At 41.9% G+C, this 72,089-nt stretch overlaps 1 protein-coding gene, 1 long non-coding RNA gene and 1 pseudogene across 2 annotated transcripts; 1 reads left to right on the forward strand and 2 right to left on the reverse strand.

Annotated features, from left to right (window-relative positions):
* Positions 1–19,039: 19,039 nt before the first annotated feature.
* LOC126095463 (uncharacterized) lies at positions 19,040–49,474 on the reverse strand. The gene is made up of 4 exons (XM_049910254.1): positions 49,455–49,474; positions 36,945–37,197; positions 28,261–28,372; positions 19,040–19,149 (listed from the first exon to the last, which is right to left on the reverse strand). Exons 1-4 carry the CDS (start codon positions 49,472–49,474, stop codon positions 19,043–19,045), a joined length of 492 nt encoding a protein of 163 aa, XP_049766211.1. The 3' UTR covers positions 19,040–19,042.
* A 5,629-nt stretch (positions 49,475–55,103) lies between these two features.
* Positions 55,104–55,221, reverse strand: LOC126096125 (5S ribosomal RNA; annotated as a pseudogene).
* Positions 55,222–55,643: 422 nt separating this feature from the next.
* LOC126095193 (uncharacterized) lies at positions 55,644–70,332 on the forward strand. The gene is made up of 3 exons (XR_007521925.1): positions 55,644–55,766; positions 57,524–57,614; positions 70,233–70,332. It is a non-coding gene; the product is annotated as an uncharacterized LOC126095193 (long non-coding RNA).
* The last annotated feature ends 1,757 nt before the right edge of the window (positions 70,333–72,089 follow it).

A 72,089-nucleotide genomic window follows, 5' to 3' on the forward strand; every position in this document is an offset into this window, starting at 1 on the left:
ATTGCACAGTCAATATAAATAGGATATTTCGTATTTTGTTTTTTAATCGATAGATCGACATTTTCAAAGGTTTTAATAGATAAAAATAATTAAATTCACCGTCACAAAAGTTTTGAGTAGAAAAAGAAAGATAGGAAGCAAAATATGGCAAATACAGAATTTGGTATGATGATTAAAATGATGTGACAAAGGGAAAGAAATACAAAATTACTTTTAAACTAGTTAAGTGAAGAAAAATAATCATCAAAAGTAATTTCGATGAAAATTTAAAGTACCTAATGAAGCTCGAACCCACATGCTACAGCGTTTGAATGTCTTAGCAATTGAAAGCACACAAGCAGTCGACAAAATACTCCTTTTTAACATTATTGATTGTCTCGTAAAATTCGAGTTCCTTTTTTTTTATTATTATTACTCGCAAACACGGCCCCACCAGGGTGAATTGCTGCACGATGTGACAGATACCTGGGATCTTAACGCACACCAGCATGCAGATGGTTTCAAAAAGTCGATTCCACCACGGGGAACTTGTCCTTGGCAGTGTGAAATACACCTTAAGTGTCCTTCCCATTCTTGAAGAAATACTGCTGGGGTATGGTAACAAGGCTGTGATGGTAAGTGCCTTTGTTTACAGGTGCTGACGATGCCTGGTGTACCCTGGACACGGACAGCGTGCGCCGCCAGTACATGCGACTCCTTGAAGCGGCGCATCTCCTGCAGGACCACTTCGGGCTCAGCGTCGCCTGCATTGTGGCTGCAGACCTCCTGCGCCTGCTAGACGGCGTGGACCGCGCCCTGTCTGTTAGCCCGGACGACTACACAGTGTCTGTTACGGGCGTCTTGTTGGGACTGAGTGTGGCGTACGCGATGCAGTCGCTGCTGCGGCTGCTGGTGATGGTGGAGGCGTGTGCAGCGGCTTCCCAACGCGCCCGGGAGGTCCGTTGGCTTCTCGCAGAGTGGTCACAGCAGGTGCCGCCACTACACTTCTCTGCGGCCGGGTTCTTCTCTGTTGACAGGTCATTGTTCGTCTCGGTGGGCAGCGTAATCGCCACCTACAGCGTACTCCTCTATCAGTTTCGTACGAATTAGTCCGCACAGGATAGGTGCAGTGAGCAGTTTCCTACGAAGCGCTGGGAGGGTTCTGGGAGACCAACACTCTTTGCCCGCTTTCCGTCGGTTCGGGACGCACTGCACTGCCAGAATCGAGAGGCATGCTCTTCTATCTTTCTCAGAGGATTTTATACAAACTATTTGGGGAAAAACTCATTTTTTCATTACTTACAGCATTATATGTCAGCTTCATGATCACATGCTGATAATTTCGCTAATTTTCATATTTACTGTTATATTTGCATGAAAGACGAAAAATTTTGCAATGAAAAATAAGACTGGCTATCATTTTGATTTATATACAGGGTGTTACAAAAAGGTACGGCCAAACTTTCAGGAAACATTCCTCACACACAAATAAAGAAAAGATGTTATGTGGACATGAGTCCGGAAACGCTTAATTCCCATGCTAGAGTTCATTTTAGTTTCGCCCACCTACGCTCAATGGAGCACGTTATCATGATTTCATACGGGATACTCTACCTGTGCTGCTAGAACATGTGCCTTTACAAGTACGACACAACATGTGGTTCATGCACGACGGAGCTCCTGCACATTTCAGTCGAAGTGTTCGTACGCTTGTCAACAACACATTCGGTGACCGATGGATTGGTAGAGGCGGACCAATTCCGTGGCCTCCACGCTCTCCTCACCTCAACCCTCTTGACTTTCATTTATGGGGACATTTGAAAGCTCTTCTCTACGCAACCCTGGTACCAAATTTAGAAACTCTTCGTGCTCGTATTGTGGACGGCTGTGATACAATACGCCATTCTCCAGGGCTGCATCTGCATCAGCGTATCAGGGATTCCATACGACGGAGGGTGGATGCATGTATCCTCGCTAACGGAGGACATTTTGAACATTTCCTGTAACAAAGTGTTTGAAGTCACGCTGGTACATTCTGTTGCTGTGTGTTTCCATTCCATGGTTAATGTGATTTGAAGAGAAGTAATAAAATGAGCTCTATCATGGAAAGTAAGCGTTTCCGGACACATGTCCACATAACATGTTTTCTTTCTTTGTGTGTGCGGAATGTTTCCTGAAAGTTTGGCCGTACCTTTTTGTAACACCCTGTATACGAGGGTGAGTCAAATGAAAACCTTAAATTTGTAATAACATATCGAAATTTCGCGCCGTTATCCTGCAAGAAGAGCGGCACGTTTCGTCACAGGGTTATTTGGTAACCGTGATAGCGTTACAGAGATGTTTAACAAACTCAAGTGGCAGACTCTGCAAGAGAGGCGCTCTGAATCGCGGTGTAGCTTGCTCGCCAGGTTTCGAGAGGGTGCGTTTCTGGATGAGGTATCGAATATATTGCTTCCCCCTACTTATACCTCCCGAGGAGATCACGAATGTAAAATTAGAGAGATTAGAGCGCGCACGGAGGCTTTCAGACAGTCGTTCTTCCCGCGAACCATACGCGACTGGAACAGTAAAGGGAGGTAATGACAGTGGCACGTAAAGTGCCCTCCGCCACACACCGTTAGGTGGCTTGCGGAGTATAAATGTAGATGTAGATGTAAGTTGGTAAGCGTCCTACAAACAGCGTGCAGAATGACCTGTAGGTGGCAGCATAGTGCAGATGCACACATACCGTCGCAATGTCAGTATAAAGTTGGCCGCCCCACTTGCGACTTGCACCAGGGAAGAACAGCGTTCTGTTATTCGGCTTTTGCGTAGTGAAGGTGTGAAACCTATTGCAATTCATCGACTAATGAAGGTTCAGTACGGCGATGAACTTTGTCACAGCAGCAAGTCTACGAATGGAGTAGGAAGTTCGCAAATGGTGTGACTTCAGTGGAAGATGCTCCTCATCCAGGTCAGGCACAACGAGTTGTGACTCCACAGAACATTGCAGCAGTTGAAGCCAAAGTGAAGGAAAACCGCCGAGTGACACTGAATAACATTGCAGCACGTCTACAGATTAGTCATGGGTCAGCACACCACGTTGTGCATGATGTTCTCCAGTTTCACAAAGTGCCTGCAAGATGGGTGCCACGGCAGCTGACACCGGAAATGAGAGAACGGAGTGTTGATGCTTGTGAAGAACTTCTTAGGCGTTTTGAACGAGAGGGTGAAGGCTTCCTTGCAAGAATTGTTACTGGGGACGAAACCTGGGTTCACTTCCACCAACCGAAGACTAAGAGAGCGAGTAAGGAATGGCGCTATTCCTCATCACCAAAACCATAGAAGTTTCGAACAGAACCATCAGCAGGGAAGGTTATGCTGACTCTCTTTTGAGACGAAAAAGGCGTCATTTTGGAACATTACATGCCTAGATGGACCACTGTCACCAGTGCATCATACACAGATCTCCTAAAAAATCACCTGCGGCCTGCAATCAAATCAAAGCGACGTGGATTGCTGTAAACAGGTGTCCTTTTGCAATATGACAAAGCAAGGCCCCACACTGCCCATACAACAGTTGCAACAATACCAAACCTGCATTTTGAGTGTCTTCCTCATCCACCATACTTACCAGACCTTGCCCCAAGTGATTTCCATATGTTTGGACCACTCAAAGACGCAATGGAAGGAAATAAGTTCCGTTCGGATGAAGAGGTACACCACGCGGTGCATGAGTGATTGTGCGGACTACGAAAAGAATTTTTTTTTTCAAAGAAATTTGTGCACTTAGTAAGCGCTGGAGTACTTGCATTGAGCGTGGAGGAGATAATGTAGAAAAGTGATACAGCTTTGTACCACTTCTGCACAATAAATAATATTTACAAAACATTTAAGGTTTTCATTTGACTCACCCTCGTAATAAGTTGCTGCGTATGAAATTTAGCTAACATTTGGAATTTCTCTTTAGACTTGGGCAGGGTCATTGTCACCAGTCTCAAGGAAATTGATGTTATGTTGCACACTCATAAGCGATCACGATAAAGCTAGAAAGAAATATTCATAACATCCCTCGTACTTCATAAACAGTTTGATATATCGAAACGAGATTTTGGCAAATGACAGAGAGGAGAGTATTTTGCCATCTAGTTATTATGTGCAACTTCATTACCCTCTGTGTTATTTCACTAACTACGTACATTTCGATAAAAGAACTTAATTTTAAATGGCCATCAGTAGGTGGTGGAACAAGAAATGTAGTAGGTTTTGGAACAACATAAGTGAAGACACCACATGTTTATTTATGTAATGCGGATGTGTTTATTTGTAAGCTACTAATCCTATATGTGCTCAGTTCCTCACTTCATAAACTTAATGAATCACTGTTTCAGAATTCTCTCGCAATTATGTCTGCACGGTGTGTTAGTGTAGTGACATTGTGTAAACTCTGCACTGTGTTTTGGCAAAAGAAGCAAATTTTAATATGGCAACAACAAGATAAATATATGCTTTATGCAAAATACCCACTCATGATGCTTCTACGAATGTTAAAAATGTTAATAAGTCAGGTGAAAGTAAATCACTGCTTTTGTTGCATTTTCAGCGGAATTTTTTCATATACTGACCAAAGGAGAATTACAGTAGATGTTTTTGGATGGTCACCATGCAAATGTGGGTGTTGATAAGCCCCAATTAATGTTTACAAAAAATGTGAACGTATGCTTCAGCTGAGAGTGGCACTCCCCGTTCAGTTCCCAGCATTTCCCCTACAGCGCATTGAACACCTGCCCACAACCCCCACCACTACCGCTGTCCCTACACTAGCCCAGCCAACTGTGCATCTGTTGGCCAGATTATTCTGTGTACACTTTTACCACCTGTTGAACTAAATGTAGGTGGTACCTCTACAGACTGTATAACAAACAAAAAAACTTCTAGCATTATACAGGGTGTTTATAAATGAATATTGGGGTTTTAACGCTTTATAATATTTATTACTTAAACTTACAGTTATTTATCATATGTCAAATGAAAGAGCAAGTCAAACAGTTGTGTTTGGCACCAGTGCGTATGCGCAGCGTGCAATATTTCCGCCGCAATCCGCTAGACATTGGTAGTAACGAAGATGACGACTAGAACCCATTTTGTGTTTTGCAGTTTGCAAAGACCGAATCTGTAGTTACTGTGCAACGTGTGTTCCGGCTGAAGTTCGGTTGTGATCCTCCAAGTGATTATAACATTCATAGATGGTGTCATCAGTTTGAAGATACTGGCTGCCTTTGTAAAAGGAAGAGCACAGGACGACCAAGAGTTAGTGAAGAGACTGTTGAGCGAGTGAGAGTCGTTCACTCGTATCCCAAAGAAATCAGTCTGCAAGGCTAGGCGTGAATTAAAAGTTCCCGTGTCGACTCTTCGAAAAGTTTTAAGAAAATGCGTACAAATACATCCTTACCGTTTACAGTTATTACAGGCTCTAAAGCCGGCAGACCATGGATTAAGTGCCAACTTCACAAACGAAATGTTGTTTCATGACGATGAAGATTTTCTGGATCACATTGTCTTCAGTGATGAATCGACCTTTCACCTTAGTGGACATGTTAACACACACAATGTGCGCATCTGGTGCTGAGTAAATCCTCATCAGGTCGTACAACTGCAACGATATTCCCCTAAACTGTCTTTTGTGGCGTATCCCGGCAGAAGGTTCATGGGTCTTTCTCTTTTGGTGAAACTACTGTAACTGGCACTTCTTACCTTGATACACTAGAGCAATGGCTCTTCCCTCAGTTGGAAGAAGATGAGCCAGAGAACTCCATTTCCCAGTAAGACGGTGCGCCACCTCTCTGGCATAGCGCAGTACGCAATTGGTAGAACTTCCCTGAACCCAAGTGCTGGGGCCCAATGACAGGGCTTGCTTTGCATGGCCTCCATGTTCACCCGACCTAACACCATGCGATGTTTTCATTCGGGCTTCATCAAGGATCGTGTGTACGTGCCTCCACCACCAGCAGACCTCCTTGAATTAAGAAACCAGACTGAAGCAGCTGTTGCTACACACTTATCAATGTTTGAGAAGAACTCGGCTATAGACTTGATGTATGCCGTGTGACAAATGGTGCTCACATTGAACATTTATAAGGTTCTTCGTAAAACTGTTTGAGTTGCTCTTTCATTTGACATATCATTTATAACTGTAAGTTTAATATAATTAATATTATAAAGCGTTAAAACCCCGATAATCATTTATAAACACCCTGTATTTTAATTCCCAGCTTAAGTGGTGTGAATGAGCCAAGAGATGGTGCAAAGCGTAGAGATTACACAAACCACAAATAAGGCTAAAATGCTGGTTAAACACTTATCAGGACAAAAACACATTCATTTAGCGGTATTTACAGTTGTTGTTGTTGTCTTCAGTCCTGAGACTGGTTTGATGCAGCTCTCCATGCTACTCTATCCTGTGCAAGCTGCTTCATCTCCCAGTACCTACTGCAACCTACATCCTTCTGAATCTGCTTAGTGTATTCATCTCTTGGTCTCCCTCTACGATTTTTACCCTCCACGCTGCCCTCCAATACTAAATTGGTGATCCCTTGATGCCTCAGAACATGTCCTACCAACCGATCCCTTCTTCTGGTCAAGTTGTGCCACAAACTTCTCTTCTCCCCAATCCTATTCAATACTTCCTCATTAGTTATGTGATCTACCCATCTAATCTTCAGCATTCTTCTGTAGCACCACATTTCGAAAGCTTCTATTTTCTTCTTGTCCAAACTATTTATCGTCCACGTTTCACTTCCATACATGGCTACACTCCATATAAATACTTTCAGAAACGACTTCCTGACACTCAAATCAATACTCGATGTTAATAAATTTCTCCTTCAGAACCGCTTTCCTTGCCATTGCCAGTCTACATTTTATATCCTCTCTACTTCGACCGTCATCAGTTATTTTGCTCCCCAAATAGCAAAACTCCTTTACTACTTTAGCATCTCATTTCCTAATCTAATTCCCTCAGCATCACCCGACTTAATTCGACTACATTCCATTATCCTCGTTTTGCTTTTGTTGATGTTCATCTTATATCCTCCTTTCAAGACACTGTCCATTCCGTTCAACTGCTCTTTCAAGTCCTTTGCTGTCTCTGACAGAATTACAATGTCATCGGTGAACCTCAAAGTTTTTATTTCTTCTCCATGAATTTTAATAGCTACTCCGAATTTTTGTTTTGTTTCCTTTACTGCTTGCTCAATATACAGATTGAATAACATCGGGGAGAGGCTACAACCCTGTCTTACTCCCTTCCCAACCACTGCTTCCCTTTCATGTCCCTCGACTCTTATATTTACAGTATGCTTCACTTAAACAATTTGCTTGCTGGGTTTTGTACGGCTTTCATCAGATAACACAACAGACCTCCACCCTGCCCTCCAGTGAGCTCTCGCTTGACCCCATTGAACTCGCAGATGGCGGCCGTTTGGTGTCAGTGAAATGTACACTACAGGGCATCTGGCTTGCAGCTGTCCTTGAAGCAGTCGATTTGTAACAGGTCGTTGTCACTGTGGTGCCAACTTCTGTTCAAATTCCTGCTGCAGATGCAGTAGGATGGACCATAGCCATACATCGAATGCAATGGTCTACCCTCTCGATAGAAGCACGTAGACGTCCACAGCCTGGTGATTTTGCGACCAGACATTCTCGTAACCACCACTGCCAGCAATCATGTACGCTGGGCTACCCACATTCCTGCCAAACCTTACTGCAGTATCACAAAGGAACATCCAACTTCTCGTAGCCCTATTACGCGATCTCGTTCAACTCAGTGAGAAGTTGATAATGGCGTCTTTTGTCGCTGTAAAGGTATTATTAACTAACATCAACTCGCCAGTCTCATAGGTAACTAACGCTCACGAAAGTTTCAGCATGTATTTAAAGCAAAGGTGGTTTGCATTCTCATATTGGCGTTCAAGCACCACTCTTGGCAACTGGCGTGAAATCTGAGTAGACATCACCTCTCAGATGTGGAAACATGCATACCAACTTTCGTTTATATTACACAATTCTTTCTTGCTGTCGTGATTTTTTCCATCAGTGTATATTGTGCGCCAATTATCTGAAAAATGCTTTACACTGTTGAAAACTTTTTTGTTGATGGGCTAAATCACACTATTGGTTCCGAGTGGAATACGATTGCTGTGAACGGTCTTTTATTCGTTGTCGTAACGACAGAGGTATCATTACGTCTAGGCAATTTAATTATTCTCCGTAAACGGTAAGAGTACATTTTAGATGAAACACTGAAAATTATTAGCTCCCTTTTTTCCACATTTTGCTACGTCGATTACTAGACATATGACAGTAAACAGTGCTTTTTTTTATTTTTGGTCCTTATTTGCCTTGATGTTCATGAAGACAGCGATATAGATGCGGAAACAGTAATCCACTGATACTTATCACTGGCACTGTTTTATACGTATGTCTCACAGCACTCTTCGACTGCACAAGCGACTCTGCCTTTCTTTTGCCCGAAATGACAATGTTGGTTTTGCACGACAGCTGACTGATTGGCTTTCTATGCAGCTTTTCTGTGTAGCAGTAGACTTCGTGATTCTGCAACTTCGTTTTCCATATAATCTTCTGGATCCGCTCAACCAGGTTGGAGAATCCTAGAAATCAGTAATGTTCATGTCACTTGCAATTCAGAGCACCCACTCTCCTAGATCTCCCTTGGTAACGGTGTACTGACTCTCATGATCAGTTCTAAATCTCTCCAACATTTTTTTCTTTAACACTTCAGCGAATTTCGTGTTGGTGAGTATTTCATAATTCCTGTTTCTTATGAAGTTACCACAATTTCTATCGAAATGTTCACATCATTTGAGCGAATGTCCAAGAAATAAATTAATAAATAACACGTATGCAGGTCCTGTTGAGAAGCAGGTAATTTCGACTGCATACCAAGTTCTTCATATTTCATCTCTGCAAGGTTGAAAACAGTAACTGGATACCATTTTACTGTGAAACCCTGGAACTTGTACAAAGACCGATGTTACCAGCAAACATATGCCAAGAAGTAACGAAGAATATGAATTCAGTTTCATCTCCATTGTTAAAACTTAGCGATACTGCAAAGGCAAGAACTAATTATTGTGGACATTAGATGAGTTGCAAATACCAGAGAGTAGTAATTGTGAACAATTGTCTAAGAAACTATGAATGGTTACTGAAATTCGCTTTATAAATTACGAACACGTTGTGTCGTGTTATCTGTTTACTGATGTCCCATCAATCAAGTAAATGTGTCCACAGTGTTGTGCATGTGCTGTCGGCTACAGCTACGGCAGAGCTGCATATTTCCCCAGCTCCCTGGCGAAAAGGGAATTTGGCAAATCCAAGATTTTTAAAGAAATACTTGCAATGTGTCTTATCAGCTAAAATTATGACATTGTGTTTCTTCTGGTGTATTCATCCTGTATAAAATAACCGAGGGTAGGTTTCAAGACATCGTGCTGGACAGTCCCTTTGTAAGTATGTAACCTCCCCCTTCCTAGCAGTATTACTGACCGTGATCGTGTATGGCTTTACTGATTTTTATGATATACTTATCTTTTTCAATTTTGCTTGGCCTATAGTGTTTTTGTTTTAGATGATCTGCAGATGTTGAATGATTTGTACCATATTTAAACGCTCTGATGCGTCGAATATCCTGTCAATCATTCCAATGCATATCTTCTCACAATATCTGCAATAACGCGAAAGCGTTACGGAGATAGATAAACTCCAGTGGAAGACTCTGCAGGAGAGACGCTCAGTAGCTCGGTACGGGCTTTTGTCAAAGTTTCGAGAACATACCTTCACCGAAGAGTCAAGCAGTATATTGCTCCCTCCTACGTATATCTCTCGAAGAGACCATGAGGATAAAATCAGAGAGATTAGAGCCCACACAGAGGCATACCGACAATCCTTCTTTCCACGAACAATACGAGACTGGAATAGAAGGGAGAACCGATAGAGGTACTCAAGGTACCCTCCGCCACACACCGTCAGATGGCTTGCGGAGTATGGATGTAGATGTAGATGTAGATGTAGAACTGAGCTGATAGATACCAGATTGTTGGTATCTGTCTGATTTTGATTTTAGTTTTGGGATGTGCTTTGTATGGAATTGTTTATGTCTTTTTTTTTAGATATCGTGCCTATTTTATGTGTGAATTTGTTGTGGTAGGTCATTGTATGCAATTTTTTGTTGTAGTGCAAGTTGTATGAGTTGGTGTGGTTTGGTTAGTTTTTTCATTATTTTCTCATTATTTTTTTGTTTAGTTTGCCTACCATTGTTTCTTTGTGTCCATTTTTAATGCTATTTGTTTTTATAATAGCTAGCTCTTTCTCATAATCAGAAGTGTTTAGGGGCTCCAGTATAGCCTGTTTAATATGTATCTGATTTCTGCTTGTTTGTGGTTCTGTGGGTGGTTTGAAGTTGCATTTAAGATGTCACTTGTGGGCTTTCTGTATGTGTGAAAGGTGTGTTTATTATTGTCTTTTCTTGTGGTTATGTCCAGGAAGTTGAGTGAGTTTTCTTGTTCTTCTATAGTGAACTTTATGTATTTGTGTACAGTTTTCATGTCTTTGTGTAGTTGCTGTATACTGTTTCTACATTCATCTACCATGCATATCATGTAATCCATGTGCCTGTACCAGTAGATGGCGTTGTAGCTTCTCTTTGTTATAATGTCTTCAAATATTAAGTTTTCCATACTATTCATGAAAATGTTAGCTAATGCTCCTGAAATAGGTGAACCCATGCACAGACCTTCTTCTTGTATGTAGTATTCTTGATTGAATTCAAAATAATTTTGGTGTATTATTAACTGTAATAATTTTTTTGCTTTATCTGTGTTTTCATGAGGTAACTGGTTGTGTGTTTTCAGGTTTTCTTCAACTATTTTTATGGGTTCATTAACTGGGATGCAACTGCACATACTTTCTACATCAAAGGAGAGCAATGTTTCTGTGCCAGTGATTTTAGTGTCTATTATACGTTCTACCAGTTGAGAGGTATTTCTGATTGTTCTATCATTTTCTCGTTTATAATAGTGGGTGAGCTGTAACTGCACTTTTTTTGCTAGTAGGTATGTAGGAGCTGCTCTGAAATTTACTATTGGATGGACTGGATAATTTTCTTTATGGACCATTGGTTGACATCTCATGTTGGGGCGCTTGAGGGTCTTTTTCTACAAAAAAACAATGCGTATTGTCATTAACAAACGAAAAGTAGGGTAAATCAGAATGTCAGTGATATTTGTTGCAGGATTCTAGAGCGAGTCGTTTACGAGATAACGTATTTCGAAAAATTTCCGCACAGACACTTATTGTGCCATTGAAACTGCGTAGTTGTTAGGTATGACGTTGTTAGATTTGCTTACAGTGTGCTTGTGTGTTCCTTGAGTGCACTGCGGCTTATTAGTCACCTAGTGTTTGACAGTCCAAGGAGTATGTTGTGAGTGCAAGATGGGATTTATCAATATAAAAAAGGCCGACATGCTCATTGTGTGTGTAGCATGTAGGAAGAAAGCAGTTCATTCTTGAACAATGTATGCTGCAAGATATCCCAAATGACGTCAACCATCCCAGCACTTATTTAGCAAACTCTTCAACCAGTTACGTGCAAGTGGTAGTGTAACACTTAGACAGCGTAACAGAAGGAAACAAGTGGTGACAGAAGAGGGGGCGGGGAGTTAATGTTATTTTTGCTGTTGCATTTGATCCTCATGTTAGCTCCATGCAATCGCATGAGGAAGTCTCATGCCACTTCCTCATGCAATTGTGTGGAGCTTACGTGAGGATCAAATGCAACAGCAAAAATAACATTATCTCCCCCCCCCCTCTCTTCAGCCAAGTGTCCTACACATTCTCCATCAACATAGGTTCTGTCCCTGCCACATACCTCTCCATCACGAGCTGCATGGAAACGATTATGAGAATTGTGCTAACTTTTTTACATGGGTATTAAGACAGGATACTCCAGATTTATCACGTATCTTGTTTAGTGATGAAACCACGTTTACCAATTATGGCCTGGTAAACTGGCGAAATATTTTACATGTGTCGGTGTCAGAACTTTTCAAAACACAATATCTCGTTAAGGACTCACAGTAGAATCCTGCAACAAACACTAATGACATTTTAATTTGCTCTGTTTTAAGTTCGTTAACGTCAACAGGATTGGTCTGTTGACAATCCCCATTGACTTCACCAGGTGGAATGTCAGCTCCGATGGAGTGTAAACGTGTGGTGTGGGATAGTGAATCAACAACTCCTACGCCCGTTTTTCATAGACGATACACTGAACACGCACGAGTATCACAGCCTCCTAACACACTTTCTTCCAACAGAAGATGTCCCTCTGCAAACTGGGAGGAATCTGTGGTACGAACGTGATGATCTGCCTAGCCCGTAGTGGAAGATGTACTATAGCATATCTTCACAAATTGTTTCCAAATCGTTGGATTGGACGTGGAAGACCTGTCCCTTGGTCAGTCTGTTCCCTGGGTTTGACGCCTGTAGACTTTTTTTCTCTGGGGAAGGCTGAAAGACACTTTCTACAAGGACGTAACACCTACACCCTATGTTATGTAACGACATATTACTGCAGCCTACTTGGGCATCTCTGTTGAAACGTTAGCACATATGCAGCAGCCATTCCAAATCACACTGGAAGCTTCTATTGCCGCTCGCAGCGGTCATTTTGAACACAACCTGTGATGGTCAGTTGTCACATTACTGATCATAATCCACATAACTAGTGTATGCACTTGTCTTGCTCTTTAGTGTGTGCTGCCACAGGTATTGTACAAGTGTAGATGTGGGAAACTTTCAAAATATCTCTCGTAAACGACCCGCACTAGAATCCTGCAACAAATACTACTGACATTTTAATTTACCCTAATTTTTGTTTGTTAATATAAATAGGCATCGTTCCACGTAAGAAGTGTATGTTTGCACAAAAAATACACAACCTGTTGATTGGGTAACAACACGACCCTAGGACTATCTGTCCATTCTGTGAAAACAGCATATCGATAGTACTTTCCATTTTTTTCAATATTTACGGTGTAAGAAGAAAGGTTTAGGTTATTCACCCTGCATCTCTTCCCTATATTTAACAAGCAGTTATACAGGTTGATCCAGAAGTTATGGAACCCTAAATTCAAATAAATTCAAATCTTTATTAACTATACGTGAAATCGTTGATTTATTAGGCACCCTTGTGTTAGGAAAAGGCATCCTAAAGTCTTTCTGACGTTTTAAGAAAAACTGTGATTTGAAGTAACTTCAAAGAATGAATACACATTCAGCTTTGGAGAAACACAGTCACAGCTAAAACTGAAATCAAAAGGAAGGGAAACTGTTTGATTATCGCCGGCCGTAGTGGACGAGCGGTTCTAGGCGCTACAGTCTGGAACCGCGCGACCGCTATGGTCGCAGGTTCGAGTCCTGCCTCGGGCATGGATGTGTGTGATGTCCTTAGGTTAGTTAGGTTTAAGTAGTTCTAAGTTCTAGGGGACTGATGACCTCAGAAGTTAAGTCCCATAGTGCTCAGAGCCATTTGAACCATTTGTTTGATTATCGTGTGATAAGCATCTCCTATCAGGTCATTTGTTGCCAACACAAACATCCCCACCTGTGAGGAACTCAGATTCCAACCATACTGTATTTTTAAATTTACGGTTACGTAATATCTGGCTCACCCTGTATTAAAAGATGCAAATTTCGATTACTCTTGCTGCATAAATACAAAATATCCTGTATCCCCACTTCGTATACATATTTTTCAATATTTTCCCAATATTTTTCCTATACACATCATATTTTCTATTTTTCCCATGGTTGCATCCATATTTAATAAGTAAATGTAAAAAAATTACATATCCTACTAAGTTTCTAGAGCTTCCAACATACAATGCCAACTACCAAAGCCAACCCTTAAATATACACTAAAACACACACACACACACACACACACACACACACACACACATTCATGCAAGCAAGTGGACTGCTGTCTTCACATATCTTAAATACAGCTTTATGCTGACTGATTCTTAGGAAAAGAATGTCACTCCATGACCTTCTAGCAATGATATCCATTTGTACTTTCTTATTGTTAATACCATGATTTATGCGATGGCTAATTTGAGTGTTACATAAAATATGACTTTTACACATCTTCAATGCAGCAACAGGGTCAATATAAATATGTGTTGTAAAATGATTTTCTCTTTGATGATACATGGTAATAATACCCTAAGAATTAAATGTATCTTAGTGCAGTGTGTATTTAAGTGGTTTGTGAGACCTGTATGAGTAGAACAGAAGTTTAACATATCTCTTTTTTCTGAATGTCTAGTATATGTTCTTGTTTTATGACTTGTTCTACATCTTTGATGATCTCCTTTAGTACGCACCTACAGAAGAACATGTAAATCTAGTCTAATCATTGTTGTTTGTCATGTAGCTAACAAGAGGTTTCACTCCTTGCATTCTGATAGCTAATAAGGCAACTGATTATAGAACTGGAAAATTTTACCATTTTTTAAATTTTACATTTAATGCCAATTCCTAAAGATATTTGTTATTTCTTTTTAGTTTCGCAATGGCTTTCTGTAAACTGCACATTGTCTGAAACTGAATTGCATTACTAACCACAAATAACATTTTAGATAAACGCTTTGGAAAGTGATTGTAGGAATTCAATTATCTTAAAGAGGATTCTGCAACATGCACAGCCATCTACTACAGTATACACATTGTTCAACTTAATGGAATAAATATTGTATTTATTTTAGCTGTGAGAGTTATAAAGATGATTCCATAGGTTAACAGAGAAGAAAAAAATTTAAAATAAGATACAGCTCCTCTCTTCAGCCCAACACAATGATAGAGTATTTCTTTGCTTGCTGAGTATTACGCAGGTTAGAAAATCTATCATAGTCACGGCAAATGGTGTAATCCTGATGAACACAGATAAGTTAAAATAGCATTATAATAGAGTAAGGAGTTAATTTCTCACACATTATGGTATGTAATCCATTTGCAGTAACTGTGAGCTCTGTTATTGGTAATTATTATGAATAATTTCAGAAATAATCTAAAACTTGAACAATCAGAATGACTTTGCACATTTTTGTATTGAGTGGAAATATTAAATATTTTAAATCATGTTAATACACTACCTATGCATTTGTATTTCATTAAATACATAAATGTTTATGTACAGATTAGATTTTAAGTATTAAACTATGAACTAATATTGTTCACATTAATATATTATCTGGTGACTTGTATGTCATAAAACATTTGAATGTTTATGTATAAACAAAATTTTAAGCTTCATATTGCAAAACACTTAGCTGCAACCTTTATTCTAAACATCTAATTCATTCTGCATTCTAGCATTAAACTCAAATCAAGGAACTATGGAAAATGTGCTAAAGTCAAATCACCATCTTGGCAAGGATTACGATTTGGTGTGACTAATAGAAATGACTAGTAAGAACAAAAATCTATTTTTATAATAACCCCAGCAGATCAAGTCTCTGTGGAGTAATAAAATCGAGGTATTGCAAATAAGATCTATAGATTTCAAATTATACCGGGTAATTTTTTAGACTATGTACAAACTCTTTGGATTAATCGATGAGAGGATATGGAACAAGAAAGGTCTAATGAACTTACGTTCGGAAATTCATAGTTTCCATGCTAGAGACCATTTATTCAACCATACTTTGTTAAAGAGACTGCAGTTTGATACGCACTGTGCCAAACATCCACAGTTACAGTATGCATGGTTTCCTCCTAGAGGGTGGTACTGTTCCTCATACGTGATGTTCTGGCGCCTTCTTCAGTCATAGTAACTGGTAATGTTGTGTCCAATTCACTTCTGTTGCTGACTCACCCCATAGTGGATGTGATACAGCGTTATAAGCAATGGTTCCGTAGTCGAATTGAGAGCTTGTCAACACGGAGTTTACTTACAGAAAGGCAAAGGGCAATGGGCGGCTGGCAGCAAGGTTGTATTAGGAGACTTGTGGTCGCCAACAACAGCCACAGCATTCAATGTTTGCACAGTGTTGCACCATTTGTCTGAGACAAGATCGTTTCAGGAAGCAGGCAATCATGAAGGACATACCCGATATGTTTGGACACCTGACTTGGGGATAATGCAGTTAACACTGTGGAAGGCGACCGCCGTGTCTGTACCAACCAGGCTGTTGGCACGCCAGTACAGGGTGAGCCAGACGACCGAATGGAACATTCTCCATGAGATTTGTTACTACTCTTACCACTTACAGCGTGTGTAGGGCTTACTAGCGACAGACATTCAACATTGGGAGCAGTTTTGTCACTGGTTTCACCAACAGGCAACCACAGTTCCGGGATTTGTGCCATCCATCTTATTCACAGCTTTCAAAAGTCATGTGTGGGTAGTGTGGAGAGCCACCATGGTGTGGTGACAACGAATCATCAGCATTGAGCAGGGGTAATTGGCGGCCGTATTTTGGGCCCAGTCTTAGTTCCATGTCGCCTAACAGCCCGGAAACTATAGTCGTTTCTTGCGGGTGAGTTTGCCTCCCCTGCTGGAAGAAGTGCCATTGATGATCCGAACGTTATGTGGCTGCTACATGGTGGTGCTCCAGTCCACTTCACTGTTAACATCCGGATGCATCTCAGTTGTGTCTTCCCTGATCGATGGATTGGACGACATCACTGCCATAACTTCTGTGTGGCTCAAAAGTTTGAACACAAATATCTTTTTTCGCAAATGGGTGCAGCCATACTATCGTTGTCCGCCCTGATAGCGTGATGGATTGCCGTCCTATGGGCCCGGGTTCGATTCCCTGCTGGGTTGGGGATTTTCTCCTCTCAGGGATTGGATGTTGTGTTGCCTTCCATCCAGCGTGCAGGTCGCCCAATGTGGCGTCGAATGTAATAAGACCTGCACCAAGGCGGCTGGACCGGCCCCGTAAGGGGCCTCCCGGCCAATGATGCCAAACACTCATTTCCATTTTCCATGACTATCCTTGAAGAAACGGAGATACATTCACATGCACACAATAATCTTCTAAATTTACTTTAAGAACAAACCGACCTCAAGCACAGACAACACACTGAAAACTTTATTGATATTATAAAGCAACTAAAGAGATAAAATAAACAAATCATAGATACTCACACACATCCATAGTAACAGCAGAAACACCATACAACGAAGGTATGCCATCAAGAAAACATCGCAGATCATATACTATTACAAAATTATTACGTAAAAATAAGAAATTTAAATAAAATATAATAATCTTAACACAAACCAGACAATATTTCAGTTATAAACATAATCAGAACCAATCCTAAGAAAACAATCAAAACATTAACACATTTCCACACATCACCTACTTCTAGTGGTAACTATGTAGACATGTAATATCACTGATCCACTGTCATCCATGCTGTCAAGAGAGAAAATAGAGCACAAAAACTGACAAATCTATATCTAGCAATCATATGTAACAGTAATTCTCTAAGGAACGTCCAAACAAAGTCTAAATACAAATTCCAACAAATTGGCAGCATCTAAAGATAAAAACACCAATCGAATGTATAATACCATTACGATCATAGTCACTGATTTCAATATCAAGACTATCACCTATTAACGTATTTACAGAATACCTGATGATGGCAATGGGCCGAAATGAGTTGTCTGTGATTTGCGCAATAAAACTCGCATAAAGAGTAGTATAATAACAACAGTATCGTTTTATGACCACCTACTCACTTCATCGTCATCTGCTTACACACACACACACACACACACACACACACACACACACACACACACAAATACTCACTCACTGTTTCCTGAAGGTAAGTGTTAATGTTTTCTGGTTTGTTCCCTTTGTACTTGTTTACTGTTTAACATTTTCAGTTACGTTACCACTGTACTCTTAAGGATGACATTTACTCCATATTTTCCCCCTCACTCTTGAAGTGTAACAAATTTTTCAAGGTGTTTCCTGGAACAGGAAAGGGAGATAATGACAGTGGCACGTAAAGTGCCCTCCACCACACACCGTTGGGTGGCTTGCGGAGTATAAATGTAGATGTAGATGTATTGTACCCTCTTTGACGTGATAGTCATTTCAAGTTTGATGAGGGATTCGTAAATCGAAAATCGGTCAGCAGAATATACTAACACTGTATATCATTTAGGATATTGGAATTTTCGTGTATGATCAGATGAAATCTTATTGACGTGTTTGCTAGGGAATGCTACAGAAACAGATCCTTGTTCATTGTAAGTAATGGCCTCCAAGTGTAGGACACTTGAATGATATCACAGAAGAAGTCTAAAAGACTTTTTTCACTGTTTCTGCACTGTGATTTTCTTTGACTTTATGTCCTCTGGTATTCGTTATAAGTTTGCCTATATATTCATCATGTAACCTATCTTCACGATGCTTACCTTATGTTTCGTGTGTATTATTTACGTTCTTCCCATGATAACTAATTGTAGCAATGTGACAGGTTTTATTTTGTTTTGTTATACATTTGATGATAATTTTGCAGATTCTTTGGGTTCATTAATATATTGGTCAGCACAGTTATCAACACGTTTTTATGCAAACTTAGTTATCCCAATATGTGAATGAAATACGCGTTATAATTGTTCTGTAATAATATTTAAATAGTTGTGCCACTGACGAATGATTCAGAATATTATTTAAATGCATCACAATGAGCTTCTTCAAGATACAATCTATGGCTAATTAACTGAAGTTGTTAATCTATTTTGTCTGTTGAAAATAAACAGTAACAGATTAATTCCAATTTGTATTCTGCACTCTCTATTTATTGATATAATCTATTCGTTTATTTTTATAGGTGGAAAAGAAATTCCAGTAGTCAATTGTCCCAGTTCCAGTACAGTATCTACTATTGTAGAAGTGTACATTTAAATTATCAAAGAATTAGTGTGCTTTTTTATATGTCTATGCGAGATAAATAAGCGGAGACAGCGTTGTTACATTTCAAAAACTTTATTTTTCTTAAACATAGGCAATGCAAGGTTTTTAATCATAGCAGAGGTGGTGATCATCCTTGTCGAAGGCAACAACCATGTCGTTACACCTGGAACAAGGAACAAAGAAACATTCATGGATAAAAGTATCATTTCTAGGCACACGTGTTGAAAATATAAATATAGTGGAATTTATTCCTGAATGTTGCATGTGTAATTCAACCTTAAAAATAAGGAGCCATTTTTACCACAGCATGAAGGAATTCGAAAATGAAGCAATCTGCTTCGACAATGCACTCATGATCGTATCTTTGGTTTGACATTTATGAATACTCATACATGTCTACCGTTGCAAACATTACTTCTAGTCAAAGACTGAACACTTATGGACTGAACATACTGCCTCCAAAAGTGACGTGGTAGCTGTCGTCTGTCCGTAAGTGTACGGCAGATTTTGAACTACTGCAGATAGAAATCGTTCAGAAGTTATGTGAATTTTGTACATCCTTCTCATAGTCAATAATTTTCATTAGATGTCTGGAATGAACTAGGTTTAAAAGCTTTGGAGAGAGAAATGCAAGGTCACTTAGCTTGTTTTCGATGAGTGTCACAGCTCAGATGTAGTTTTTTTTTGTTATAAGTTATTAAAGGAAGACCTATCGCTACATTTAAGCTCTGCACTGCACTCGTCAGTACAGCCGAATCTCTATTTTAATAAATTGTGCACTGGTGGCATTGCGAAATAGCTTCCTAACTCGCCAAAGTGAGCGTCCTCGAAAAACATCGAATTCTGAACTATGAAATGCAGCAAATTAATGATTTATCACACACTGAAGTATTTTTAAGGACGGAAGTCTTACATTTTTATTTGCTGCTATCTGGCTTTTTTTTTTTTTTTTTTTTTTTTTAGTATTTCGCTTGGGTTTAGTGAAGTCTATTACAACCGTTTGGTACAAATACTAAAACATGTATACAGAGAAATCGTAGTATAAATAATTTCAACAATGAATTTAAATTATTTTAGAATTCCCACATAGTCTGACTATTTGTAGCCAAGGAATCTTGTCATACCAACTATAGACGGAATAGAGTATAAACAGTTGGCCAGGTGAGAGTACGATTCGCGTTCTGTGGGTTCTGTAGAAAGTTAATTATGTACATAGTCCGTTCATTCACCCAGGAAATCAATAATCTCGACGATTTTTGCCTGTTACCAACACCGATACTGCCAAGATATCGATCCCTAAAGTTCGAAGACTTTCGAGACTGTTTTAATTTTAAGTTTGAAGTCGAATAACACACTTTTTTCAGTTTATATAATTACAAATTAACATTCTCTCGATTTTTTCGCTTTACTTATCCTGCTTCTTACCAACTTTCGTGATTCTAGGTCAGCGGCAAGAACCCTACAGGTTTTGGTAAGTGAGTTTGCGAGCATCAAAATGTGCTACATAGATCGCCGTATCTTTTGACTGTTTTGACCTAGAAGCTTACATTTATTAGATCACCAAGGAAATATAGACCTTAGTATTTGACATGAATTTCAACTTGATACGTCAACCCTTTCCTGAGTAAAAGGGGTCTTAATAGACAGACCGGTGGATAGACACAGTGTCGGAAAACAAACGACAAAAGATTTTTGTGCAATATTTGTTTTTATGGCTTTAGGGCGCACAACTGCAGTGGTCATTAGCGCCCAGACTAAGTTATGAATGCACTGCGAGGCACAAGGTTAAAACAGCAACTAAAAAGGACAACACTATAAAAGGCACATTAACAGGCAAGGGAGTAAAAGAAAACAACAGAATCAAATGTCCTTAGACAGGTTTGTCAAATGGATAAAATGAAGAACGCGAGCAGCTGCTCCTGGGTCATCCGCTAAAATTTCATCCAGAGTACATGGCAGGCCAATATCAATGCGCAGTGTATTAAAATTCGGACAGGACGTTAAAATGTGGCGTACCGTCAGCAATTGCCCACATGGGCAGAACGGCGCCGGCGCCGGCGCCGGCGCAGCCGTCAGCAGATGGCGGTGGCTGAACCGGCAGTGAACCCGAAGCTTGTTTTCAGTAAGTGTAGACCAATCGGCATGCCACAGCGATAAAATGCGCTGACAAATGACCCTGCTAAAATCAGATGAAGGCACACAACAAGAAGCTGTCCGAGGCTGGAGGACCGCAGCCTTGGCCGCGGCATCTGCAGCTTCGTTCCCAGGAACCAACATAAAGGTAACCGGAGAACCGTCATCCGCCAGCTGCTGAAGAGAGCGTTGGATCCGGTGCACGAAAGGGTGAACCGGATACGGAACACTCAGGGAATCAGAGCAGATGATATAAGCAGAATGTCTGTGGGGGCGGATGTAAAGAACAGCCTGATAGAGGGCAAATAGCTCAGCTGCGAAGATCGAACAATGGCCATGGAGCCGGTATTTGAAACTGTGTGCCCCGGCAATAAAAGAACACCCGACACCGTCTTTGGCCTTAGAGCCATCTGTATAAATGAAGACCGTATTAATGAACTTCGAACGAAGTTCGACAAACCTAGAGCGATATACCGAAGCTCCTATGGGAGCGAGCTGAGGTCAAGGTGAACGTGAACCTGAGCTTGGAGCCAAGGTGGCGTTTGGCTCTCGCTCACTCTGAAGGTTGCAGGGAGTGGAAAATCAAGTTGCTGAAGGAGGCGACGAAAGCGAACTCCAGGAGGTAGCAGGGCAGATACATACAACCCGTACTGACGGTCGAGAGAGTCGTCAAAAAAGGAACGATAAGGTGGGTGGTCGGGCGTTGACAATAGCCGACAGGCATACCGACAAAGCAGTATATCGCGCCGGTAGGTTAGTGGCAATTCACCGGCTTCAGCATGAAGACTCTCGACGGGACTAGTATAGAAAGCTCCAATCGCAAGACGTAACCCCCGATGTTGTATAGAGTTGAGGCGGCGTAAGATGGACGGCCGTGCAGAGGAGTATACGAAGCTCCCATAATCCAGCTTTGAGCGGACGATCGACCGGTACAGGCGAAGTAGGACGGTTCGATCCGCTCCCCACGACGTACCGCTGAGAACACGGAGGACATTTAGGGAACGGGTACAACGGGTAGCCAAATATGACACAGGTGGAGACCAGCTAAGTTTCCTGTCAAATGTAAGACCTAAAAATTTTGTTGTCTCCACGAATGGGAGAGCAACGGGACTGAGATGTAAGGACGGTGGGAGAAACTCTTTGTAGCGCCAGGAGTTAATACAGACCGTCTTCTCGGCAGAAAAACGGAAGACATTGGCGACACTCCATGAGTAAAGACGGTCAAGACAATGCTGAAGACAGCGCTCCAGGAAAGATGTACGTTGCTCACTGCAGTAGATGGTAAAATCGTCCACAAAAAGGGAGCCTGATACATCAGCTGGGAGGCAATCCATTATTGGATTGATCGCTATGGCGAAGAGAGCGACGCTCAAAACTGAGCCCCGTGGCACCCCATTCTCCTGGCGAAAGGCGTCGGGCAGGACAGAACCCACACGTACCCTGAATTTTCGATCCATTAAAAATGCGCGAATAAAGAGGGAGGCGACCGCGAAGGCCCCATGTATGCATGGTGCGGAGAATGCCCACCCTCCAACAGGTGTCGTAAGCCTTCTCCAAATCAAAGAACACAGCCACTGTCTAGCGCTTCCGCAAAAAGTTATTCATAATGAAGGTCGACAAGGTAACCAGATGGCCAACAGCAGAGCGGCGTCTACGAAATCCACATTGTACATTGGTAAGTAGGCGTCGAGATTCGAGCAGCCAAACCAAACGAGAGTTAACCATTCGTTCCATCACCTTACAGACACAGCTGGTAAGGGAAATGGGTCGATAACTGTAAGGCAAGTGCTTGTCCTTCCCCGGCTTAAGAATCGGGACAACAATAGATTCGCGCCAGCATGTGGGAACATGACCCTCAGTCCAGATGCGATTATAAGTACGAAGAAGAAAACCTTTACCCGCAGGAGGAAGGTTCTTCAGCATCTGAATATGAATAGAATTAGGCCCCAGAGCGGAGGACAGTGACCGGGCAAGTGTACTTTCGAGTTCCCGCATGGTGAATGAGGCATTATAACTTTCATGATTCGAGGAGCGGAAGTTAGGTGGCCTTGTCTCCTCTGCCAGTTTTCGGGGGAGGAAGGCAGGGTGGTAAAGAGCGGAGCTCGAAACCTCTGCGAAAAAGCGGCCGAAGGCACTGGAGACATCTTCAGGGTCCACAAGGACGTCTTTCGCGACTGTCAAGCCAGGAACTGGTGAGTGGACCTTAGTGCCAGATAGCCGACGCAGGCTACCCCCAGACAACAGAAGAAGGAGTAAAACTGTTGAAGGAGCTTGTGAAAGCAGCCCAGCTGGCTTTCTTGCTTTCTTTAATAACACGACGACACTGCGCACGTAATGGTTTATAATTAATGCAATTAGCCATCGTAGGGTGGCGTTTAAAGGTGCGTAAAGCACGTCGACGAGCACGTATAGCGCCTCTACATGCTGCGGTCCACCAGGGGACCGGTACGCGACGTGGAGAAGAAGTAGTATGAGGGATGGAATATTCAGCAGCACTGAGAATGACTTCCGTGAGGTGTGCGACCTGGCTATCGCAGCTTGCAAAATTTTGATCCTGAAATGTCGCCCTGGAAGAGAAGAGCCCCCAATCAGCTTTGGAGATGTTCCAACTAGTTGAGCATGGAGATGGGGTATGATGCAGGAGATGGATAACACAAGGGAAGTGGTAATTCGAATACGTATCAGAAAGAGCGTACCACTCAAACCGTCGTACAAGTTCGGTACTACATATAGAGAGGTCTAAATGGGAATAGTGTGAGTTGTGTCCGAAAGAAAAGTAGGGGCGCCAGTATTGAGGCAGACAAGATTGAGGTGGTTGAAAAGGTCTGCTAACAGGGAGCCTCTCGGGCAGGATGCTGGAGAGCTCCAAAGGGGATGGTGGACATCGAAGTCTCCAGTCAACAAAAACGGTGCAGGTAGTTGAGCAATAATTTGCATCATGTCTGCCCTGGTAACGGCAGACGACGATGGAGCGTAAACAGTACAAATGGAAAATGTGAAAGTGGGGAGAGTAATTCGGACGGCAATTGCCTGCAGATCGGTTTGCAATGTGATGGGATCGTAGTAATCACCCCGGACCAGCAACATAACCCCTCCATGAGCCGGAATACCTGGAACAGGGGGTAGGTCAAAACGCACAGAGGTATAGTGTGCCAAGTCAATACGATCGCATGGGCGTAGCTTCGTTTCCTGGAGAGCTCCTACGAGCGGACAGTGCAAGCGTAGCAGCAACTTTAAGTCCTCTCGGTTGGAGTGAATGCCGCGAATATTCCAATGAAGAAGTGTCATCGTGAGAAGAAAAAGAAAAAGGGAGAAGCAAGAAGGGGTCACCTCGAAGGCCACTAAGGGCCTGGCTTCGAGCGAACACTGCTGCCCGCTATCAATAGGCGGAGAGTAATCGTCCATTTTTTCAATAGGTTCGTTGGACACCATGTTAAGATGGCCGGGGGGGGGGGGGGAGCTTCCTCCGCCGGTGAATGGCCAGATGTTCGGCTACCAGCGGTGTGGCCAGGCGAAACGGATGACGGCCTGGGGCGGCAACCGCTGGGTGGCGCAGGAGAAGAAACGCGCAGTGGCGGAGAAGGAGAACTGTGCTTCCTATGAGCCTTCTTGGAAGGTCGTTCAGTCGAAGTACTGGTCAATGGCTGGGAGTACGGGATACGTAAGAAGTCTTCACGGGACGGTTCCTTCTGGAAGGCCCGTGCATCTGACTTCTGGGTATTAGTCTTGGCAGAAGCTGAGGAAGATGCTTGTGTCTTAGGGGTGACGGGAGGAAGAGGAGACGTTGACCGGGCATTCTTAGCACTGGCCGAACGGACGACCGTAGCGCTAAAGGTCAGATCGTATGTCTGCGTCGATACCTCCCTGGTAGGCCGAGGAGAGGCGAGGACGGTACTGTATTTCCCCGCTGAGAGCAGCGTGGGCTTCCTGCTAGCAAAAAGCTTGCGAGCAGCCGAGGTGGACACTTTCTCTTTGACCCGAATTTCCTGTATACAGCGTTCATCCTTGTAGATGGGACAGTCGCGAGAGGACGCTGCATGGTCACCCTGACAGTTCACGCAACGAGGAGACGGAGGTGGACAGTCACCCTCATGGGCTTCCCTGCCACAAGTGACGCATTTAGCCGCATTAGAACAAATCTGGCGGGTGTGGTTAAAACGCTGACACTGGTAGCAGCGCGTAGGTGTCGGGACATAGGGGCGAACAGAAATAACCTCATAGCCCGCTTTGATGCGCGACGGCAGCTGAACACTATCAGAGGTCAAGAAAAGTGTCCGGGTCGGTACAAGGTCATTGTCGACCTTTTTCATGACCCTATGGACAGCCGTCACGCCCTGCTCAGCGAGGAAAGACTGAATCTCCTCGTCAGTCAATCCGTCGAGTGATCTAGTAAATACCACACCACGCGACGAATTCGAAGTGCGGTGAGCCTCCACCCGGACAGGGAATGTGTACAGGGAATGTGGCCCGAAGGAGTTTTTGTGCCTGAAAGGCGCTCTCAGTTTCCAACAATAAGGTACCGTTACGCATCCTGGTACAAGACTTGACAGGTCCGGCTATGGCATCTACGCCCTTCTGAATAACGAAAGGGTTGACAGATGAAAAATACTTTCCGTCCTCAGATCTAGAAACTACGAGGAACTTTGGGGCCGGCGGTAGTACTTTTGTCACTGGTGGCTGGTCAAGTTTCCGTTTTTGGGCAGAAGTCGAGAGAAAAGAAGAGAAATCCATTGCGGATGAATCCCCCATGATTGCCAGCGTCTCCGATGGCGCGCTCCTTCCTTTTGGGGACCCTCTCAGAGGGCGCTCCCGCCTTAGGTGAATGTTGACACCTCATGTCACACCTCCCGAGAAACGGTCGGAGGGACCAATCGCTATGGTCGGAAGCTCAGGCAATCACCCCTCCCCCGGCCTGGCCTTTACGAGGGAGTACGCACGGGCCCTACTTGTCTACCCAGGGCGGGGAATTAAGCTTTACCCCGTCACCGGCTACGCCTGTGAACGCGTTGGTCGGCCTTCAGGCACGCACAGGGAGGAAAGAAGAATAGGAAAAAAAGGGAGAGAGGGAGAGAAAGGACAGACTGTCTCAAACGCCGAGGTGGAGACCATAGGGTGGACAAGAAGGCAAGGAGAAGAAAGCAAGGTAAAAAGTAAGGAGAACAGTGGGAGATGGACAAGGACAAAGAAAGGAAACAAACAAAGGAAGGAAGAAACCAGAATAAGCGAAAAACCAAAATGACCACAAATATAAGTCGTTGAACCGTCCGTCTCCGGACGCAGGCGCAAACTACCCCCTTGAGGGGGAGGGACTCCTTTAAGTCGCCTCTTGCGACAGGCAGGAATACCTCGGGCCTATTCTTACCCCGGACCCGCAGGGGGCATTTTTGTGCAATATAATAACAAATTCACAATTCTCGGATTTTCCTTTACTTGTATTGGGAAACCTTGTTTCTTTCCAAATTTCATGATTCTAGGCCAAATGTAACTAGCTATAAGTTTTGCTGAGTTCGTTTTCGAATATCAAAATATGACATAAACGGCCATATCTTTTGATTTCATTGACTTAGAAGCTTCAATGTTTCATATTGCCAAGGGGCCATAGTTTTCAGTCTCTGATACAAATTTCAACCTAATATGTCTTACTGTTCCTGAGAATGACGGATAGACAGAGCGATATAGAAAATGCAATATTTTTTCGTGTAATGTAATAGAGAACTAACACTTTTCGGATTTTTTTCCTTTATTTGTGCTGCGAAACCTTGCTTCTTGCCAAATTTCATGATTCTGGGTCAACGGGAAGTACCCTACAGGTTTTGATGAGTAAGTTTGCTAGTCTCAAAATATGTAACATAAATGACCGTATCTTTTGATTGTACTGACTTGGAAACTTAGATTTTTTTACAACACAAAGGGCCTATACACTTCAGTACGTGCATAAATTTCTACGTGATACATTGATCCGTTTCTGAGAAAAAAAAGGGGGTTTTAACACTCGGACAGACAGCAGCCACACAGACGAACAACAAAGTGGTCCCATAAGGGTTCCTTTTTAACCGATTGAAGTATGGAATCGTAAAAGTAGAACTCAACAGGGATTGGAGATGAGAGTGTTCATGCAAGCACAGACAGAACATTGAATTTCAAATACAGACAACAATCTCGTAGAAAAAAAGGACTCTGTATATTTGCGTATCTTCATGGCACATTAACATAGGAGCCCTTGTTGTAAGTGCCACTCTCAATTTCACAAAGATTTGCAGTAAACGGTTTTGCTATGCTTCGAAGAAACTTCAGGATAACATCAAGTGACTTACACTCCTTTCTTCTGGCAGTCCTAAACAGGTTCTCTTCGGTGCCTATCCGATGTAAGTGGGAACGAGTTGAACTGTAGTTTGTGAGCATCAATCTTCGTTCGTTTTACAGGAAATGATTTACTAATCATGATGTCTAAAGTAAGCGAGTACAGCAAAATTTAAAACAATTATCTGGTCTCTAAGTCAAATCAAATTTCGGATGAATGCAAGTCCTATCTACTGTAGGACTGTGACTAGTAAATCTTTGTGGTGTTCAAACCAACCTTCAGATTGAGTACAGTGTTTTCTTACGTCACAGTGAAAACATCATACTGGTATCGGTGACATAGGTATCAATACTTCGGATTCCTATTGGGGCTACTTCAAAACAAACACTATGGCTTGGAGATCTGTGTAATCGCGTAGTAATGATGCAGAATGGCGTACGTAAATATTATCTGCACATGAAAACTGCCCGACATATGTGTACATTCAACAGATCAACTAGATTAAACTTCCACATTAACTAATTCCTCCCAAATTTAAACTGACTTACAGATCAGATAGTTACGCCAAATTTTTGTGTATTTGCTTATTCTAGACATCACGCTATAGGTCTTGCAGTACGGGTTAATTCCTTGCCCTCATCTTGCTTGGAATGTCTCTTGGCAGCCCTAAGCAATTTCAGCTCTGTTTACTTAGCTCCCCCTTTACGTACATGGCCGTCTTTCATTCGCCTATCTCGAGCCCGGTTGTGTCATTGTTTCGTTTCTTTAGAATTCTTTTTTATAGACTGTCAAGAGATGTCGATGGTGTGGCAAAAGCTGATGAGTTAGATCGATGCTTACCCATTTCTGCGTGCAGTGCCAACAGCTCACTTGGTACCTGACGAATCTTTGCTGCCACACGGACACTTCGTACAATTGCAGGAAGAGCTGCATTTACAGTTGGCTGTGCAAGCTGAAACACAAACAAAGAATCTGCGTGTAGTTGTGCAGTTGCTCTATATGTCAACATACTTGTACTTTGTTTTTAAGTGTTACACATAAAATCCCCCCCCCCCCCCAACCTTACCGTTGGCGGGGAGGCTTGCGTGCTTCAGAGATAACAGATAGCCGTACCATAGGTGCAACCACAACGGAGGGATATCTGTTGAGTGCCAGACAAACGTGTGGTTCCTTTTCAGTAGTTTCAGGGGCAACAGTCTGGATGATTGACTGATCTGTAACACTAACCAAAACGGCCTTGCTGTGCTGGTACTACGAACGGCTGAAAGCAAGGGGAAACTACAGCCGTAATTTTTCCCGAGGGCATACAGCTTTACTGTATGGTTAAATGATGATGGCGTCCTCTAGGATAAAATATTCCGGAGGTAAAATAGTCCCCCATTCGGATCTCCGGGCGGAGACTACTCAAGAGGATGTCGTTATGAGGAGAAATAAAACTGGCGTTCTACGGATCGGAGCGTGGAATGTCAGATCTCTTAATCGGGCAGGTAGGTTAGGAAATCTAAACAGGAAATGGATAGGTTAAAGTTACACATCAGACCAATTGTGTGATTGGATTGAAGAGTTCCTAGATAACAGAACGCAGCATGTCATTCTCAATGGAGAGAAGTCTTCCGAAGTAAGAGTAATTTCAAGTTTTCCGCAGGGGAGTGTCGTAGGACCGTTGCTATTCACAATATATATAAATGACCTTAACACCGCCGCAAGCCGGTCCCAAGCCCGGGCCCATCTAAAAACAAGAGGATGGGGATGTGTGGAGGGGGAGGAGTAACAACCTCGTAAAAAAACCAGGGTCCGTCCGGCTCCAGATGGTAGCACCCTGTCATAGGGCCCCTGCCTAGGGTTACTAGGTGAAACCCAGCCAACGGTCTCAATGGCGGAAGAGGAACAATTTCCCAACGGCAGAGAGAGCGGTAGAGCTAACTCCAGGGCTTACTACCTTGGTTTTAATTTTTGATTCGGGGCAACCCGATCCCCCAATTTATTATCCAACAATTATTGCAAAGCATGATGGGAACGTCGTCAAAGATAGACACTACTCCAAGAGGTAGACCGAATGGCAAATCCTCCGTTGTTCGTAGAAACAATGCAAAGGGGTCAAAGGATTTTGGAGGACCCCAACCAACATGTATGCAGCCCTCAACACTGAAATTTAAGAAAGCAACTATGTTTGCAACCCTAAATGTAAACTCTCTAATTAAAGTAGGAAAATTGAAATCATTGATTGAAAAGCTGAACCAGAAAGAAATTTTAATATGTGCATTGCAAGAAACAAGGTTTTTAGATGAAACTGCTTTAGATTTTGAAAACTATCGTTTATTTAAAGGAAAACCAGGTAAAATCTTAATGAAACAAATGCCATACCTGGGAACAGCATTTCTGGTACATCACTCAATTTTAGATTCAGTTACTAACTTCTACTCGAGTTCTGAGAGACTATCCATTCTTGAGATTAAATGTAAAAACAAAGGATACTCTATAATCAACTGCCATGCACCCATAAACCAGGACAACAAAAATAACCCGTAGAAAGTTGAAGAATTTTGGGAGATACTTGAAATGGAACTGGATAGATGCTCAAAGAAGAACATAAAAATGTTAGTAGGCGATTTTAACGCACAAATAGGAAGGGAGAAAAAATACCATGGAACAGTAGGCCTCTTCCCAGGTCACAAAAGAACTTCAAAAAATGGAGAAAGGCTTATAGAGGTATGTAGGCATTTCAACTTGAAAATAATGACAACACATTTCAAAAAGCTGAGCCGAAAAACTAAAACATGGAGATCACCAAATCCACTTCTCGGAGAATTCCAAATTGACCATGTGGCTATCTCACTTCATTGTCAAGAAGAAATTCAAAACACTAAAGTGCTGAAAAGCCTTGATGTTGATTCAGACCACTATTTGACTACGATTAAATTCAGACCACTCCCATTTCGAAAAGAGAAGAAAACCTTTTACAAAATTCCAAAATATAACACAGAAACTTTAAAAAATGAAGAAATTAAACAACGGTTTCAAAGAGCATTGCACAAAGATAGCGATGGCATATCCACAATAAATAAGGAAGCGGGATGGGAGGAGATCAAAAACGAAATAGTTGAAATAGCAAAAGAAAATTGTCTCGTGAAAAGAATAAGAAGACATCCATGGTGGGACAATGAATGTGATGAGAACCTGGAGAAGAGACAGAAATTGTGGCAGAAATGGAACTCCACAAAAGATCCTCAAGATCTTGACAATTTTAAAATCCAGAGAAGAGAAACAGCTAAGCTTTTCCGTAATAAAAAAAGAAGACAATTTCAGGATAACCTAGAACAGATTGAGGAAGACTTTAAAAGAAATAATTCTAGAGATTTCTACAAAACTTTTAGAAAACAGCTAACCAAATACCAATCCCCAAATTTATGTTTTAAAGATGAAGAGAACAAGCTAGGTTTGACAAACAAGACTAATTGTGAAATACTAGCAAAATATTTCGAGAATCTACTAAATTGTGAACCACCCAAAGATAAAATGAGTTTTGAAAACCACCGAAATACTAATACCGAGTCAAAACCTCCAGACGCTGAAGAAATAAAACACATAATACACAGTCTAAAAAACAATAAAGCCCCAGGTGAAGACTCCATAGTACCAGAAATCCTAAAAATAATGGATACCAACCTCCCACAAGTTTTGGAACATATGTTTAAGAAGATCTGGGACGAAGAAAGAATTCCTGAAGACTGGCAGTGTGCCCTGATACACCCACTACACAAAAAGGGGGATAAGATGAATGTTAATAATTATAGAGGGATCTCGCTACTACCAGTAGGATACAAAATTTTGTCAAGGAAATTACTTCAAATCGTGGAGCCAGTTCTGGATAAAAAAAATAGGTGAATATCAAGCAGGTTTTAGACAAGGTAGATCCTGTGTTGAACAAATATTTAACCTGAAAACACTAATTCGTTACAGAATCTCAAGAGGCCAGAGATTTGCAATAGTATTTGTAGATTTCAAAAAAGCATACGACTCGGTAGATAGAGAAACATTACTGAAAGTATTGGAAGAATTTGGGGTCGATAAGAAAACAATTCAAATTATCAAACAGACGCTAACAAACAGTAAGGCCAAAGTTAAATTTATGGGTGAAATTTCAAGGAAGTTCGAAATTAAAACAGGTGTTAGACAAGGTGATGGTTTATCCCCAATCCTCTTCAACTGCGTACTGGAAAAGATATTGAGAATATGGAAAGAAGAACTCAAAGGCACCAAGAATGACATCAGAATTGGAACAAAAAAAGAAAAAATAGAAATGGACTGTTTAGCTTTTGCAGACGATCTGGCAATAATTACAGAAAACGAAGAAATAGCTCAGAACTACTTGGAGAAACTACAAGAAGTTTCGGCCAGAGCTGGACTGCAGATTTCATTTGAAAAAACCGTGTATATGTCTAATCATAGAAATAACAAGAAAAATCTTATTACTAAATACGGCAATATTAAGAGAGTAGAAAAATTTAAGTATTTAGGTGAAATAATTCAAGTGAATGGTTTAGACAAGAGTGCAAACCAGGCGAGAGCAAGGAAAATGGAATTTGCTTTTCAAAAAACCAAAGACATATATAACAAAAAAAACATTTCGATTCAAGCTAAATTAAGACATTATAAAACTGTCATTAGACCAGAATGCCTGTATGCATCGGAGTGCCTAACTCTTAACAAAAAGGGGGAAATAGAAAACATGGAAAAGAAAGAAAGGAAAATTTCGAGAAAAATATTAGGACCGAGAAAGATTGGGGAAGAGTACAAGCTAAAGAGTAATAAGGAAATATACAAAACTATTGAGAAAGTGAGTGAGGCAATGCGTAAACGCAGACTAACGTTTTATGGTCACCTGTCGAGGATGGATGGAAACAGACTAACAAGAAAAGTGTTTGAACATAGTAACAGGAACGAAAAAACCAACAATAAATGGATACAGATGGTGAAAAAGGATTTGGCCTATTTTAATGTCACCCGTGAGTCAATCAGGGACAGGGAAAAGTTTAGACAAATAGTGAACGAAATTAAGTGTTTTCCAGAAGAAACGAAACTAAAGAATAATAACAGGAAATGGTCGGAAGAGCGGAGGAGGAACCACTCGAAAATGATGAGGAAATATTGGGAAGAGAGAAAAAAAGATCAAAAAGCCGGGCAAGTGAATTGTTGAACGTGGTCCAAAGATGGCCGAATCGAAAGAAGAAGAAGATAAATGACCTTGTGGATAATATCGGAAGTTCACTGAGGCTCTTTGCGGATGATGCTGTAGTATATCGAGAGGGTGTAACAATAGAAAATTGTACTAAAATGCAAGAGGATCTGCAACGAATTCATGCATAGTGCAGGGAATGGCAATTGAATCTCAATGTAGACAAGTGTAATGTGCTGCGAATACAAAGAAAGAAAGATCTGTTACCATTTAGCTACAATATAGCAGGTCAGCAACTGGAAGCCGTTAATTCCAATAATTATCTGGAAGTAGGCATTAGGAGTGATTTAAAATGGAATGACCATATAAATTTAATCGTCGGTAAAGCAGATGCCAGACAGATTCATTGAAAGAATCCTAAGGAAATGCAGTCCGGAGAAAAATGAAGTAGATTACAGTTCACGTGTTCGCCCACTGCTTGAATACTGCTCACCGGTGTGGGATCCGTACCAGATAGGGTTGATAGAAGAGATAGAGAAGATCCAACGGAGAGCAGCGCGCTTCGTTACAGGATCATTTAGTAATCGCGAAAGCGTTACGGAGATGACAGATGAACTCCAGTGGAAGACTCTGCAAGAAAGACGCTCAGTAGCTCGGTACGGGCTTTTGTTGATGTTTCGAGAACATACATTCACTGAGGAGTCAAGCAGTACATTGCTCCCTCCTACGTATATCTCGCGAAGAGACCATGAGGATAAAATCAGAGATATTAGAGCCCACTCAGAGGTATACCGACAATCTTTCTTTCCATGAACAATACGAGACGGGAATAGAAGGGAGAACCGATAGAGGTACTCAAGGTACCCTCCGCCACACACCGTCAGGTGGCTTGCGGAGTGTAGATGTAGATATAGATGTAGATGTAGAGTGGGCTGGGTCCTATGGTCCAACTGAACCGATGATTGTTTAGCTACTTGGTGACCATTTGCAGCCATCCATGGACTTCATGTTCCCAAACAACGATAGTATTTTTATGGATGACAATTCGCCACATCACCGAGCCACAGTTGTTCGCGACTGATTTGAAGAACATTCTGGACATTTCGAGCGAATGATTTGGTCACCAAGTTCGCCTGACGTGAATCCTGTCGGACGTTTTAAAGGACTTAATCGAGAGTTCAGTTCGTACACGAAATACTGCACCAGCAACACTTTCGCAGTTGTGGATCGCTGTAGAGGCAACGACTTGTTGGGTCTTCGCCCAGTCGAGCCGCTGCACTCTGCCGGCACAAGAAGGCGCAACACGATATCAAGAGGCATCCCATGACTTGTGCCACCTCAGTGTAATAATATGCAAATTTGCCAAACCATTTAAAAGGGTAAGTGTTGACGCTGCGAGAAGAAAAACCTGACAATGGATATCTAGTGTGTGAAATGGAAGAATGCACAAATCACAAAACATTATTTTTTGACTGAACGTGGTATCCTCATATACATTCATTTCAATCCATTTTGTTATGAATCGCTTTGGGGACAAAATCAGCGGTTATCAAACAACATTACTATGTTAACGCTGTCAGTACCGGCGCAATACTTGTCCATGCCCGAAGAATCCAGACAGTTTCAGCTGTGTCCAAAGATCAACACCAATTTAAGGCATTTTGTCTTCTTTAAGAAGCAGCTAGGAACAGAATCCTGTCTGATAAAACATGGACAAAATAATACAGGGTGAGTCACCTAACGTTACCGCTGGATATATTTCGTAAACCACATCAAATACTGACGAACGGATTCCACAGACCGAACGTGAGGATAGGGGCTAGAGTAATTGTTTAATACAAACCACACAAAAATGCACGGAAGTATGGTTTTTAACACAAATCTACGTCTTTTTAAATGGAACCACGTTAGTTTTGTTAGCACATCTGAACATATAAACAAATACGTAATCAGTGCCGTTTGTTGGACTGTAAAATGTTAATTACATCCGGAGATATTGTAACCTAAAGTTGACGCTTGAGTACCACTCCTCCGCTGTTCGATCGTGTGTATCGGAGAGCACTGCAACATACATCGCGTTTCTACAGAATGATCTGCCAACGTTGCTCGAAAACTTCCCACTGGAAACGCGTCGACGTATGTGGTACCAGCATGATGGTGCACCTGCACATTCCGCAATTAACACTAGGCTGACCCTTAACAGGATGTTCGACGGGCGTTTCATAGGACGTGGAGGACGCATAAATTGGCCAGCCCGTTCTCCTGATCTTACACCTCTGGACTTCTTTCTGTGGGGTACGTTAAAGGAGAATGTGTACCGTGATGTGCCTACAACCCCAGAGCATATGAAACAACGTATTGGGGCAGCCTACGGCGACATTACAGCAGATGTACTGCGGCGTGTAAGACATTCATTGCGCCAGAGATTGCAATTGTGTGCAGCAAATGATGGCCACCACATTGAAAATCTATTGGCCTGACATGTCGGGACACACACTATTCCACTCCGTAATTGTAAACGGAAACCACGTGTGTACGTGTACCTCACCCCTCATGGTAATGTACATGTGCGTCAGTAAAAAAGACCAATAAAAAGGTGTTACCATGTGGACGTAATGTGCTGTTCCAGTCTCTTCTGTACCTAAGGTCCATCACCGTTCCATTTGGATCCCTACGTAATTCGGTGCTCTCCGATACACACGATCGAACAGCGGAGGAGTGGTACTCAAGCGTCAACTTTAGGTTACAATATCTCCGGATGTAATTAACATTTTACAATGCAACAAACGGCACTGTTGTTTATACGTTCAGATGTGCTAACAAAACTAACGGGATTCCATTTAAAAAACGTAGGTTTGTGTTAAAAAACATACTTCCGTGCATTTTTTTATGGTTTGTATTAAACAATTACACTAGCCCCTCTCCTCACGTTCGGTCTGTGGAATCGGTTCGTCAGTATTTGATGTGGTTTACGAAATATATCCAGCGGTAACATTAGGTGACTCACCCTGTATTATTACACATGACATCGCTTTCGTAAAATTAAAAAAGTCAAATTCTTATAGGGAGAGAAAATGCGTTCATAAATATATAATTAAAATGCTGAATATCGTTTTTAAATACAATAGCACTTTCTACGTGGATTTATACTGCATTTTCGTATGAAATATTTTCAAACAGGCTTGCATATACAAAGGCACACAGCACTGTTCGCACTGATAACATCTCTCCTTGCGAGATGCTTCCTCACTTTCTTTCTTTGATTTTGAAGAATAAACATAACATATATGGGAGGCATATTCTTTGCTTGTGGGTGGTAAATATTGCAGGAAATGTCTCTGTGTCAGTCAGCCTGCAGGTCCGTTTTGGTTTTTTGGAACTGTCGGCAAGATTGACAGTGAAATCACTTATTGTCATTTTCTTGGTCTGAAGGGAACTGTGTGACCAAAATGCATTCGATACTCGTACTAAGAACAAATGAAAAAACAGTTTCCGTCACCATTTTACAGTTCCGTGTCTGAACTCATTGTACTGTAGTCGTCTTCAAAGACACCTGTGGCGTCCAAATCATCGTTATCTAGAGCATCACTTAAGACTTAGACGACATCTACGGTGCTTTGTTTGAGGGGAGAGAGTAAAAATGTCTGGAAACAAAGATTTTACGAAAAGTTTCATTCGATTTCAGAAGACTATTCTACACGATGTCTCCAAAATTCGGCAGATCGACAGTTTCTTATTCAGGTAAAACACGGTGCACCATTTCTCTTACACAAAATACGAATAACGTGCTCGATCCGCAGGCGATAACAATGACTCATAACGAACGAAAACAAGATGCACATTCAGGCAATCTATCAGTGCAACTGATAAATAACGGTATGAACATCGTGCATCGATAGTCAGGGGTGCAAAAACAAAGCGTAGCGCTTTTTAATCAACAAAATATGTTGGCCCGTAGAACCTACCGGCTTGGCGTTTTTGGAAGGGAGCGCGGCCCATAGAATCTACGGCCTTGGCGCTGAGAGAGTTAAATGATCACACTTTTTAATGTATTGGATTTCGGTACGTGCCCATATAGCCGTGTCAACAGTGGAGAGTCAATTAGACGATATGAACGTAAGGACAACACAACACCCAGTCCAGGAGAGGAGAAAATATCCTACCCAGCCGGGAAACGAACCCGGGCCAAGTCGGTTAGCAATATGACGCGCTGACCACGCAGCTACCGAGGTCGACAGCTCTCATATTTCGTTAAATATGCAAATTAAATATGATTCTCGTATGAATAAGGCTCAGTTTACACGTTCACAGTATACCGAAAGTTTGATGGTTCAGGTAAGTAACTCACGTTCGGTAGTTCCGCAGCAACTGGCGCAGCACGACGGAGGAGGCATGTCTCCTGTTTGGAAGGGACTCTGGTTATCTGCGACAGATCGATAATAGCGACTCTTGATGTCTCGATGATAGGCGCCGCCTTCAGTCTTGATATATCGCACAGCCCAGCTGTGGTGCCGTGTGCAGCCCAGCCTAACCGGTCGTCACGTTGCACGGTTGCACTCTGTACCACTCTGACGTTTTCCAATGATTCTGACACAACAGTGCTAAAGGGAAAAACACTTTATCACCACTAGTATATCCACACCTAAGGACATGTGCTTATTTTGCAATCTCATCGATATCTGAAGATTCAATGTTTAACTTAACTTCTGACTTCAGGCTCAAGATCGAACGAGAGTGTACAGTAGTCAAGGCACTGCAATTCCATTTGCGATGGACGAAGTTCAAACTATTGGCGGGGTGTGCAAATTGAGATTACGTGTCGTTTCATTAAATCACTTAAGACTTAGGCGACATCTGGGGTGCTTTGTTTGAGGGGAGAGAGTAAAAATGTCTGGGACCAAAAGGTGTTACAAAAAGATTCACTCGATTTCAGAAGACTGTTCTACACGAATAAAGATAGAAGCTTGGGGTAAGTTTCAACTTACGCTCAGGATTAGAAGTTTCTATTTTCAAAAGAACCATACGATTTTATAAGGATATATCTTTTATATGCATGTAAGTTCAACGATTGGGTAACTTTCACAGTTTCGTTACGATAAAAGTCTTCATTTGCCGTTCTCAAAAGTTTAATGTGCCCTCCACCGGAAGCATGACAAACATCCAGACGTTAGTGCGTTGTTTCTCTTTGCAACGTATAATATTAATGCTGATAATGGTGTTACGGTTCTGTCTCTTTTTAGGTAGCTTGCGCAAGTTTTACTTCGAATTATTCTCAATTACATTAGTTTTCTGATGATTTCTTGATGTTGTGGACTTGCTAATCAAGGCTACTCGTTACCATGCACGGTTCTTTTACGACTCTGTAAGAGACTTCTAAATACGTCCAAAAGCTACGAAAAATTATAGCTCAACATTCTCTCACAGAACTGTTGTATTTTAAGTCATCTTGAACAATCTTACAATACAGTGTAACCTGTCTCGAATTTCCAAGTCATTACACCAATACATATCTAAATATATCGGTCACGTCCAGCGACAGTCCAACTTAGTAATGAATGAACAAATCGTTTTTTCTGTCCTCCTTTGTTTTTCAGTTATTGGCGGCACTTCTTCTCTCAGACGTCCAAAATACTCCATGTAGGGACGGCACGGCATAATTGAAGACCCACACAGCAAGTAGATCTGTCAGCGTGCCGCCGCGCCTTGTAGACACTCTGTATGCGTCCCGTTTCACGGATTTTACCTACAAATTGTAACAACTTCCAACGGCGGGAATGTCCCACCTACTACTGAGCTGCATACGATTTTGTATGATTATCTTTTTTCTAACATCGAGGAAGATGTGGAACATATACCTCTGGACGAGCTACAGGCTACACATCAATATCCACTAATTTTGCAAACATCTATACCATTAACTGCGTTCACTGCTGTTGCTAAGCTGGGTTGTATTCCACCCAAAGTTGGAAGGGAAGGGTCGTAGGTAGAGTCTTCCACAAACCCACGTAAAAAAATCTGTCATATAAACAACCAGTTACATCGAATGTTTTATACGCTTTCGTTATTGCATCTTTCTTAATTATTTCGTCTGTTGTTCTTCTAAGGATTGCGGTTGAAATCATCCAGATTACAATGACTATCTACTTCTTGAATGTATTATGTCCAACAAGATAGAAACTTAAGGGGCTCCGGAACGCCCTATACTTGCAATGTTAAAATAACGCTTATAAATTACATCTTTCCTCACAAAGTATTTGAGGTAGGAAGTAGAACTTTTTACAGATTATTTATTGGAATATGGGCTACAACTTAATACAGGGATTTTACAAAATTTTAGTTCAGTTATTAAAGATGATTTTTTTTCAATTGTAATGAAAATTCACAACATTTTTTTGCAATTTTCTGTTTATATATTCAAAAATATACAGTTTTTTTGGAAAAAGGCTGTGTTAAATTATGCAGAAGGTACTGTGTAACATTTACTGAAAGTTTGAAACAAATATGTTTGGAAGATCCTTAGAAAACATGTAATTAGTATGAGAAAATAAAAGTTTTGGGAATCGAGCGACAAAGATTGGATTAACTTTTTAGTGCATTCCAGGTCCATAGGGTGGATTATCTTCATCCTCTGCAGACTCCTCCTCCAGCTTCCTCTTGTTCCTCCTCCTGTTTACTCTTGCTTGTATTTCTAGACTCTTTACAGCCCTGTCTGCAGCCCGAAGGCGTTCTTTGTCTAAAGCAAGCATCGCTCGTACCATGTTAGAACCTATCTTCATTCCCATATTTCTAAATACCTTGCACCTTACAATGTTGCCGTCATTGAAAGTCGCAACAGCATCATACACACCAAAGTGAAGTGTTTCTATTCCAACAAATACAGTCTTGGGGATTCTCGACCATATAACACTATTTACACTTTCATTGGGGTTTTGAGTTTTTCCGTGAATACACTTTTTCAACAGTTCAGGTGCTGCTAAGTCTCTGAAAATAGGTTTAGCCACAACACATACTTTATCTCACATCACTAAAATGTACCTGATGAACACGGACGTTAATAATAACACCATTTGACAGCAGTTTAACAGCGCCACAGTGGGTCACGCCCACGTAGAACACATTTCAAAAAAAATTTAAAAATAGTTGTAGTCTTCGGAATTGAATAAATTATATATCTATTAAAAGGTAATAGTCTGCAGATTCAGAAAACGCAAAAAAGTAAAAATTGAACTTTTCGTGATTTTGAGCCTTTCCGGAGCCCCTTAAAACGATTAACTTGTGTATTGGTACTGATGCAAAGATGAACTCGCAACATACTACTGAGGGTCGAATACAGGATACTAAAGTGAAACCTTGCTTATAAGGCCGGATCTCCGGTTGTCCGGAAAGTTTTTTTTAAGTGTAGTATTCGACCAGTGGATAGATACCTCTATTGGAGCACAAAAAACGCTAATTCACTCCCGTTTTACAAGACTCTGACTGGAAAGTGAGGTACCAGTTGCCTCATTCTACCTTCCTCAGCACCTTTAAAAATTTTCCCAAAATGTTTGGCATGCCAATATGTTCGCGCTCTTTTTAACGTGCAAGTCACATTTCACTCCCACAAGAACCCCTAACTGTAACTCAATCACGCCGCCTTGTCCATCGTTATTAATCCGTTCGTCCATCCAATCCAACTTGCCCTTTGTCACTCACACATTCAGCCAACTCATTGTCATCATCTTTTCGTAGCGCTGTTCTGTCAAGGTCAACTACAGGGTGAGAATTATTGAACTACATAAAAAAACGTAAATTTGTTACAAACTACAGCGTGTACACACTTTACTCAACATGTAAACGTGACTACAGATATTCGGGTCTAGATTATGAAATGTTCGATACGCCTGCATCATTGGCGATGATGTGGAGCAGACGAATAGCGAAGTTCTGCATAACCCGATTGAGAGTCGGAAGATCAAATGGTTCAAACGGCTCTGAGCGCTATGAGACTCAACTTCTGAGGTCATCAGTCCCCTAGAACTTAGAACTACTTAAACCTAACTAACCTAAGGACATCACACACATCCATGCCCGAGGCAGAATTCGAACCTGCGACCGTAGCGGTCGCGCGGTTCCAGACTGTAGCGCCTAGAACCGCATGGCCACTCAGTCCGGCGTCGGATCATCGATGCTGTCGATGACCTCCTGAATGGATGTTTCCAGCTCAGCAATGGTTTTGGGGTTATTGCTGTACACTTTGTCTTCAACATACTCCCACAAAAAGGAGTCGCATGTGTTGCTTTCCGGAGAATATGGCGGCCAATCGAGGCCCATGCCAGTGGCGTCTGGGTACCCCAGATTCAGATTGCGGTCCCCAAAGAGGTCCTCCAGGACATCAAAGACACTCCTGCTTCGATGGGGTCGAGCTCCGTCTCCCACGAACATCTTGTCGAAACCAGGGTCATTTTAGATAACAGGGGAATATCGGACCAGTTATTCCATGATCCGACACGCACATCACAATGTCACCCGTTGAGGGTGAAGATACTTCTCGCTCGCGAAATGCGGATTCTCAGTCCCACAAATGCGCCAATTTTGTTTTTTGACGAATCCATCCAAATGAAAGTGGGCTTCGTCGCTAAACCAAACCATGCAGGCGCATGCTAATTCTCATCGCGTCCCGCAGCAAACTGTGCAGTTTGAAGGTCCTAACGTAAACCATTCAGAAGCTATGACGATTTTATTTCATATGGTTAAATAATTGTCCCCCTGTATGTTCCGCTGACACTGTGTTCCTCTCTTTCTCTCACATTACCCTTGTCTCCTTCGCTCTTTCTACTCCATAGTCACTGTCTGCTATCTTCCAGTATTTTTACTTTTCGTCTCCCTCCCACTGCTGTCTCCTCTCTCAGCATAAAAAAGCGCAAATATGCCAAAATTTTGAAAGGTACTGAGGAAATAGAATGAGGCACTTGGTGCCCCAATTTACAGTCAGTCTTTTAAAACAGGAGCATATTACCCTTCTCTGTGCTCCGGTAGATGCATTTTTCCGCTGGTTCCTTTCTTTTCCTTGCTACAGCAAGGCACGTCACTCATATGAAAAGAACTTCATGGGTCAGGAAAATTTTGATGGTTTACTTATCTGATATTGAAAAAAAAATAATTTTACACCCCAGAACAGATTTTACGTGCGAAAAAATTTTGCATTTGCTTCAGTACTACAACTTGGGGGTACCAGGACCCTTCTGATGATAACGGAAACACTTCATAGGATATTTCTCGGTACTACTTTATAAACTACAATCTCGCCTCACACTGACTAACACGTGCTCACATTACAAATAGGGCAAATTTGCATCTCCGTATCTGAGAAACGGATAAAGATATCAACAAAATTTTCAGGGCTGTTCGAGGTCGAGGTATTAGGAAAACATCGTAAAATTACAACATAGCCATCTTGGAATCCGCGGCTCGGTTTTGATAACAAAAAACCGTGCTTTTGAAGTGTTTCTCTATAACGGATAAATATTTCTTTTAAAACAATAAGATGGCACTTCTAGATAAACGCCTAGAAATTATAGCATTAGAATTTGAACAATTTAATGCGGTTGTTTATTATTTAGATTTCGCCTCACACCGCAATTTACGTGCGTATTTTACGTGTACAAATAGGATAACTTCGAACGGATAACGATATCAAGAAATTTTCAAGCTTGTTCGAGATCAGGATCTTAGGAATATATCGTAAAAGTGAAACGTCCCCTTAGAACACTTATACATGACTGTGCTTAAACTGACACACAATATTTTTAGCGCAACGCAATCTGACTTTCAAAAATCCCTACAAAAGAATGGCCCTGACTAACATTAACCTATACCTTTCACAAATCACTTACCTCACAAAAATCTTCGTTACTCGAACTACTGCAATACAGCGAGCGCCACTACTGCCAGCTAAATAAAAGATTCAAACGACGGAAGGCACTAACTACTGATAGGCATAGTTAGCAAATGAAAGATTTTTGTAGAGAACAAACAATGTATTTACCTTAATAGTCATAATATATATATATATATATATATATATATATATATATATATATATATATATATCAGTTCATGACATCCAGTCTAACAAATTTCAAAACTCCGCCATCTCTCTCCCCACATCCACCACTGCTGGCGGCTCACCTCCAACTGCGCAACGCTACGCACTGTTCACATCCAGCTGCCGCTGCCCAACACTACAATGGCAGACAACAATGCAAACTAGCCACAGACTGCACACAGCACAGCCAGTGATTTTCATATAGAGCGCTACGTAACGTTGCCAATAAGAAAACATAAACAGCCCTCTTACAAAAGTTTCGTCCATTAGCTGTCCATAGCCGTCCTCGGTTTAGGTACCCCAAAAGCCAAGTTGCTTCGCATTTTCTCTAGAACCACCCATGAACTAAATGGTGCCTAAACAGCCGCTCAAGGTACACCATATAACACATATAAAGCAGAAAGAACCAATCGATTTATTCTATTTGTGCATCCATTTGTTTAAGTTGGGGAAGTGTGTAGTATTCAAATTCTGACAATGTATTCCACGATAGTTACAGTACGACTATCCTTCTGTGGGTATACAAATGATCCCTACCCCAGTGGCAATCCAAAACACTTAACCCCACCTTTCCATCAGTATTGGAAACTGAGGTACGAGTCCCAAAATACACCTGTTTTTATGCGCAGCGTTTTGGAACATACAATGCCGGAAAAAAATAACAGCACCATAAAATAATTAATGTAGCATAATGAAATTTCGTGAATACATTTGTCTAGGTAACATATTTGAGTGATTAACATTGCAAGATCACAGGTTAATTTAAGCACTAGATCTATTTCTATCGCTTGAGCCTTGTCCCGCAGTTACGCAGGGTCAGCCATCGTTAATCGGATTTGGCACGTTAATGTTGAAGCAGTGGCCGGATCCCCTTCCTGCCGCCACCCCGTACCCCCCGGGACGGAATTAGTGTACCCCAACTGTTTGCGTCGAGTGGTATCCATGGAATAGTGTGAATGTGTTCAGATGTCTGTGAGCCATGTAACTGAGGCGGAACATGGGGACCAGCCCGATATTCACCTAGCGGGATGTGGAAAACCGCCTAAAAAGCACATCCAGGCTCGTCGTTAATCCGCCGGGCGGATTCGATCCGCGGCCGGCGCGCCCGCCCGAGTCCAGGAAGCAGCGCGTTAGCGCTCTCGGCTACTGTAGCGGGTGTTAATTTAAGCACTAGATAAGCCATTGCAAATGTGAAATGCTGATACTTCAATAACTAGTGTAAAAGCCAGAATTTGAAAGCAAGGAAGCAAAAGTGCATGCATTTTGTTGCACAGGTACCGGATGTTAGTTTGTGGGATGGAGTTCCACGTCTGTTGCGCATGGTCGGTCAACACAGGGGCGGCTAATGCTCTTTGTGGATCACGTTGGAGTTGTGTCCGATGATGTCCCATATGTGCTGAATTGGAGACAGACTTAGTGATCGGGCAGGACAAGAAAGCATGTCAACACTATGCACAGCATGTTGGTTTACAACAGCAGTGTGTGGACGAGCGTTATCCTGTTGAAAAACACTCCCTGGAATGCTGTTCACGACTGGCAGCACAACTGGTCGAATCAGCAGACTGACGAACAAATTTGCCGGCAGAGCACCTGGGATAACCACGAGAGTGCTCCTGCTATCATACGAAATCGCACCCCGGACCAGTGTGTCTAGCACGCAGATATGTTGGTTGTAGGCTCTGAACTGGCCTCTTCCTAACCAACACACGGCCATCATTGGCACCGTGGCAGAACCAGCTTTCATCAGAAAACACAGCAGCCTCCACCCTGTCTCTCAATGAGCTCTCGCTTGACACCAATGGAGTCGCAAATGGCGGTGGTTTGGGGTCAGCGGAATGCACGCTACAAGGCGTCTGGTTCGGATCTGTCCTTGATTACCGATTTGTAACAGTTCGTTGTGTCACTGTCGTGCCAACAGCTGCTCAAATTGCTGCAGCAGATGTACGAGGGTCACTCCAAAAGAAATGCACACTATTTTTGTAAAAATACAGTTTTCATTCGGCATGTGTGAAAGTTTTATAGTGTGTAGATACATCCTTCCCGCTTGTTTTCAAACTTAGTGCAACCTGTTCCCGTGAGTGGTGCCGTCACAGCATGTCTTCAAGATGGCTGCTACACTTGAGGTTCGTCAGAAGCAACGTGCTGTCATAGAATTCCTGCGTTGTGAAAACGAGACAGTGGGAAACATCCACAAGAGGTTGAAAAAGGTGTATGGAGATGCTGCTGTCGATCGCAGTACAGTTAGTCGGTGGGCAAGCAGAAAGCGGGCACGGCAATATCGAGGATTGTCCTCGCAGCGGCAGGCCTCGTACTGCACACACTCCAGACAATGTGCAGAGAGCTAACGAATTGGTGACTGCTGACAGACGCATCACAGTGAACGAATTGTCATGCTACGTTGGGATAGGGGAAGGAAGTGTTTGCAGAATACTGAAAGTGTTGGCGTTAGAAAAGGTTTGTGACAGGTGGGTTCCCAGGATGTTGACAGTGGCTCACAAAGAAACAAGAAAAACGGTACCGGTATGCAGCGAACTTTTGGAACAGTACGAGAATGGTGGAAATGAATTTCTAGGAAGAATTGTGACAGGTGATGAAACATGGCTCCATCATTTTTCACCAGAGACGAAGAGAGAAACAATGGAGTGGTATCATGCAAATTCACCCAAGGAAAAAAAAATCAAAACTACACCTTCTGCTGGAAAAGTTATGGCTACGGTGTTTTCCGATTCCGAAGGACTCTTGCTTGTGGACATCATGCCAAGTGAAACCACCATAAACTCTGATGCATATGTGACGACACTGAAGAAACTTCAAGCTCGACTGAGTCGTGTTCGACCACATCGGCAAAAGCAGGATGTTTTGCTGTTGCCCGACAATGCACGGCCACATGTCAGTCAAAAAACCATGGAAGCGATCACAAAAGTCGGATGGACAACACTGAAACACCCACATTACACTCCTGACCTGGCTCCATGTGACTATCATCTCTTTGGGAAACTGAAAGACTCTCTTCGTGGAACAAGGTTCGAAGATGATGACTCCCTTGTGCACGCTCCCAAACAGTGGCTCCAACAGGTTGGTCCAGAATTTTACCGTGCGGGTATACAGGCGCTGGTTCCAAGATGGCGTAAGGCAGTTGAGAGGGAGGAAATTATGTGGAGAAATGAAAATATTGTTCCTAAAGGATGTATCTACACACTGTAAAACGTTCAAACATGTAGAATAAAAGATGGATTTTTAAAAAAATAGTGTGCATTTCTTTTGGAGCGTCCCTCGTTGTACGACGCGCCAGAGGCACACGCCGAACACGATGGTCTTCCCTATAGGCAGTGCCACATGGACGTCCGGTGCCCATACTTGCGAAGGTACATTCTCGTGACCACCGCTGCCAGCAATCATGTATGGTGGTTACATTCCTGCCAAGTCTTTCTGCAATATCGTAGACGGAACATCTAGCTTCTCAGAACCCAGTTACAATACCTCGAACAAACCCAGAGAGGTGTTGATAATGACGTCTCCGTCGCCTTAAAGACTTTCTTGACATCAATTCTCCACATCCAGTCACCGAGGTAACTAACGCTCACGACGTTTTTTTTTTTTTTTCTTTCCTTTATTGGTTTTTGATTGCCCCCGAAAGGGGCGGGCTGGCAGCAACTTAGTACGCCGCTTTTCAGCCTACACAATTTTTAAAACATTGATAAGAAACAATAAAAACAGACGGTAAAACGGTGACGTAAAATGTAAAACGGCGGAAAATTGTGAAAAGTTAAAACATAAAACAAATGGTGGGGCGATGATAATAAAATACACAGGAAGCAGACAGGTAAAATAGTAGACAGACAATTAAAAAAAACACAGCGACAGTCTGGATTCTGTTCGCAAGAGATATAAAAATCCTGCCCTGCGAAGCATGATGTCCGTTCGCAACACTTCAGAAAAGACGCACAACAGTTAAGAATCACTGGGAACACTGCACTAAAAAGTCGGCACGAAGATGACACACCACAGACAGGGCAGATGGAGGGGGGGAGGGGGGGACCTGGACAGATGAGGGGGAAAAGGGGGAGGGGAGGAAAAACGAAAGGCGGGGGGGGAAGACGAAAGGAGAGGACTCAGAAGGGGGGGGGAGCAGGGCAGACGCGAGAGGGAATGGGGAAAGGCAGAGGAAGGAAATGCAAAAGGACTTGGGGAGAGAAGGGAGGCGGAGAGATGGTAGGTGGGGAAAAAACAGGATGGAGGGGGGAGGGGGAGAACAAGAGGGAGCCCAGGAAAAGGGCAACGGAAAGGAGGTGGGGTGAGGATCAGAATTGATAGGAGGGATAAATGGAGGGAGAAAGGGCATCATCCAAGAGGGGGAGTTGACGGAAGCCACCATGGAAAGGAGATGAAGGGTGCAGAGATGGAGGGCAGGGGGGACAACAGTGAAGGTGCGGCAGAGGGCGGGGGTTGGAGAGGAGAGGAGCAACCAGAGGATGAGGGGGATCAAAACGGCAGGAGATGTAGAGTATGCTCACATGTTTGAGGGATAGGAGCAGATGGGGGAAAGGAATCAGGTCGTAGAGGATACGTGTGGGGGACAGGACACAGATACGGAAGGCAAGGTGGAGTGCATGGATCTGGAAGGACTTATAGAATTTGGGTGGGGCGGATATCCAGGTGGGACTGGTTAACAGAGGGTGGGACGGATTAAGGATTTGTACGTGTGAAGATGGTAGAGGGGTTCAACCCCCATGTCTGGCCAGAGAGGAGTTTGAGGAGCCGGAGGCAGTTGAGGGCTTTGTGTCTCAGAGCACAAGCACTAAATCTTTTGACGCGTTTCCAAGGCGCAAGCCTTCATCATCAGAATTATTGCACAAGAGTCTTTAAATGTGATAAAGACAAAAATATAAATATTAAAATTTCGTCGTCACTTCCCTTGTAACAGTGTCTTTGTGCTTCCAAATCATTCGTCCAGTCAATAAAACAAACTAAAACGAATCGGCATACCGGCAGCGTCACAGTAACAGTTTTTTGCGTGCATGATCCATAGTTTATTTTAGTGACTGTTTGTTTGTAAATCGTGAATGTAGAATACGTTTTAGTTAATAAGTCAGCAGAGGGCCTTCCCATGATTGTGGTAGGTCCCTTCCTCTTCTTTAATCGATGTTCAAACTGACTGTTTGATTCATACCTGTTTGTAGAATCGAGTCACATGCAACAAAGGCCACACGACACAACATAATCGCTACGGGTTCCACTAGCTAGTGAAAGTGGGGGGGCAGGTGTGGTGTAATTCCACAATCTTCCTGTTGCTTCCTGAAGTGGTGCTAAGTTCCTATGGGACCAAACTGCTGAGGTCATCGGTCCCTAGGCTTACACGCTACTTAATTTAACAAACTAACACACACACACACACACACACACACACACACACACACACACACATATGCCCGAGGGAGGACTCGAACCTCGGACGGGGGGAGCCGCGCAAGCAGTGGCAAGCGCCTTAAAACGCGCGGCTACCCCGCGCGACTGGTATTGCTTTCTGAGTAACCTTCAGTTTTAGTATGGGTTAACACTGAAAGTTCACGTGTCACTGACAAAAATCAAAGCATATTACACACTGATAATAAACTGCAGTCATTTTGGATCTTCTTGTACCAAAAGCACTCCAGACTATTTCTTACTTTTCTGTGTGTTTCTTCTCCTCTCCAGACAGCAGTCATCTTCAACTGCTCTGAAACCAAAGACTAGTCAGGTCCTTCAGTGGCCTGTCCTAAAATAATACATTTTCTGTGAAACATCATCCTTGCCTAACGTTACAGTCTACGAGCTATGAGATTTCTTAATCTTGCTTTTACCATATTGACATACATTTTATACTGCATATTTTGTACACTTATTTCACTGCAATTATAAGACAACTCTCTGTCGTCTTCCTCAGAGATGTGAATAACCACTGTCTCAAGAACTGTCGCTGGTTCATAGTATTAGGTTAGTTCAGAAGTTCACAGCGATTTTCTTTTGTCTTTTTTTGCTATGGGTTTATTCATCGAGTGTCATCTTTTATTTGTGGTTCATTGTTGCTGTCTGAGTTTACATATTGTCATTTTGTCATTTGGAGTTGCGGACGCTAGAAAATGGTTAAAAATGGTTCAAATGGCTCTGAGCACTATGGGACTTAACTGCTGAGGTCATCAGTCCCCTAGAACTTAGAACTACTTAAACCTAACTAACCTAAGGACATGACACACATCCATGCCCGAGGCAGGATTCGAACCTGCGACCGTAGCACTGACTGAAGCGCCTAGAACCGCTCGGCCACAGCGGCCGGCCAGAGCAACAATCAGGAAGTCTGTGTGACTTGATGCTACTCCGCGATAACGCCCGTCCCCATTCTGCTACACTGACAAAAAACACTGTACCGGAGTTGGGTTGGGAAGTCATTCCGCACCCACCTTATTTATCTGATCTTGTGCCCTAAGATTTTCATCTTTCCCGCTCTCTATCGCACAATCTTCAAGGGACGGATGAAAATGCGCTCTGAACATGGCTCGACGAGTTCTTCACCTCACAACCACGTGATTTCTACAGTCGCGGAATCGAAAAGTTACCCCAGCATTGGCAGATTATTAAATAACGAAGGAGAATACATTATTGAAGACTACAGTCTCTGTTACGTGTATCTGTTGTGTCTTTAAATGTATAGAAAACGCTACGAACTTATACACCAACCCAATATCTTGAAATCTATGTTTCTCTTCCACTGGAGAACGTTTAAAAACCTCAAGTTACCTTGACCTGTAATTATTCATCCTATAGTTTTTCTTGAGGCTTTTGCTAATTCCTGAAACTGTAACTGGTTAAAGGTGATACTGATATCTGTTTGACACACTCCCGTTTTCTTGTCACTAGGCTCTGATCATGGGCATCCGCAAAGATTTTTCCGGGAAGGGCCGTCGGGAGGGGGGCAGGGAGGGAACGCTTAAAAATTGCCATTTTTCATGTAAATGACTTCGCCAGTTTCCAAATGGTTCAAATGGCTCTGAGTACTATGGGACTTAACATCTGAGGTCATCTTTCCCCTAGAACTTAGAACTATTTAAATCTAATTAACCTAAGGACATCACACACATCCATGTCTGAGGCAGGATTCGAACCTGAGACCGTAGCGGTCGCACGGTTCTTCAGTTTTTAGACATGTCATGCTATAAGAACTACATTTTACAGGTGACACAAGAAACTTATGCCCCAGAAAAATGATGATTATGCACTCAGTACATAAATAAAAACTCCTTATTCCAGATTCCACAGTGGGTGAGAGCAAATGCGCCTTCTTGCCCCCCCCCCCTCCTGCTCTAACGCCCACTGGGTAATCACACCTCATATTGTTCGCACTTGTGTGCACACTACACACCCATTTTCCGCAGTAGCTTTGTAATTATTTTTTTTAATCTTCCTTCATTTAATAAAACTAGAGTAAATTTCCTTCTATCAGGCTCGGTGATCAGAGAAAAAACACGAAGATTTGCTTCTATATTCTTTCTAGTCAATTATGATAATGCTTAATTGAGTTATTTCACATTATACACTATTATTCGAATTTAAAGAACGACACTCTTTAAGAGAAAGTCCAGTAGTCGGTAACGAGCCTTAGGAACTAACGAACAAATCGTGTTTTGTTTTTTCTGTAAGACCTTAGCAGATATATTGTACCATCTCCATACTTCGTACTTTGGGTAATCTGTTTGATTTGGAACATAATAATGTGGTTTACCTTATTGATCGTGAAACACAGCAGTGCAACTGTGTTCTCGCAAGGAATGAAAAGAAAGAAAAAGACAAACCCATTCCCAAGACCTCATAGATAACAACTTCCCGAAAGTATAAGAGAACTGACAAACTTAATACTGAATCTCATACACAATTCATCAACAGCAGTATAGGCTCCAATCGTCTCAGTTCCGAGACGGTGTTGGTCGGTACAGGATTAAACACATCACATTCTACGTCTAGGTCTACATATACGCTCTGCAAAACCACCTTACGGTGCTCGGTGGAGGGTACCCTTACCGATCGCTACTGGTCATATCCTTTCCTGTTGCACTCGCAAACAGGTCGAGGGAAAGACGACTATCTATATGTCTCCATATGAGCCCTGATTTCTTACCTTGGTGGTCTTTACGCGAAATGTATGTTGGTGGCAATAGAATCCATCTGCAGTCGGCTTAAAATGCTGGTTCTTTAAATTCTGTCAGGAGTGTTCCTCGAAAAGAACGTCGGCTTCCCTCTAGCGATCCCAATTTCAGATCCCGAAGCATCTCCGCAACACTTGCATGTTGGTCGAACGTATCAGTCCGCACAGTCTAGATCGAAGGATCTTAATTGTGGTACCTCTCTCTTCATCCCAACCCGACGGATGCCTATGGTAGATCGGGGAAAACCACCGTTCAAGCTGTGTCGCTGGCGGGGCCGGAAGGTGCTAACTGCCACACCAAGTATCATTATAAGTCTCATTGGCTCAGCATGAATTGTTTGTACAACCAACCTACACAGCCTGTACCTCAACCTCCACTTCACTAATAACTTCTGATCTGAAGCTTAAAGTTAGGCACCTCTTCAAAGGACCTACGCCTCCTTGTAAGAGGCGGCACACGGCCTGGATGGAAGGATCTTAATTGTGGTCCCTCTCTTTTCATCCCAACCCGACGGATCGGGGAAAACCACAGTTCAGGTCGTGTTGTCGGCGGGGCCGGGAGGTGCTTGCGCCTGATGTACTCTACTAGGAGCCTTGTGGGCTCAACACAAACCGTTAGCGTCATTACCTTCATTACTATTACCACAAGTACCCTTTGACTAGCAACTTTGTGCCAAGCACAAAATCAGTTACCTCTCTATTGTATATCGTAAAAAGTTTAGCAGGCTGGACAAGGAGGTTTCAGCCTTAGTTCCTAGCTTTAAAGTACCCTAATCTCTTCTAGTTAAGCTAGTTTTTAGGATGGCAGATGTTAAAGGCATGGTGAGCGATGGCCAGCGTCTTGAGGGTCATTCCAAAACCCGACCGCCGCCCACAACCAGGTGACGGGCAATATATATATCTCTTCTCTATTCAATTCTCTTCCTTCCTTCTTTCTAAATATTTAATTTTGTTTTGTTTATTAATATCTCACTATATTTTGTATTAGTTATAAGTTTTTCTAATGCTGCACAAAAAGATATCAAATGGATGTAAACAAATGGAGCCCGCCTCCACGTGACGGGAAACGGGCAACGGTGTGAGTGGGGACGGTAGCCGGTGTGGTGTTACTTCAGTCACTCCGGATCCCGGACCCAGTCACAGCGGCAGCATACGACCCACCATAAGAAAGTACACGATGGGTCTTAAAAAATAAGCAGCTAGTGGAAAAAAAGTCCACCTCTGAGTTGCTTAGCTGTCTTCCTTCAATCCGAGCTGGTGCGGATCCCAAACACTCGAGCAGTACTCAAGAATAGGTATCACTACCGTCCTACATGCGGTATCCTTTACAGATGAACCAATCTTTCTCAAAATTGTCCCAATCAACCGTAGCCGACCACTCGCATTCCCTTCCACATTCCTCACATCCTCGGCCGGCCGGGGTGGCCGAGCGGTTCTAGGCGCTTCAGTCTGGAACCGCGCTTCTGCTACGGTCGCAGGTTCGAATCCTGCCTCGGGCATGGATGTGTGTGATGTCCTTAGGTTGGTTAGGTTTAAGTAGTTCTAAGTTCTAGTGGACTGATGACCTCAGATATTAAGTCCCATAGTGCTCAGAGCCATTTGAGCCCCACATCCTCATTTCATTTCATGTCGCATTGCAACGTTATGTCCAGATATTTAAACGACGTGACTTATGAAGCAGCGCTCTACTAATGATGTATTTGAACATCACGGATTTGTTTTTCCTACTCATCCGCACTACCTTACATTTTTCTACACTCCTGGAAATGGAAAAAAGAACACATTGACACCGGTGTGTCAGACCCACCATACTTGCTCCGGTCACTGCGAGAGGGCTGTACAAGCAATGATCACACGCACGGCACAGCGGACACACCAGGAACCCCGGTGTTGGCCGTCGAATGGCGCTAGCTGCGCAGCATTTGTGCACCGCCGCCGTCAGTGTCAGCCAGTTTGCCGTGGCATACGGAGCTCCATCGCAGTCTTTAACACTGGCAGCATGCCGCGACAGCGTGGACGTGAACCGTATGTGCAGTTGACGGACTTTGAGCGAGGGCGTATAGTGGGCATGCGGGAGGCCGGGTGGACGTACCGCCGAATTGCTCAACACGTGGGGCGTGAGGTCTCCACAGTACATCGATGTTGTCGCCAGTGGTCGGCGGAAGGTGCACGTGCCCGTCGACCTGGGACCGGACCGCAGCGACGCACGGATGCACGCCAAGACCGTAGGATCCTACGCAGTGCCGTAGGGGACCGCAGCGCCACTTCCCAGCAAATTAGGGACACTGTTGCTCCTGGGGTATCGGCGAGGACCATTCGCAACCGTCTCCATGAAGCTGGGCTACGGTCCCGCACACCGTTGGGCCGTCTTCCGCTCACGCCCCAACATCGTGCAGCCCGCCTCCAGTGGTGTCGCGACAGGCGTGAATGGAGGGACGAATGGAGACGTGTCGTCTTCAGCGATGAGAGTCGCTTCTGCCTTGGTGCCAATGATGGTCGTATGCGTGTTTGGCGCCGTGCAGGTGAGCGCCACAATCAGGACTGCATACAACCGAGGCACACAGGGCCAACACCCGGCATCATGGTGTGGGGAGCGATCTCCTACACTGGCCGTACACCACTGATGATCGTCGAGGGGACACTGAATAGTGCACGGTACATCCAAACCGTCATCGAACCCATCGTTCTACCATTCCTAGACCGGCAAGGGAACTTGCTGTTCCAACAGGACAATGCACGTCCGCATGTATCCCGTGCCACCCAACGTGCTCTAGAAGGTGTAAGTCAACTACCCTGGCCAGCAAGATCTCCGGATCTGTCCCCCATTGAGCATGTTTGGGACTGGATGAAGCGTCGTCTCACGCGGTCTGCACGTCCAGCACGAACGCTGGTCCAACTGAGGCGCCAGGTGGAAATGGCATGGCAAGCCGTTCCACAGGACTACATCCAGCATCTCTACGATCGTCTCCATGGGAGAATAGCAGCCTGCATTGCTGCGAAAGGTGGATATACACTGTACTAGTGCCGACATTGTGCATGCTCTGTTGCCTGTGTCTATGTGCCTGTGGTTCTGTCAGTGTGATCATGTGATGTATCTGACCCCAGGAATGTGTCAATAAAGTTTCCCCTTCCTGGGACAATGAATTCACGGTGTTCTTATTTCAATTTCCAGGAGTGTACATAGCAGTTCATGACATCCAGTATTGGAAATTTCAAAACTCCGCCATTTCTCTCCCCACATCCACCACTGCTGGCGGCTCACCTCCAACTGCGCAACGCTACGCGCTGTTCACATCCAGCTGCCTACAATGGCAGACAACAATGCAAACTAGCCACAGACTGCACACAGCACAGCCAGTGATTTTCATAGAGAGAGCGCTACGTGGCGGTGGCGTTACCAATATAAGAACCTAAACAGCCTACTTACATAGATATAAGAACCTAAACAGCCTACTTACACATTTTTCTATTTCACAGCTAGGTGTCATTCATCACACCAATTAGAAATTTTGTCTAAATCCTCTTGTATTCTCCTACAGTCACTCAACTTCGAAATCTTCCTGTACACCACAGAGTCCTCAGCAAACAACTGCAGATTGCTGCCTACTCTGTCCGCCAGATCATTTACGTATACAGAAAATAATAGCGGTGCTATCACACATCCCTGGGGCATTCCTCGCCGCCGAGGATCTTGGCAGAACATGTGATAATCAGTAACCTTCTACCACCCCTCCTTGCTCCCTCCGCCAAATTCTAGATTCCAAAACAGCCACCACCAACATAACCAGGGATGCGAAGGAGGGGAGAAGTGGAATTGCGGTAGTCGTCGTGGGGTTGTGGACCACTGCGGCTGCGTCGGTGACGGAGCCTCTCCATCGTTGCTAGGTCCCCGGTTAACACACAACATAACCAGGGAGGCTGCTCGCTGTTGATTCGTAGCAAGCTCCAATCCAAATTTTCCAGTCTCTAATCCCAGATGAACTGAAAACTTTGTATGACTTCCTGACTTCTGGTAGTCGTTCTGTATCTAGACTGCTGCAACAGCAGCACTCCGTCTTCAGGCCACAAATGGCCCATCGGGACCATCCGACCGCCGTGTCATCCTCAATGAGGATGCGGATAGGAGGGGTGTGTGGTCAGCACACCGCTCTCCCGGTCGTTACTATGGTTTTCTGTGACCGGAGCCGCTACTATTCGGTCGAGTAGCTCCTCAATTGGCATCACGAGGCTGAGTGCACCCCGAAAAACGGCAACAGCGCATGGCGACCCCGATGGTCACCCATCCAAGTGCCGGCCATATCCGACAGCGCTTAACTTCGGTGATCTGACGGGAACCGATATATCCACTACGGCAAGGCCGTTGCCAGACTGCTGCACGAGAATCGTTATAGCGTACACAGTCAACGAAATATATGCAGTACTTTACAGAACTCCTCAGGTTTCGCCTTTTCAAACTTTAGGTTTGTCAACATATGAACAGTGATTAAAACAAGTCCTTATACTTTTCTCAAGATACTCATACGTTAGCCCATTGTTCAAGATATTCTACAAAGGTAAACAAAAGAGCATGATTGTGTATCGCATAATACATTCGCCGACGACAATGTCGTGTAAGGAAACAGCCTCTCTCAGACACTCGACACCTACACTTCCCTACGCGCCTCGAACGTTCCACAACGCACGATGTCAGTGCAAGTGCGGCTGCAAAAGTGGCGATGCTGCGTCACGCAACTGTGTGACGTAAGTCTGCAAGTGCAGGTTGCACACGGCACCACAGCAGGTCTGTAGCGTATATGAAGACAACAACGACGTGATTATCTCATACACCACTCGAGACGCTGCTGTTTACCTGTGGACGACTGAAATGCCGCCTCCTGCCTGCTGTGCAACTTGCTGCGGGACCACCGAGCGTAAGTTAATTTACACTGACCGTGGCCGTGTTGTCAGTAAACAGTGTTGCTGCGAAATGTGTCACTTTCAGAGCTCATGAATAGCCGCTTCTGTTGCTAAAACGTTCGTTATTTTACTACCGGCTTCTCCTTGTATGTTCCAGCCGTTTGCTAATAGAATCTGAAACCGTCATTGAGAATGCAAGCAAACTTTGCACGCAATGAAGTAATCAGTATTTAAATAATTTACATAACAGGAATGGAGAAGTTTCGACACGAAAAAGCATTAAATCTACTCACGTACAGTATTAGCACAGAAAAAAGAAACGTATAGCTTACATTGTACTGTATAAAAGTGAAGTCAAAAGATTACGAGAGCAAAAGTCGGACAGATTTAAGACTGATGCTTCCAGTAAACACAGTAAGAAAAGTGGGTGTGTCGTGACTATAAAACCTGTACATTCTGATAAAAGTAGGTTATAGCCATGCTTTAGCATTAAGAGAAATTCTATTTTGGCGTGTTAGAGTTTTTAAAGTGCGTGTTTTACCAATAGAAAACTAAAGGCAGTTGTTTCGATTTAACGAAATTTTAAAGCAGTTGCAGTAGACGGTGCGTTCAGGAATGTATTCTAAAGTAATGTGTTCTATCGTGAACAATCAAAAGTTAGAATACAGGCAACTGTAGACGCTGCTGGCGGTGTCATGGACTCAACATATACTATATAATAACACCTGAACGCAGCTATGAAATTGTTTACCCTTGTTAGTGTCTTTAACGCTAGATAACCGAACACTCGTAAAATTTATGATTGCAGTAGTGTATCAAACAGGACTTTTGTACTTAATTTGGAATGTAACAGACCATAGGCGATTTGAATTAACTGATGCATAACCTATAAATTATTACTTTCTTTGAAAAAAATGTGGAGTAGCAAACTTTACGATGGTTTAGCAGCAATGAAACGTGTTCCCCCTCTTTAGTGTTCTAGGATTAAAGGAAGGTATCAACAAAGTGGCGGAATATATCCAGGAAACTGTTGTTTCTGATTGTCCTCCGCTCGTTGAGCGTCTTTTTCTCAGCATTTTTGGGCGTAAACTCCTATTTCTTCAAATATTTTACAAAACATCCCTTCTTCACTGTATGAAGAACTCCGAGGTTGTTTCCGATTCTGTGCACCTTCTGACTATCTTGCACCAAGTGAGCTGTTACGATGGATTTACTGCCGAAGTTTTTCTGTTTTCGTTGTCTGTGTTCCATGTATAGTGTTTTAAAATTCCTTACCAATTTTCTGACGTTGCTAGACTTACAGAAAGAGCAATACATTTCATATACGGTAAAATTCCATGTTTTAAATTTCATTTCGAAATGTCTGTTTTCCTATAACGCAAATTATTTAAGCAATGATTACATCATTGTGTAAAACATTTAGTTGAATTTGTGATATCAGTTCCAGATTCTGCTATGAAACGGCTTCATTATACAAGCCGAAACCGGTTATGGACTAAAATAAGAAGCATTTCGGCAACCCGAGAGACTATTTATCACTTCAATACACTTGTGAAGCAACATCGCTCTCGAAACATGGACAAATTAATAACTTTCATAAATGTTCGAAAGTGATGTGCAAGTAGACAGTAGATGATATGTTAGATATAAGCTTGATTCATCCATTATGCAGCTCGCAAAAAGAATGTGATGGAACGAGATGTTCCATGTGAATGATATATTTGTAAGTGTATACAAAGCCGAAAAATAATGGCACATTTTATTTTTACAGCCTGCAAAGCTGATTGTAAATGCGGCTCCTCTTGCACTTGTACAAAATGCCCCTGCGGGACCAAAGACTCCAGTGGCTCGAAGTAAACGAGGTAAGCTGTAGTTGACACACAACTTAGTCTCTTCGTGCCTTAGAGTTTACGACTGTTTGAGATACATGCACTTTAATAACTAGTTAATTATATTATTCTGACTTCTACAGACATGATTTTGCTTCAGATTTATCACTCGCAAGAACTCGTGTCAGAGAAAATAACATGGTGCAAACTATTATAGACATTGGGAAAAACCTTTCTTAACATTAACAGGATCTTGTAATCGTACACGCGTTGTATGTCGTTTTAAAGAGAGAAATAGTACAAGAATAAGTGCTAAGCTTTAGGATCACACAGTAGAATATCACTTCACTTACTCCTGTCAAATAACAAAAAAAAAGTTCAAATGTGTGTGAAATCTTATGGGACTTAACTGCTAAGGTCATCAGTCCCTAAGCTTACACACTACTTAACCTAAATTATCCTAAGGACAAACATACACACCCATGCCCGAGGGAGGACTTGAACTTCTGCCGGGACCAGCCGCACAGTCCATGACTGCAGCGCCCAAGACCGCTCGGCTAATCCCGTGCAGCAAATTACACGACTGTGTAGACTGGAACAAATCCAATATTTCTACTTGGGGGGAGCACGACTTCATTTAGTCATCTTGGTGCTTGTTTTCCATATGTACTTTTGCTTCTATCCAGCCTCATTTCATTTAAAATATGAGACAGAGATGATCTCGTAATGTAAGTGGTGATGCTGATTCTGGCGAATATGCTATAGGCAATATTGTACATAATAGTTAGCTCCTTCTATGAGTAGTGAAAGGGTGGAGAGGAAAAGGAGGGATGAAGAACGAAATGGACAGGTTTCTAAACTTGGGCAAGGGAGTGGATTTGAGCACGGGGAACTCTGTAAACAAGAAGTGTGAATTTAAGCACGAAGACATGGAAGTAAGTCTCTGTCTGGGTGTACTTGTCAGGAAGAGAGTGATGAAATGTCGTTGCGATGGCATTTCAGACAGTGTATTAAAGGCTTGTTCCCAGCAGATAAGCGGGATTCTCAGCCACATATATAATATAAACGAATTCTTCCTGACAGACTGAAGTATGCTATTATTAGACCATTACATAAAAATGGGGATAGGGTGTTGGAATACCAACCGCCCAATCTCACTTCTGACAGCTTTATCAAAAATTTTTGAAAAAGTAATATGTTCAAGAGTAGCTTCACACATTTGTAAAAGTAATTTACTAACAAGATGTCAATTTGGTTCGCAGAAAGACTGCAACGGAAACTTTTATACGAGTATATACTTTTACTGACCATACATTAAATGCTCTGAATAACTGAATATCACCCAGTGGAATTTTTTGTGATATCTCAAAAGCTTTTTATTGTTTAAATCGTAATAGGCTTAAATATTGCGGTACGAGTGACACAGTACAGAAATTGTTTAACCCTAGGATGCATGGTGCCGAAAACACACATCAATGCATATGCAGGGCCTCCAAGGCCCTGCCCTAATTTAAAATTTTCGTCTTTTGTTATAATCATTCTTTGGAATTAAATTTATTTCTGTCAAATTTATTGTCATACTGAAAGATTCCTTAAGATACAGTAAGAGGATCTGGTGGGCCTGATCAAGATTTTATTAATTTTTTAAAAAATCTTTAAGAGTGAATTTTTATTAGTTACATCCATTTACATACAACATATACAAATAATTTTATTAATTTACTTAGAAGTTGCACTTTTCATTTTATATCATGTATTACAACCTAATTCTTCAATTAAAACATACTCATTATTCACAATATTATGTATATCGGCAATATTTTGACAGAAAGTTATTATTCATTGTTCACATAAAATTGCATTTTTATTATTCTTCAACATGTGACAAACAAGAAGCACAAAGAACGCCACTACGTTCCTTACAAATGTTGGTTTTACACTTAATGCATGTCATAGCACTTTTTCTGTGTTTATTTTTCCTGAAACAGGTAGTTGGTTTGGCAATATGGCATCTTTTTGAACACCATATCATTGCATGGCCTCAACAATTTTCTTTGGAAGATTAGGGATCTGAATACGAAGTTCCATTAGTGTTCTTACCCTTTCCTCTGCTAAAGCTCTTAGGAACAAACGCCTTTTATCACTTCTTCCACTACGGTAAGTCAGATGTTGGGTGGAAAATAAAATTTCACTGTCCATTGCTGCGATGTCCATCATATTCATCCGTAATGCAAATGGCCATCTTCTTCTTTGTCTCTTGCAAGTGTAATAACGAATTTTCTGGTCCATTTGATCTACTCCACCCTTCGTAGAGTTATAGAACTTTATTATATCTGGTTTTCTGTATTTTTCCATGAGTTTAATCAATGTTTCTGTTGTGATGCATTGTGCTAATGAGAACTACAGACTTTTTCTTTTTGGGAACATAATTCACCATTGTAGGAATGAATCGCTCTTGAGGCAGATGGTTTCATCTCATTAGGAATTTCTGGTTTATTTTGTTTTATTGTTCCCACCAGTGTAATTTGCTTCTGGAGCGTCTCTTCTGTCAGCTGCACACTACTAAAGAAGTTGTCAATATTTTTAATGATCCTTCAATGCTTTTAGCAAGATCTTTCACCACATTCAACCCAAGATTTTTCTGAATAGGTTCATGGGGCTTCCTTCCTGTTTAAACAATTCCATCTAAAGCGTATGCAGATGTAGCATCACATAACCAACATATTTTTATGCCATACTTGGGTGGTTTAGAGGGAATGTACTGGGTGAAGCTGCATCTTACACGGAATGGGACTAGCTGTTCGTCAACTGTGAGCGAATCATTGGGAATCATTCTATTTCTACACTTGACAAGAAATAGTTCCCATACATAGCGAACAGCTGCAAGTTTGTCATTAGCAGATCGAGCTCCACAGGTACACCTGTCATCAAATCTAATCATTCTCCTTATGTCCTTGAATCTATTTACTGACATGGTGGCCTTATATGTAGGATTTGCCTTTTCATCCAAGAATAATTCTCTAATAGGGACATCCCAACTCTTCTCAACACCAGAAAGCAGTAAAAGACCAAGAAAACCCTCCATTTCAGCAAGCGAAACATTTTTACACATTTTACCACGTAAAGCAGCCACTCCTCTGCCTTCAGTATTTGTTCAGTTCATGATTTCCTCTAGTATTTCCTTGGAGATGAAATAGCCCCAGGCATCCTTAGGTTTTCAAACCACGGGCTGGACCAGGTGCCTTCTTCACGATATTATGAACAGGCATACGAAAAGTTGCATGAGGATCTAATTTCCAAATCGTTCCATTCCGGCTAATGTATGTGCGGTCTTCTACACCTTTTTGTGGTGGTTCTTCAATTTCAGACTCATGATGAAGTAATAATATTAATATTATCGGAAGGACAGTCATCTGCCTCAATATTCACATCTGCAGGTTCATTAGCTGATTCTTCACTACTTGCATCTTCAAAAATATTTCCTTCCTCGCAAGAATATCTTCTTCAAACCACTGAGCCACAACACTTTCAAAATTAGCTGCATTTGCACGTACTGACTCTCTTTCTTTGCGTGTCGAAGCCATAGCAAAAGGCGTGTCTCTCGAACAGCAGCTTGTGCAGCACTAAACGAGTCATACTCATAACAATATGGGCCTTGCAGCAACAAACAAACTACAGTAACTATTAGGCTGACAAGAGCAGCACAGGACAACAATATTATGCAATAATAAAACATTTGATAGCAAAAAGATCAATAAAACACCGACATCGCCAATATGTGAAAGTAGTGTGTATTATTTTTTAGTATACTATTACTACTACTGCTGCTGTTGGCACTCCTGTTGCTGGAAATAGCACTACAGTTATTGTTGAATTAATAACTGCTCCCAATAAATGTAGAAGACAATATAGGCTAAAGAACATTTATAAATGTGTGTGGGCTTCTGAAGCCCTGCTTATGCATTCACGGTGTATGGGTAAACGTATTTAATTATACAAAAAACTTAAAAAGCTATCTCGTTCAGACTTGATAGGAGAAATGTCACAGTGTTAGCGAAAGAGTACTGGAAAGCAGTTTGAAATTTTAAAAAATTACAGATTTTTTTTTTAAATGAAGACATGCAAGGGCCTCGGAGGACCTGTATATGCATCATAGGGTTAATTCATATTTAACTGCAAGAGTGTGGAAGTTGGAAATAAACAGTTCACAAAAAGCACAAAAATCAGCAGATTCCTCAAACTAGGGAGGTACTAAGAATGGGGTCCCACACTGTTCAATCTTGGGTTCCTCATTGTTCTTAATATACATTAATGACTTACCACTCTATATTCAAACGGTTCAGATGGCTCTGAGCACTATGGGACTTAACTTCTGAGGTCATCAGTCCCCCAGAACTTAGAACTACTTAAACCTAACTAACCTAAGGACATCACGAACATCCATGCCCGGGGCAGGATTCGAACCTGCGACCGAGCGGTCGCGCGGTTCCAGACTGTAGTGCCTGAATCGCTCGGCCACTCCGGCCGGCACACTCTATATTCATGAAGATGTAAAGCTAGATCTTTTTGCTGATGATACAAGTATAGTAATCACCCCCAACAAACAATAATTAGCTGAGGAATTTGGAAATAACGTCATTTACAAAATTTATTAAGTTGTTCTCTGCAGATGGATTCTCATTAAGTTTGGTAAACACAGTGTTTCCAGTTCTGCAGGGCAAATGGCATAATACCATCAATAAATATAAACGCTGAACAGAAGTCTGTACCTAAGGGAGAATATTCGAAATTGTTGGGTGAGTGCATCAATGACAGTTTGAATTGGAAAAAAAACATACTGATGATCTGCTGAAAACTTTGAGCGCAGCTACTTAATGCTCTTATGGTTACTGCACATTTTGCTGATTAACGTATCAGTAAACCAGCTCGCTGTGCCTATTTTCATGCACTGCTTTCATATTGCATCATATTTTGGGGTAGTTCATCATTAAAGGAAAAAGTATTCATTGCAAAAAAGCGTGTAATTAGAATCATAGCTAGAGCTGACCCGTGATCATCTTGCTGACATTTAAGGAAGTAGTGATATTCACAGTGGCTTCACAATATGTGTATTCACTTATGTAGTTTGTTATTTATAACCCATCCCATTTCAAATGCAATACCAATGTATGTAGCTACCATACTGGGAGAAAAATTTGACACAGAAAAGGGTGAATTAGGCTGCCACAAAAATCTTTAGTCACTTATCAAATAGCATCAAAAGTCTGACAATTAGGAACCCAGGATTTAAAAACAAATTAAAAGAATTTCTGATTGACAACTCCTTCTACTTAATTTATAGGTGTAAATTAGTAACTGTAAAATTATAAAAATTCGATTATGACTTGTAAGGAAATCTATTGTTGAAGTGAAATGTTCCACAGCATTACAAATTGTCATATTCATGATCTATGGAACAAGTACTAATCTAATCTAATCTAAACAGAATGTGGAGTATTGTGGGATTTTAGTTGGGTGGTTATTATAAAAGACCTCAAGGCTGCTTTGCAGTCGAAGGTTATTCGAAGATATTTTAGTGTGTCACATGAATTGAATAGTTATGAATTATGAGTTGGAAATCAGAAAGACAGAAAAGATAGATGTTTAATCGTATGATAATTACCTGCATTAGATACGTTCACAGGTATCAGAGTATACACCAGGAGGTGAAGTTTTTCACCTGCATCTGGAGTCTGGGAAGTTGGGAAGGCTGAGTGGAGAACAAGGAAGACAGTGTCACCGGTATACTGGAGTAGATGGAGAAAATCAGATTGCTTAGAAATGTAAATTGTCTAAAAAGAGAAGAGGAATGAGGACACTCTATTGCCATAGGTGACTGTTGTAGATGGATGTTAAGATAGAGAATTCGGAATGACCAATGTTGCCAAAAGGGAACAAAGTTTCATATAGGATACTTGAAGGCATATGATATCGACTGAGATATCTTGCTAGTACAGGAGCTGGATATGAAACATGCTGGCAGATTAAAATTGTGTGCCGGATTGGGACTCGAATCCAGAACCTCTACCTTTCAAGGGCAAGTATGCTACCAACTGAGCTACTGGGAATGACTCACGATCCTCATTCGCAGGTTTTCTTTAGCCAGTTCCTCATCTCCTACTTCCCAGATCTGCCAGGAAGTTTTAAATCCGCACATACTCCACTGTAAAGAGAGAATTCAATCAAGAGGTGGATGTGTCGTACACAACTGGCGGCATTTTCGAAATTGAGAGAGACAAACTGTCGAAATACATTTGCATGTAATGATAAGAAGGATGGCGAAAGGAGGAAGTGGAGGTGGTCAGGCTTGAAAGAACTGATGTCTGCAGAGTATCTGCGACTGAACTCATCCTGTGTTTGGGAATGGGAAAGGGTATATTATGTCCTACGTTTTTGTAGACGTGTTGAGGTTGGCTAATAGGTCAATACCTCGATGTTTCACTAGGATGATGGTTAGTTTAGTGTTTTGAATTCAGTCAGAGTAGAAATAACTATACAAAATTGTACTGTGAAGTGTGTCTTGTGTTACAGGAAGGAGAAAAGACTTTCTTCAGTCTAACGGTAGTGATTTGGTTGTTGCCAAGCACTGTTTTGTGTTTAATATCTTGTTCTGTAATTGGAACGTTTAATTTTGTTTAATTTACAGCTTTTTCTACGTTCTTATTTTTCAAATACTGTTTGAAAGTTTGTTGTGCCCTTTCTGCGGCTACAACTACATGAGATTCATCTGTTTGTAACTGGATGAACAGGCCAAATCTATTCCATGCATTACTGACAACGCTGAAAAAATAAGATGTCTGTTACCTCAAATATCTGTAGCCGCTTCCCACCTAGTTTTTTGCCCTTATTCCTCCTCAACCTATCCAGATGTTTCCTTGCCTTATCTAGTTCAGCTTGAACATCATTAATCTTCTCTTCTTATTCCACAAATTTACGATCTCTACAGCGTATTCTATAATACTATCGCAGACAGCGGCGCCCACAGTGGGGGACGAATGGGGACAGTTGCCGCTAGTGAGAATTGGCGAATGTAAAAAAGAACATGTAACAGCTGGGCCCGGATTTTTATGAACTAAAATACCTGGAAAATTAGAATTACAATGACGTAAAAATATGGATAAAAGTTACATAAAAATGAAATAACACATTTATTGAGTTATAATATATATTAAGATTAAGGAAAAACTTTGTAGGATGTTGTAACTGTTATTACAAAACAGGATAATTAATACAGAATTGCTGTATTTTTCTTTACGAAAAGCTCATTGTCATTGTGCGCTGTCCCACTTATAACACAATACTTAAGCTCATCTAGAAGAATTCCATGATGTATACTATCAAAAGCCCTTGAGAGATCACAAAAGACACCATTGGGTGATGTTCGGCTATTCAGAGTACTTAATATTTCGTCAGTGAAAGCCTAAATTGCATTGCTCGTAGTCAGAAAATTTTCCAATATTTGCTGAATCAATTGGAGTGAGCACGCCGATATTTTCCTCTTGTTTCAAGAAGGAGTCTAAACAATCGAACACTAACATTGATACTTCACAAATGGATATAACGTTAGGTACAATATCGATACAAAAATCGATATTTTTGTTCCAGTACGCACCAATGGTTCAAGTTAACAACAGTGATTCGACAATGATAATAAGCATGTACGAATACATTCGTGAGCAACATTGTTGCATTTTTCCTAGAGGCAAGTGCATTGTTCGTCGTGCCAACATTAAAACAATGAATTGTTGTCATAAACGGACGTTAAACATATACACTTTAAAAATGAAATAAAATCTAAAAAAGACATCGTCCTTGAATAATTAAGTACAGCACAGTACCTATATGACGAAAAATAAAAAAATTAAATTTACCTTTCTATAGACAGAATATACGAAATTGTAGTATTTGTGAACAACGTGCAGCATGAGAGGAATGAGAGATTAGATGTCAATAAACTCTAAGCATCACTAATAATGAAATGAAGATGACGAACGAATTAATGACAAAACTACTACATGTCTATGCGCCTATGTGGTCACATTAAGATGGACATCCATGGTGAGAGTACCGTGTCGAAAACGTTGCCATCTTAAGGAACGAAATTTGCCAGCAGAGTCCCCACTTCACAAGGTGCGCACATTTTCATAAACGGCAAATGCCTACTCATGTAACAGAAAAGTTGAACGACAGAACGCACCCGATAAAAGCTTACTCCTTCAAAATTCAAATAATGGTTAACGATTGTCAGGTGTTAGTTTAAAGCAACGTATTGTGTTGTATTTCTTTTCATTTGCTGAATGGGTGTTCATTTACTCTGCACGGTCGCTGATCGATAGCTGTCGTCGTCATTGAAACTACTCCCAGCACCTATTGTCTAACAGTCGGTGGCACCCACTGCGTAACTGCTGTGCAATATCCTCCATAACCAATACTGCAAATAAGCAACGCATTTGAGCATGAACGCCTGTAGAATGCGCTGTCGCAAACCTCAGCTGATCGGTATGGCACTAGAGTGTTGTTGCCAGTGAATGAAGTTATCTTTCAGTTTTTTCTATATTCAACGATGAGCTGCAATTGGACAGTGGTGCGTGAATGCGGTTTACTTAGAATTTTGTGAGGTCTAAAAACATACTAACAGAGTGAAACAACGACCGATTCCGGAAGTTTTTGTATTACATAAAAGATTGAAAATCTAAACACAGAGTGAGAGAAGTGAAAATCATGCTATTTGCGATGAAATGTCACGAGAGTGTAAGTCGGACTCAGATAACTTTACAAAAAATTCCAACAATTTTGCTGACTGGTACAATATAGACTTAACCAGTACCTCTGCTGATTTAAATTACTTTGACGAAAAAGACAGCAATCTGCTGGTAAATATTTCGGTGAAATTACGCCGAAAAAACGGAGGTTGATAATTTCCTGAAATCTAAGATTTTATTGAATCCTTGGCAACCTAACAAAAATTGTAATTTCAAAATGATATTTATTCTAAGCGCTTTGTAAGTCGTGTGTGCCTTTCCAGCCACGTGTAACGCATGATAGCCAATATAGGGCATTCATCAGTTATCTGTTGATCAATTTAAAAAATTTCGCGAATCTGCAAAAATGTACGTGAATTCGTACTAGCAGAAAGATACAGTTTAAAAGTCAAGCAATTTTGTTAATGTTATGACAAACAAAACTAAGAGTGTAGAAGAACACGTCAATGAGACGTAATCGCTCTTACTTGTAAACTGACAACCGTTATTTCTTGCATATTGCTTGTGCATTTCTGTACTTGCTTTTAAAAGAAAAAACGAAATCAGATTCCGTTTTTGATTGATTTATTGCAGTTTGAGTACAGGCAGGTGGCGAAACGTGTGGAAACATTTTCACATTTCCCGTAATACTGCCACCTATATTTCTCATAGAACACACAACCATTTTTATTCTGAAAATAACTGTACAGCTCTATGTTAAGCATTATCGTAAAGGTTGTGCATGAGTGTGAACACGATGTTTCTACATAAATCAACTTGAAAACCGAAAGTGAAGCTTGTGGTAGTGGTCAAAAAGTTCCAAACGTGGGCAATGTTATGTATATGAAATTTGTAATTGCAGGAAAGCCATTAATTGAGAGAATAGGGTTTTTCAACAGAAAGTAACGTAAATGCCGGGAAAACGTAAAGTCTAGGAATGTAAAAACAGGTTTTACTGTAGTCGTAGGCTACTGTTAGCTTGTTTATGTGCACTAGAAGTGCACTTAAGAACCAATAGGAGAAACTGCTGAGCAGATAGTAATGTCCTCAGAATTTCTAAGTCGCATGTAAGGGGAAAAAATTTTACCCCAGCTGATAGAAAAAACATACGGACCCATCTAACGGTAAAGTCTCACTTATTTTCCCATTTATTATAGTCCTGTCAGTGGAAAAAGCAACAGTATCCATCATATCACACCCTGGGACTAACAATCCCATAGCAGGTCAAGCAATTTTTCGCTTATGGTAAGTTATACAAATATAACTAGATGATACTTCCTGGCAGATTAAAACTCAGTGCCGGCCCAATACTCGAACTCGGGACCTTTGCCTTTCGCGGGCAAGTGCTCTACCATCTGAGCTACCCAAGCACGACTCACGCCCCGTCCTCACAGCTTTACTTCCGCCAGTACCTCGTCTCCTACCTTTCAAACTTTACAAATCGTGAGATACGTGAAAAACTACCGCATCATGGATGACGTTTAAATTTATTACGTCTTTGCTACTAACTTTATTCGCAACACATTTTGCAGACTGTATCCCATACGTCGCTGAATGTACCTACACAAATATACCATTATACGGTACATAGTTCAAGAGCTATGATGTTATAAACACTGAGACGCGCGAAAAAAAGCTGCATCTTTCATAAATTTTTAATATATTAATTCTTTTATACTAAGACACCCCTACAGTCGAGTCAATGAAATCCCTGACACGTGGCATCACTTTTGACAGCTTTCAACTGCGAAACGCAAACAATGGCCGTCAATAAAGCTATGAAGAAATAGTGTTTTTGACACGCGAAGTAGCTGCGCCCAGCGTACAGAAAGTGTCCATGATGTTACACTACAAACGCAATTCATTTTTTGTCTTCGTTCCTAATAGAAAATTGGGAAAATGAACACCCGGGCAATGCCGGGTTTGGCAGCTAGCAATACATTTCAAAATGTGAAACCTTTTATAGATGCCCCTCACTAATACACGTATGTCCTTAGAAATATTCACTTAAATAACTATTATTACAAGGTTAGTTATTTATCTTTACACGGGCACTAATAAATACGTATCCTGCTGCCGACACGGCTGCCAACACAGCCAATAAATTAAAAACCTTCATATTTAGGCTTATTATTGAGGAAAGTATAGTATTTGTATTAAATGTATCAAGTATTTCCCCAGCAATCATGTTTGCTTATTGTTACAGTACATTATTCTTAAAGCTGAAACACTGACTTACTTTCCATTTCTGTTTTTTTCCATGTTAATGATTCCAGTTCATCTCCTATTTTTTTAATCTCATTAAATCATGAGTTGGATAGTACAATTTTGTCGTTCTGTGTCACTAAATAGGTATAACGGTCACTTGGTCCCTGTTGCAAGTTGCCCATCTAACAGCTTCCATAGGCAACAAAGATTTGGTTTTCAGTACTTCATATCATTATTTTACGAGTTTTAAAATATAAAATCTTGTCGTAATCTACTCATTAAGGCTGTAACACAATAAGTTAAAGTTATAAATTGTGTATACGTCTTGAGGCAGTCTAACTCAAGACGTGTAAATTACTGCACTCAGACTGGATTCAGCCTGTCATTCAGAATACGAGCACTTAGCGACTTCAAACAAAATTTAACTGACTTGGTTTTGACTTTTTTATTATTCTACGTGTTAATAATCTGAAACCAATAAAACCAACACAGTTAGGATTTTGTGTCTTCAATGGTAAACTTTATATATACTTAACCCCTGATGTTTAATAGATTAACTCATTTATCAAGTAATCAGATGAATTAAGTTGTTTATACGTGGGAATTCGAGTCTTTAAAGAATATGGGATGTGAGTTGTTAGATAATAAACCTTACTGGTGCATAAGAGGCTTTTAATTGGAAAAGTGTTCTAAAATGCTGGTTTTGTGGCTAGCTGTAGTCTACCTCGACGAAGTCTGTATTTCGTCTGGAGAGAACCAATACAGTGTGCTAATAATGAAGATACATGGAATCCATGGGATCGAGAAGGTGGCGTCATGCGGATACTATGACGTTCCTGTGATAATAGACTTCCTGTACATGCAGGTCTGCGATAAGATGCCGCTTTTGGACTACTTCGGTGGGACTGAGCGGCATGTTGAAATGGTTAGGGCACTAGCCTCGTATTTAGGAGAACCGGGGCCCGAGTCGTCATCCCGGCATCCACATTTAAGTTTCGGAGCTTTACTTAAATAGCTTAAGGTGAGTGCTGAGAGAGTGCTGAGGGACTTCCATTGAAAGAGCGGCCCCTGTCCTAACAGAGCTTGACTTCCATGTCCAGTGACCTCGCCGCCGATGGGGCGTTAAATACTGATATTCTTTTAATGGATAAGACGATGTTTCAATAATGAAAGACTGTGGATAGCCTTCAGCATTGTACTTGGTCGCATGCCGTCCGATCCCTGCTAATTGTCGAGTAATTTGAAGCTCATCGAGTGGCGCAAACACGTGCTCAGTCGTACAATCCAACACAATTTAGATGGGTCTGTAACAGTTCACACTGTAACAGTTCACTGGAACTGGTGAGCATATTTTAGAAGGATGGCACAAACCTAGGTATGGAATTTCATGTAGGAATGATTTGGCCTTTCGCGAATACAAGGACCTTAGTAAATCCGACGAGAGTCCTTAAACTCTCGTGGTACTTCGTAAACATACGATAGTCTATCATAAAAGCACCGTAAGACAGTTACGAACGGTCTTATTAGATGTCACCTGTAAAGGAACACATAGATGTAGAAAATTAAGATGATTCTACAAAATCATTTTTATTGTTCACTGAACATTATCTTGAGAAAAGTACACGGAGATTTTTTGTAAAAAAATTTTCTTTTTCTGTTGCAGGTATGATGACCTTCCTGCCGTCTGTTAACAGAAGTAATTGCTTAAGTGACGTTTACATCTAGAAACAAGAAATTGTGATCAATAAAACGCTTAAAATGTGCTGATACTGTCTCTCTTACTTTAAATGAGACCACATGCCCAATTTGTTTCCCTCTTTAGCCCTGTCACGACAACACGAATCAGCGATTTATGTGTATACTTCAGGACAAAACATGAACGTGGAAGAACAGTATAAGTGAGATCACAGAAAACATGCAATGTGATAAATAATAAATCACACGTTTAGCGAAACTATATTTTAACTAGCGAACCCGGCAGTGCTTTGCACTTGCTAAATATGTACAGGAATTGGATGTAAGTCCTAGTCTCCTTCTTCCCCTCTCTTTGTCCATCTCCTCCTCCACCTTCTCTTCGTTCACCTCCTTCTCTCCCCCCCCCCCACTCTCCATCTCCTACTCCCCCTTCTCTTCATTTACCTCCTCTTCTCCCCTCCACTCTCCATCCAACTCCTCCTTCACTCTCTCTATCTCTCTCTCTCTCTCTCTCTCTCTATCTATCTCTCTCTCTCTCTATCTATCTATCCATCTCCTCCTTCCTTCTCTTCATGTGTATTTACTAACCCCCCTCACTGCCCATCTTCTGTTTTCCCTCTCTCTGAGCTTGAACCTTGTTTATTGTTATTGCCAACGAAATCCTGATTGGGAACTGAAGTCGCTTAAAATTAACGAGCAAATTGGTTGGTATCATTGGTTTAGGGCAGTGGTTCCCAACCTGAGGTAATTACCCCCTGAGGGGTAAAACGAAATTTTCTGAGGGATAAAAATTAAATTATTAGATTCTGCTTCAGTCAAGAAACTAATTCATTTTCAAAACATCATTACTATTATCACAATTTTGTAAGACTGTAATATTGATAATATAAGTTTTCAGTGATTACTTTTTCTTAATTAGTTGCATTACTGGAGTGGAGATTACAGACTCCTCAAGTAGCGCACCCACTACACACATATGCTGTGCTTTGTCCTGCACACCACTGATGATAAAAGTAAGATACGTAAGCAAGAAATGCTAAATATTCAAAAAAATGTCTTCTCCAAGCTGTAGGCAGTACCTGCAGTAGTCTAGAAATTGCTTCATTACTTGCTCCGAAACAGATAAATGAATTAATTGCCAGCACGACACAGCAGTAACTGCATAAGAGCTACTATAGTGCTGTACACAGTTTTATTACTTTTATTATTATTATTATTACTATTATTCGAGTGATTAGATAGAAAGTATTAACAGCCTGAAGTCATCCAATTTCTGCCAGTTCAGAAGTAAGGAGTGCAGCAATCATTTATGAACTGTAGGTACAGTGCACACATGTGAACTTCTTTGATTTTACATCAGGTTGCAGTGTGAAGGTCAAGCAAGAGCCGCAATGGAGCAGAGTAATGCAGGAGAAGTATGTTTTGTAACAAGAGTGCACCCTCACTGTGGACAGTTAGCTCTCTTTTCTGGGGAGGGGGAGCTGTAGGTAGCATTTCCGCTGCACCGCGAATGTTTTCGTCATTCATCCTAACACACACACACACACACACACACACACACACACTAAATATCATTCATATTTCATTATTTTAAAAATAAGTGTTCCAAGAAAAGTCTTCCAGTCTACAGTTTACGTAGATGCTTAAGTTGGTGGTAATGTGAGGGGAAGTGGCAGGGAAACAGATGGCAGCAGGGGGTACTAGGTCTGATTGCCCTCGGGGATTATGGCTAAGAAAGGTTGGAAACCACTGGTGTAGGGGATATTTGAGAGACCTCTGCAGCTGCTAATCCGTGAGCATAATAACTTCAATGACAGTATTTCGC

The sequence above is a fragment of the Schistocerca cancellata genome, chromosome 8 (assembly GCF_023864275.1).
Source record: "Schistocerca cancellata isolate TAMUIC-IGC-003103 chromosome 8, iqSchCanc2.1, whole genome shotgun sequence".
NCBI lineage: Eukaryota > Metazoa > Arthropoda > Insecta > Orthoptera > Acrididae > Schistocerca > Schistocerca cancellata.

What these genes read in the sequence shown, in the direction of transcription:
- LOC126095463 (XM_049910254.1), bottom strand. Translation starts at nt 49,474, where the DNA reads ATGAATAATTACAGGTCAAG. An exon ending in TTGCTGCGGAACTACCGAAC is followed by an intron (nt 28,373 to 36,944) that starts GTGAGTTACTTA and finishes TTTGTGTTTCAG; the next exon opens with CTTGCACAGCCAACTGTAAA. An exon ending in GGCACTGCACGCAGAAATGG is followed by an intron (nt 19,150 to 28,260) that starts GTAAGCATCGAT and finishes TCCTTGTTCCAG; the next exon opens with GTGTAACGACATGGTTGTTG.